A 71,795-nucleotide genomic window follows, 5' to 3' on the forward strand; every position below is an offset into this window, starting at 1 on the left:
TCTTTTAGAAAAGAAAGTCTAGATAGTTGGAATCGATAGCTTACTATAGATTAGAATGTTTGAAAATAGTAGGAAAATTATATAATTAGAATGTTATTTTAACTTTATATTTTTTGAATATAAGCTTATTTTTCTTTATTTTAAAGTATATTTTATTTTAATAAGCTTTATAAGATTATTCTTAACTATAAAAATTAAATTGAAGGAAATAGTATAAAGGCTTTTATTAGCTTATCTATAGCTAAGAAGCGACTTAAAGCTTATCTAGCATCTATAAGCAGGGTATTTAGGCTGGAAAGCTTTGAGGGCATTGGTAATGAACGTAAGGAATATACGAATTTATGGTAATATACTCTTAAGGTACAAATCTTATACTCTTGTTAGAGTAATATAAGTGATATTATATATTCTTTTAGAAAATTAAGTATTTTGTTCTTTCTATTATGTTAGCTTTAATCTATTTGACTTTCTTAAAGGATAATTTGATGATTGTTAGCTACTAGTGATTAAGAAAGAGTATTTTAGAAAGCTTAAAGCAACGCTTTTATCTGATAAATTGTTTGTGTCAACTTTATCGATTATATAAGAGTATGAGAGCAGGATAATTAGACAGTATCGGCTTATAATAATAGCAATTTGTCAAAACCAAGATATTAGAACGATCGTTATCAATAGAGAATCAGCCTTCTAATGTTAGTATAAGAAGCTTAGAATATAAAATAAGCTTATTTTTACCTTAATCTATAAGCTAAATGGTGGAAGCAAGTGGGCTAGGAAAGAGATTATAGTAAAGGCAATAGCTATGCTTTAGGAAGTAAGGCTATTTGATTCTTTATAGGTAGAAGCTTGTTAGGCTGTAGTATAGTTATATAATAGAAGCTTTTATTATCGAAACGCTTTTTACTTACCAAATAAAATGTTTAATCTTTGGTTTAGATAGTACTTTCGATAGTATACTTTAGAGATTACTAAGGCTTTTACTATAGATCTTCACCCTAACTAAAACAGAATATATGCTTATAAATGCTGGGCCTACGCTCTCAACAAGAAAAGAAAGTAAGAGATTAGCAGACGTAAGTTTAAAATAAAGTTGTAAGCATATATTAGCTACCTAGTTGGCTATATAGTCTTGAATATATATTGGATTTAGGTTCTAGAGTTTGATAAAGTAATTATAATTAAGAATGTTTGTTTTGATAAACGATTTTTTTATTCTAAGTATATAAATAAGGAAGAAAAGCTTACTAAGGTGGAAGTAATAAGCTAAATAGCGGAAATTAAAGAGGATAAGTATACTTTTAAGTAAGTATGTTTAGATAGAATAATAGATAAGTTTGATTTATAGGATAAAGGTATTTAAGAAGCCTTATTAGATGATTATAATCTTTCTATCATACTTAAAGAATGTAAGGAAGCGTCTTTTGAAGAGTCTTTACTTAAGGAAAGCTAATTAGACGGTTAGAACTTAGGGGTAAGAGCTTTTATACTTGAAACAAGCTTATATAATATAAATAGAACGTTTAAATCGAAAGATATAAGTATAGAAAGAAATAAATAAAGAGTTTTAACTTTTTTACCTACTCTAGAGTCAGAAAGAAAGGAAATAGAGAATATAATTATAATAGCTTAAGATAAAAGCGTTGGATCTCTACTAATAAGCTTTTAAGCTATATCTTTAGTTAGAAACATTATAATTATCGCTTTAGAAAGTAGCGTTGACGAGATTATAAGTATATAAGATAAAGAAAATATACTTAAAGAAGCCTAAGATGAGTGTAACAATATATCTAATAACTGGTTAAGAATACACTTTAATATATCTACTGATGACTTAAGAATGTTTGAAGATACTTTTAAAGCGGTAGAAGCTTACGATAAAGCTTTTACTAAGTATTAGAATATCTTAACAGTGTCTGAAGATTGTCTAAGAGGATATGCAAGAGGTAGGGGAAATAGCGCTTAGTTTTAATTTTTATATTAAAGCCGAAGGATTAAGGCAATGCTGCCAGACGATCCTATAGAAGGTAGAGAAAAGAGTAGAATTTATGCTATAATAGTTTATCGAGTGGATAAAATAATAATGTTAAATAGCTAAAATTGGGACGCCTTTATGAATACCTTCTTGCTTAATCAATAGGAAGTACTTTATGAAGGAGATAGAGCCTATAGAATACTATATACTATAATTGCAGCAGCGATTTATAGGATAAGAGAGTGTATAGAAACTATTCTATCACTCTTTAAAACCTTGAAGGTATATTCTAATACTATTATATACTAAGATAGTCTCTAAAAAGTATTTAGAAATTGGAGAAAGCTTTAGAATCACTCTTATAAAAGCTAATTTACTAAAGTAGCTTATAAAGAAGTATAGAATATGATTAAAATAAAGATATTCTATAAAATAGAGTGCTTATAAGCAACCATACGTTTACTTTTTTTAAAATAGGTGTTTAGCTATAAATTTGATAAAAATGGCTATTTGCTTAAGTGTAAAGCTTGTCTAATAGTATAAGGAGATCTTTAAGAGAGGAATATGCTTATTAGTATGTATGCTGCTACGTTTGCAGCTAGAATATTCTGTCTAGTGATAGCCTTAGGAGTCGAATATAACTTGAAAATCTGTCAATTTGATATTATAAGCATTTTTTTTTAAGTGTTTAGGAACGATGGAGATTAGATTTATTGTAAGCTTTTGGAAAAGATAGAGGAGAATAGAATATGCTTAAAAGTGACAAAAGTACTTTATAGACTAAGAGATTCTCCCCTACTATAGTATAAGAAGTTCTATAATACTTTTTTACTATTTAGGCTTACTTTAAGTATGGAAGAGTCGTATCTTTTCGTTAATAGCGATTGTATGGTTATGATTGTTTTTTATATAGACGATATCTTAATACTCTATTATAAAAAGTATTTAGTAAAGGTAGAAGCCCTAATTAAAGAGATTAAAGTAGCTTACAAATTAGAAGACTATAGAGTAGTAGAATGGTTTCTTAGTATATAAATAATATAAGATAAAGTAGTAAAAACGATAACTTTTGCTTATAACGCTTATATTGAGAAGATTGTCATAAGGTTTGAGCTTATAAACAATGCTTATATTCTAAGTATCTTATTACTGTTTGTAAAGCTTGAAAAGAATTTAGGAACTACCTTTAAGGCAGAAATAAAAGCCTACTAAGAGCGAATTGACTCTATACTATATATGGCGATCATATTAAGGTTGGATGTAGCATTTGCTGTATCTATACTATCATACTTCCTTACCAATCTAAGCAAAACGTACTTTATAGTAGTAGCTTAGATGATCTATTATCTATTTATAATATATCTTTTAGGCATTAGGTATAGAGGATAGAATAGAGAAGTATAGACTTTATTAATTGTCAGTGACGCATCTTTTGCTGATGATTTGGAAACAAGATGGTTGTTAGATAGCTATATCCTAACGCTCTTCAGAGGATCAATTATATAGTGAGCTGTTTGGCAAAATACTATAACGATGTCTATAACTAAGGCTAAGCTACTTTCATTATCTTATATAGCGAAGGAAACAATGGCTTTCAAGCGTCTTTTCAGGGATATAGGCTTAGACTTAGGGGAGCTTTAGAATATCTATTGTGATAACTAGCAAACGATCTGCTTAATGATTGAAGAGAGTATAAGATTGGCTACTAAGCTATGCTATATTGATATTCATAATATATGGCTTAAATAAAAGTATTTAGCAGGTTTGTTTAGAGTTATCTATATTCCTACAGACTAGATGCTTATAGATGGACTTACTAAGAACCTTACTTGTTAATAATTTGAGTACTTTAGGGCCTTTCTCAATCTATAGTAAGTACTGGAGCTAAAAGAGAGTAGGTGAAGGAGAAAAATGATATTTATTAAGCGAAAAGTTGATCTAATTTATCAATTTATTTACTAAAGTGCTTAGAAGCTTTTTAACCCTGGCTTGATAAGTGAGAATAGTTGTAGGTACTTTGTTACCATCTCCTTCTATGCTAATTGCTGTAATTATGCTGGCGTTAAGCTCTGGAGCCGGCGCTGGAGCGATAGCCAGAGCTGTCGGAGGTAGGACTGAAGGTATAGTTAAAATGATCTGGATCGTCGTATGAAGGCGACAAGTATCCTAATAATAGTCAGTATGCTTATATTAAGACTAAGGGAATGAAGATGCTTATAGTCTGGTTATTTCCTTAGATTGCTATAGTTAATTGGTAAGCTAAAGACACTATATTGGCGGGCACTATAATATATTGGTGATTGCTTATATAATGCTAACAGTAAGTATTATAACCGATAGTATTCTTACAAATACCGTTAAATTTACTAGCTAAGGTGCTTTTTATATAGTCTAAGCAAGGTATAGTGCGAACGTTGTTAGTAGTAGGGTATGTATGTTAAGCTTAAGGAGGTATATTGAGTTGAGAAGAGAAGATAGTAAGTGGAAATAGAATAAGCTTAACTATGAATAGATAAGTGAAGGACTTGAAAAAGAGTAGTTTATGAAAGCTTCTACTAATCGCTTTATATATCTAACGCTGTTAAAGGTAAACAAAGGCTTTTAATAAACAAAGAAGGTTAAGATCGACGGATCTAGAAGATGGATTTTATACTTATTAACCTAATTTTAGCATAAAGAAAGAGCTTAATAAAGGGTATAGTAAGTGTAGCAAAGCTATAGATTCTATTTGTTATGATAATTTAATTAAAAATAAAAATGCCAAATAAACGAAGCTAGAGTATAGAGTATGCTACTTACTGGTAGAATAGGGTAAAAACATCGTTAATTACGTCATAAATGATCGTATATGCGGTTTGGATGTATGAGGGGAGTATAGTAATATCTAGCTTATTCTTAGGCTCCTCCTTCTTATTATCCTTCTTCTTTCTAAGCTTGTCGGCCTTATTCTTCTGTTTGTTCCTTACTATAGGAATGTTGTCAAGTATTATATGTAGGATGATATATAGACGATTCTTCTTTTATATGATTATTATCAGTAATAAGCATATTAATAGTATAAGATGAGTATATCTTAAAGTTTGTCTTTAAGTTTACTTATAGTGCCGAAAGCTAGAGGGTTTCGCTATAAAGTAGCGTATAGGAGACTGACTGTTTGCTAAGTGGCGGCAGGGATAGATATATATAAATGGCCGGAAGTATAGCTAAAGTAGCGCTTTCTACATCCAATAGTATTAAAGTATCAGTTATTGTTCTTTTCGGCGAGTGTAGACTGGATATAATCTAGGTAAGAGACATTATGCTTAGCTTTCTAGGTAGGGTGAGTATGGTGAGGGTAGGCTATACGATTGTTAATAAAGTTCTAACAATAGCGTAAGTATACGAACCGAAAGTAGTATCTTTATCTTTGTTATTATTGGCTCCAAAATTAGGAGTGGTAGTATAGTAGGCAGTAATTATAAAGCTTGATTAGCTTTACTAACGAGCTTATAGCATTATTCTTCCAAGATCTTATAACTTACCTATAGTGTAAGCGGCAATAGTATATATTTTGTGTATAGATATAGTCTGTTTGGTATAGGCTATTATGAATGATAATCTTCTGTTTATATTAGCTTTATAAGCTTTTTAGAGCTATATATATGAGTATATAGCTATAAGGAGAGCTTATAGAATGGGAGTGTCTGAAGGAGAAAAGTGTATAGAATTGTTTGAAAAACGAGGGTATTTATATATATTAGGCTTCTAAATTATATATAATTATATGATAATCTTGAAAGATTATCAAAAAATGGCTCCTAAGCTTATGGAGCTTTATCTAGAGCTTACTTATAGATAGGCGAGTGGCTGAAGTTGTTTGCCTAGGGGGTATATGACAAAAGAGAGCTTTGCTAAGCCTAGTGATAAGCTCTCTAGCCTTTGATAGGGGTCAATTTAGTATATATATGGTGTGAGAGCATCCTAATTCTCCTTTGTACGTTCTATATAGTTTAATGAACTTTCTATTACCTAATTATATGCTCGTATGCGCTCTATGGTCCGTCACAAATGACTAATCAGCCCAATGCATGGTCACACATGGTCATACCCACCTGCACCAATATCTAGCATCACTTGACTGGAGGAGACGGGGAGACGGGGAGACAGAAAGGCGCGAGATAGATGATAAAGGATAGAGCGCATCGGTGGTACAATCATTCCCTCTCCTTTACTTCGAGAACCGGCAGTAGACTTGACTTGTAATTCCATGCGAACGATAGAGAAAATGCAAGTCGAACATCTTCTCTCATAACAGCATTGCCTCTGTTTCCAAAGCATCCATGTGATCCTATCCGAAATCCCAACATTTTCCGCTCTTCACATCTAATGATTCTGCTCGCCAGCATATCAGACCCAATTACCGAAGCCAATATTCTAAGTTATTGACTAAACCACCATCGCAGCGTAGTTTCCTGTGTTGCTTAAGCAAGTGAGATTGTTCGTATCAGATCCAACTCGCATTGTGGCTGTAGTTGTGAGCTAAAGCGGCTCGCAGCGCGAATCTTCTCGCCCCAAACGATGAAACAGAACGGCACAACACAGAGAACAGCACTAATGGAAGCGAGGAGGGTACAAGACCATGCAATGCCCAAAGAGCCAACCAGGTCGTCCACGCCCAATGGGATGAGCGCCCCGCAAATGCTTCTCGTGGCTCCACATGCCGCTAGAGCTGATGCTGCATATATTCCGTAGGCATCTGCGATGTAGTTGATCATGGCCATGAATATCGATTGGTAGGCAAACCCGTAAGGGATGGTAGCTAGTAGCGGCACGATCCAGGGTATCTCTGGCTTAGATGCCCAGCCAAGCCAGAGGAGAGCGACAACAAAACATGGCCCGCCAGCACAAGCCGGTGGCAGTCGGAGGACTTCAGCATACTTGTTTGGGTATTTAGCTGTCAAGCGAGGGGCATGGCGATCATACCATATATGAACCATACATGCGAGGAAGGTGCCTAGGCCCACTGGTTCATGGTGAGTAGGTTGGCAAGGAAGGAGTAGAAGCTCGGGAACTCACTCATGGTAAATGCAACACCTGCCACCCCAGGCTTCATTCCATATACGCCCTGAAAGATCGTGTTGAAGAATACGATGAGCCTACTGTGGTCAGCACAGGCTTCAGCCGAGCAGATGACTTACGCACATGTAGAATACGGCATACACAAACGCCATATAGAGACAACTGAGAAACAACACCATCTCGTGGCTGAAGAGATACAATGGTCTTGATAGTGTTGTCCTCTGATCCATGTTAGAGCCATATCGTTATTGTTTCTAATGTGCTTACCAGAAAGTCGCCCACGCTTTGTCGCTGCAGATCAGCAGGGCCGATGTATTTTTGACACTTGTATTTCTTGTTCAACTCAGCAGCTTTGACTGTCAGGAGCTTGGAAGCTAAGGTTTCCGGCAAGATGTAAACAGGAATGAAAGAGACACCCGCTATTACCAGTGCAATCCTAGATTGGGTTGTCAGTCTAAGAATTCTTGATATGAAAGATTTACTCACCAAAATGTCCATTTCCACCCTTGGGGGCTTGAGAATCCAGCGATAATTGGTGCGACCAACGGACCTATCAATGTTGCTGCAGACCAAAACGTCAACATCCTCCCCCGAGCAACCTTGTCTTGGAACACATCAGCTATGACCCCGCCCATCACACTCATAGGAGGACTCCCAAACATCCCAGCTAGAAATCTGAAAATCAAAAACGAAGCCCAATTTGGTGAAAGCGGGCATGCCAAGGTCGCTAGAGTAAAAAGACTATATCCGAACATGATAATTGGCTTGCGCCCATAGGTTTCACTCAAGGGTGCAAAGATCAAAGGTCCAAAGACAAATCCCAAGAGAAAGACGGAGGCAGGCAACACTACCTGCGGGCCGCTTGGGACACCGAAGGTTTTCTCTAGGTCAGGAATCAGATTTGCAGTGAGTGCAGAACCCATGCTGCTATTGACACAGGCCAACACTGCAGTAAATACAATGAATGTTCTCTTCCCCTATTCTGATGTAAATATTTGATCAATGACTAATTGAGATAAAGGCCGAATTCATACCGTTTTCCAATTATGAGGATCCCGCTTGTCATCAGGGTCAAACGATACAACAATCAAGTCTACTGAAGACTGATCGGTCGGTACCGTGTTACCTTCTGGACGCCCCATTTTCTTGTTTATCCAGGTACAAAAGATGTTGACATTACAGGATTCTCAACGAAATCAACAACAGTCCCTCAGAAATGGTTCCGTGCCATTAAATGTCCTCCCATAAGATATGATAGAAAGGTCTGAAGAGTTTTCCATGAATCATTCTTGGAGACCGTCAGGAGGTCGTTAAAAGTTTGATCCGATAACGGCCCCGGGTCCCGGGGGCTATCGGTCAGGTTACTGCTCCCGTCATGAATGCGGGTTACTAGTTAGACCTAGAGAGACCGATGTGGGGATCCGATGCGCAAGGCGGCCTGACGAGAATGTGGAGTGTCCCACAAACCATCAACAGAGGAGACATACCAAAGCAAAATCAGAGCCCAGAGGTGTCTCATCTCTCAGCGACAATTCGAATTTCAGCAATCTTGACTAGCCCATACTGTATGAAAAGTTGTTTCACAAGTGTGCTGGACGAGGCGAGCTTCTCGAGGCTATTCTCACGATATCTCACATGAACGCACTAGTAGGCTGAGTTCCGCATTAGGCAGCCTACGGCTACAGTTGCATTACTAAACTTCACCACCTGAAGTATCGAAACCTCGATGTCTTCTTGCATCATTAGCGCATCCGATGCCGAAGCCTTTTGGTCTGAAGAGTACAGTAAGGATCCACGGTGAGGCCGGCGATCGGCCGATAGGTCGTAGGAATATTCTCGGTACTTCTAGTCGGACGATCAAAGATCCCAGCCGGTGAAATCAGTTCCGGGTGGAGCTCCGCAGCTGATTGAGTACCGAAGCCCAACACGGTGTGCCTGCGAATCACGGAGCTGTTCGATTCGATAACCCATTTGGCTAATGATCACAAGACAAAATTGATCAGATTCAGTTTGCTTACTTTCTAATTAGGCTCCGCCTCGAAGATCCTACCGGTCCAGTCTATTTACAAGGGGTTTGTGCGATGCCAGGTTCTCCAAGTTTTCTGCCAACACATCAAACACCCGATCCCAGTGCGTGCTTGAATGCCACGATACGTGAGGTGTTATTAGGAGATTGGGTGCCTTCCATAAAGGATGTCCCTCCGGTAACGGCTCGGGGTCCGTGACATCAAGTGCGGCACCCTTTATTTGCCCCTTTTCCAAAGCTTCAATCAAAGCATCGGTGTCGACAATAGGGCCACGCGCAATATTGGACACGAATGTCCTCTTCTTGCTCAATATAGCAAACTGCTCCGGCCCAATCAAACGATAGCTAGATTTCGTCAGGGGCATACTGATGACGAGAATGTCCAAATCCTGGCTAAGAAACTCATTCACGGTCTCTTTCGTTGTCCCATAAAACCACTTCGCTGGGATGGTACCCTCTGGATCACCAAGTCCATGAGTCGAATAGCCGTCGTCTCTTCTGGAAGCGGAGGTCGGGCGCTCTCTCGCCGTGAAAGCGTATACCTCCGTGCCCAGAGCGGCTGCCACACGAGCGATCTGTCGCCCTATGGATCCATAACCTAAAATACCCCTTATATCTGTCAGCATCCGCCGTACTATGGCTAGTACTATAATGTCAAGAAAAGACGGCCATAGCATACATTCGACGACCAACTGAATCATCAACGGTTGAAATATGATCGGCCTCCCATACGCCCTTCTTCATACGCTCCACATAGCTATAGAGATTATGCTGACTGGCCAGCCAAGTGCTGATCACCCATTCCGCAATCTGAGGTCTTCGAGCCCGAACAATTATTAGCAATTTCTCGACAGCCATCATTACACAAGCGGAGTCTGAACCTACGGCTGGGTTCCACTTCCGGTAGCGAACAGCACCTCCTTGTTCAGGTATATCTCATTGTTCGCCCACAAGTCTGAACCAGCAGAGACAACCTGGACAAAGCGCACGTTTGGAATGAGGGAGGCCGGGACCGGTGAATATGTTGCTAGTATGGTGACCCCTTCCCACGCGTCTTTTGGAACTTCAGACGCTGCCTTGGGCATTCCCTTGTCATTGTTTGATGGCTCCCAGCGCACTCGTAAGCCAGGAAACTTGGCCTGGACTTTCTGAAACCATGCATCAGATGGCTTCAGCATCGTGAGTACAAGAAGAACATCTCCATCGAGGCCAGTTTCGGTCGCCATATCTTCCTGCGTGTCTTTCGCTGGTCAGGTCCGCTTTTCGGAGCAAAGCTTGTGAGTCTTTTTGACAAGGCTTGACACTGCCTCTTAGACAGGTTATAAAGCTAATCGAAAGTTCCTGTTGGGTTATAAAATAAGGTGTTCTATTTCGATAGAATGGAAGAGAGTCCCTAGGAGACAGCAAGACAAGGGATGGTACTGAGTCAAAAGCAATGGTTTCGATAGGCCGCGGCGGACGAATTATTAACGCATCGCCATTGTGGCCCACTTAGTTGGAGAGACTCTAGTCCTATCAACGCACGCTAAAACGGGAAATGCGTATCACCTCTGAAGAACGGGAAATTCGTGACTAAAAGCTTCTCAGCGATAAGATAACACTTCATTATTCTGAAATAAGTAGATAAATAGTAACAATAGAAATGCATTGTCTACAGCAAAGTCGACAACGTCGCAAATCATCAGTCGCTTGTAGGCGAAGAGACGTCCCGAAGCACTGAGAACCTCTACCTAGACTCTTGGAGAACTGACATCGACTTCAATTTATGCAGGTGCATCGTCGTTCTGATTGCATCTCTTGACATGCCTACAATATCAATTCTCTTACTAGATGAAAAGCGATAATGAGATACAAAAACTTTGATAAGTATAATGCATTGGATTACTTTTTTTCCCCCTCAAAAAAGGAGTAGTAATAATCCTGGGCAAATGAAGAGTCACGTTACAATCGAGTTTGTGTCGAGGGCCTTTCAGTAGACGCAACATTGGACTCAGGCTGAATTAGACAAATATACACCGGGAGCAAGGGGCACAGCTAGACACGTACACAACGGTCCATCCTACAGGTTCAGCGTAGTATCCGGGAATGCGTCTAGCTTTTCATTCAGATATATAGAGGCAAAGGCTCATTATATAGTCCGCCCATTCTGACAACAGGACCCATAAACATGTCTATTGTCCTTCACATTCTTCTAGGCCAATTTTCAATCGCGCTCAAAGTGTGAAACCGAAAAGAATACGAACGAGAAGTAAATAAGAAGCTGTCTCAAGGACTCTCAATATGCGGATTCTGATATCAATCCTGCCCTTTATACCTGTGTCTTTGGCACTCCCAGCAACAATCACTAGTACTCTCGATTACGGATTTTGGGACGTCAACGTCACAGCACACAATGCAGCATCTGGCTACAAAACAGGAAATGTCTATGCTGAATATTCAGGTACTCCAGGAAAGATCACTCACACCGCCTGGGTGTATAGCCCGGAATACCGCAACACCACAACTACAACGGATGATCCTACTTTCACCGCCTCGCAGTTGAGCTATAGCGGAGACCAAGGTAAAGTTCACATCCGACATAAACCTCGACTGGCCATAGCAGGCTAACATGGTGAAGCCATTACGCTACATCAGACTGTCAAGATTGATGGAGCGGACTTGGCTATTGTGGGCACAGGAAGAATAACTCTCAAGTGTGGTCTGGGAGCAGCCGGCCGTGGATGTGAGGGCTCAGCTCGTGTGGTGGCTAGCGCAGCCTAGTCATGGTCACTTGAGATAGGTCATTGTGCTCGTCATGCATTGCATGAGCAAAAGACATAAGCCATTGGCTGAAGGCGTACATCAGAGAACGGGTATAAAAGTCGATAAGCTACTGTCCCCATCTGTGAATGTAATGCAATTTCAGTCACTATTTTCAAACTACGTGACTGATATGGACAGATCTTCATTTCATCCTTCGCCTTCATTTGGATCGCCATCGTCATCACCGAGTTCTTCGGCCAACTCGCGGGGTACTTCATCCTTGTCCTTTCGCTCATATGAATTTTTGAAACCATGAGCAGTGACCCAGAGGAAATAAGCAGTGGAGAAGTTGTCCAACTGGTTGAAGAATATGTGGAAACTATAAGTGTTAGTGGGTTCTTGCAAGATGATATCAAGGGCTGCTCACGAGTTCTCTTTCTCCTCTACATCCCACATTCGGGTATAAATCTCCTTGTCTTTGAATTCCTGGATTTGCTTGTCATACCTGGAGAAATCGATGGTCGCTTTACCTAGGTCATCGGTGGCTCGTTTGTTGTAGTTTTCAAATACTGGTCGTTCTAGGAGAAGACCGAGACCTGGGGCTTTTGGGATGCTGATATTCCGAGGCTCGTAGCTATCCGTGATCCTGCTAATGGGCGCACCGTAGCGCACACACATGACCGCCATGGCAACCATCTTGCGAATCTGATGCATCATGAAGCTTTGGCCATGGACCTTCAGCGACAGCCATTCAGTGTCGCGTATGAGGATAGGGGTTGGATTGACAACGAATGACTTGATGTGCCGTTTCGCAGAGGGATCTTTGTGCGACTTCTGAACAGTGTAGTTGTGGAAGTTATGCGTCCCGACATAGAGGTCTAGCGCCGACTGAAGTTGCTGCAGACGTGTAGGTGTAACTCGGTAACGACGTTTTGCAGCGACATATGCCGCTTTGATCTCGCGAACAACAAGCTCGGCTGGTGTGAACTCTTTTTTTATCTTTGACAATTCAGCAACGGAGGAGTCTCCATCCTTCGGAGTCTCCTCTGCAGCTCCTAATTCTGTTGTTCCTTCTTCTTTTGGAGCTTCCTCTTTCCTCGCACTGGCATCAAGAGCCTCTTCCTTGGATTTTGACTGCGGCTTTTCGTCGTCGTCGATCTGCTTGTTCTCGGAAGCGTGCAGGAGACGTAAGACCTGTTCCTTAAGTTCTGAGTCGAGCTTCTCGAGGATCGGTTTGATTTCGTTCTCCTCGACGGTCTCCCAAAAGCCCTGTACATCTTCCAGCCTTTGCGACCATTCATCGTAGGTCCCGGTTTCTTTAGCGGCAGCGATGACGTTCTTTCCGAGATAGCTGTCCGGATGAGGAGGGAGAAGCGAGTAGCTCGGCAGTAGGTATTCGTACCATCTCGAATCACACGCCTGATAGCAACTGAAGGCGTTATTTGTCCTTTGAATATCCCATACCCGGATCTGAGCAGGCAGATTGTCGTTGATCTTCTGAACAAGATCGGGATCTTCTATGATCAGCTTTAGAGAGATGACGTTGCCGGCAGCATGGACGCCCTTGTCAGTTCGTGCGCAACGGACCAGGCTCGACTTCTTGGGGTCGTTGGCATTGGCCTTGGAGATTGCGCCGGCAGCTACGAATGCTGCGAAGATGTCGCCCTCGATTGTCTTCTCCTCATGATTGATTTGCATGCCCTTGTAGCCAGTGCCGGCATACCCAACCATGACGGCGACCTTGCGCTTCGGTCGGCGCCCCTCGGCGGCAATCTCGTCGGCACTGAAAGGAATGCTCATTTTGGAAGCGAAGGGCTCGCCATTGTCGTCTAGCTTGCGGCGCTTGTTCTCTTGCCAGTCGCCAACGCGGTCGGATTTCTTGTGTGAACCTCTAGGAGCTGGTCAGTTGCCATTGGCATTGGGCTCCTTGAAGCACAGATTGAAGCAGAAGTAGGAAATATTCTCACTTGTTGCCGTCTTTCCCACGAGGTCGCTTCTGGCCATGACCTCCCCTTTGGTTATTTCCTCTTCGAGGGCCAGGCGCGTTACCTCGACTGCTCTTTTGAGCGTTGAAGGAGGATCTTGCCGTACCATTATTGGCTGTTGATGGAGGTCCGTTGGCGCTGTCGGCTGTAGTAGATGGAGCCATCGTGGTCCTGGAGTCCTTAGAATCCTCCATGGTGCCAGCAGGCGGATCTGGCTCATCACTGCTCATGGTTTCGACAGCTCGGAAGGAAAGTTTTCTGAATTTCAACTTTACTGTGGAGCTGGACCCCTCTGGGCGTGGCTCGTGCTGTGGCTGGTTAGGCAGAGGCCTCTGTTCGCGGTGCTCGCTCTCCACATGCAGCTGCCTGCCAGCTGGTGGGCTTGTTCCGTTTTGATAACAACGATTTTGGATCTCTGGGACAGGCATAAGTGCTCACTCAATCTTGCGTGGTTTCATGATCATGTACCGTCTCATTGACGCTTTCCTACCGAAGCCCAAAGACTCGTTCTATACATCTCACGTTTTCGTTATCGCTGAAGAGCTGTGCATACATGATCTCGTCGACATAACATGTCCCGAGGAACAGAAAGTCATTTTCCAACGGTCTGAGGACATAGGGGACTGTACCACCACGCAAGACGACCACCACATCACCTGAAGCCATGCAAGCCGGGCCAATTCCATACGAACAATGTTCGGTACGAAAGAACCGTCTTTCATCGCAGACTCTGGACGCAGCAATTCGAAATTGTTCCCAGTGATGTTCGACAACTGCAAATGAGTCTGGGTCAGGGGTCACACTCTTGAGACCTGTATGTTCGGCAAGCCTCTGAATAAATCCTGCGAAATCCGAATAGAATTGCGTCACAACATCCTCTTCACTGCCAATTATGTTCGACCAGGTCGAGGTATACCCCGCCGTCAGAGATCTTGCCAATTGACAAAGTTCCCCTACTGGATCGGCTTTGGCTCCAAGATCCTCCCACAGCTCTATGAAAGGATGCTTTGTCGGCTGATCCCAGGTTTCAGCAAATAAATCCATGGTCATGACTTCGCTGACGGATGATACATCGTCAAACTTGATGCCAGAGAGTCCAAGGACGCTCGAGGTGGAGCAATCCCAATATTTCATAGGTTCTTCGCCCCCAGCACACCAGCCAATTTCCTCCCCGGTCAGTGATGAGACATTCATGGAGCGATCCCATCTTGGGGTCCACGATGGGAAGCCGTCGAATACATACGTGGTCGGATGAGATACATAAGAGAGAACGGTAAGTTTGCTAGTACTCTCAATGCATGCGAGAACAACATCCTCATAGACCTGCATGAGAGACTTCTGGTAGTCCACCTCCATTGCGCCAACTCTCACGAGTCCAAGCAAACCATATGCTTTATCTCGGGGATCAGTAGACTCAAAACCGCGAAACTTAGTGAGGGTCTCCAGGAGAAGACCGTCGAAGGCGTACTGGTTGTGCATACAATGAGCATTGAATGCAGGAATGTCCATTATGATACTCGGTGAGTCTTCTGGTAGCTCAAAGTCGTGTCCGACAACCTCATTATTCAGCCATGACGCAGCCACTCCAACTTTCTCCCACTCCACAGTCCTGTTGTCAATCATACACACCGGATCGCGGCCAAGGATTATCTCCTGGACACACCATACTCGAGTGAACCAAGGTCTGGAATAGAACTGGCGAAGTGCCTGCCAACCACACTCATCTGCTCGCATGCTACTCGGCCGTACCGTCAGCAGCTCCGGGTCGTCAGCGCATAAGTAGGCAAGATCGGCATTAGTAGACTGAGCATATTCCACACAAGTCTCGTGAATGGTCCCGATTAACGAGATGGCCGTCTCTGTGTTCTCGTTGTTATCTTTCCCCAACCAGACAACAACGCGAGAAGCCCGGGTGTAAATTTCTCGCATAAGTTGGACCTGGTGGCTGCGCTCGATGGGGTCATCCTGATTGATGCAAATGGCATCTGCCCACACCAATCTCGACTCATATGGGTGTACTAAATGCAGTAGTGCATCGTGGAGATTTACAGTTATTTCAAAGATTTGACTGTTGCATGTGATCGGCCTCTTCGCGTTTGGGTCGCCCCAGACATAGGAGAGCGCTTGGAACGACAGTGCATCATCCAGGCTTGCTTCCTTTGTACGCGCCTGTATTGGGGACACACTCGATCCTGGGAGAAGCTCAAGCAGTCTGATACGCCGTTTACGGAGGCAACGCTCATAAACCGGAGAATCCATGCTAGGGGTGCCTGTGGTGGTAAGTAGAATTCTCAACAGATAGCATATACAGGGTCACCCCACACCCAGCCCCAAAATTCTCCGCAGAAGTCCTTACGCGGATTGGCCGCTACTACGGCATTATATCCCGTTTGGAGGTACGACTCTAAGATCAGTCTAGGAAAGAATCGCGCGGTTACTTTTAATTCCGAAACTCAGAGCACGAAGACTAACGCAAATGACAAGTCTTAATCTATTTTCTGACTATAGATATGGTCCGTGGCGGAGTCCAGTTCGGTCTCAAACTCCGTTCAAGGTAGTAATAAATCCAAGCCACTCCGAGGAATTTATTGTGAAGTAGTTCCCTGTGAGGCAGCCACAGCCCCCTCCACGCGGCCAGGCTCGAGAGTCTCTAGCGGGCCAGCAACATATTCCCCGAAGCCGCCGCCTTCACTCACAAGTTTCTGTCGTGACTGACTTCGTATCTGGTTCAGCAGCTGCACAACTGTCTGTACCTCCGAGTCAATCTGCTCCTCTGCTTCTCTCTCGCCCTCGCCTGGCTTGCGTAATGGGCCCACAACCCATAGCTCGCGCAACTGACGAGTCAGCGCGAGGAGATCCTCGACCGACTTGATCTGTCCAAGGAGTTAGCCAATGTCTCTTCATTAAGAACGATACCGCATACCATGCCCTGTGTCTCAACGTCCATGGTCATGCTATGGTACGCAGCCTGGCCGGTAGATGCCTTATTGGTGATGCGCTCCGTCGTGACCAGTATCAGGTTGCGAAAACGCTCCAGCACATCTGCGATGATCTTCTCTTCCCGATCTGCCGTAAAGTCAGCATTTCAGCCACTGGAGGAAGATACATGAGGTAGCAGAAGGGGTGTCAGGGCGCTCATGAGGAAGACACGGAACGAGTCCAGACGCATGCGATCCCTAGTCGATGACGAGTTGGAAAGTGACATACCCATCAAATTCGCAGCGACCGCCTGCTGATTGCGGTCCATCTTGAAGTAGGAGCTCTGGACTTCATTTGCGTATCACAAAGCCCGCTTTAGGTGATGACTGTGGCTCGGCCGCTCGGTACAGCACGGAACAGGCAAGTCAGTGATAGATAGAGATGAACTAAAGCTGTTTTGAGGGCGATTTGGAGGCTAGAGATTGGATCGGCAAGGGCGACACTAGTGCTCTTTTCGGCATGGCGTGAAGCAAATGCAGCTTGGCACGTGACCTTGCCATTCATTCTGACTTCCTCATTTCGGTGAGAAGCAACAAACGGCAAGGAGGTGCCGGTTTGCGTTGCGATGAGACACAAAAGACCGTATTACAGATTGAGTAGCCGGCCATACAAGTCCGGCTCCGGGCGGTAGGGGTGAAATGACAACTCTGACAAGTTCAGCTCGCCAGGGGCTGGTGGCGGAGCAGCATTCGGAGATGGAGAAAAGCACCGACCCGTGAAAAGCTTATGAGACACCATTTCCACCGAACAATTTGTCCGAGCAACGTAGTGGCCCCATCAGAATAGCGACGACTTGATCCGTTTGATTTCATTCATGAGGAAGTATTTCAAGGCATGATTGTTATAAAAAATAAAAGGAAGAGGAATGTTAGACAAATTTACCGTGGAGGTTCGTCCGGCTAACCTCCGTAGTGGCAGCACAACTAAAAATATCCCAACCGGTTACTTGCAGGCGGGACAAGAACAGTCTAAACCACATTTTCATCTCGAGAACGGATCTTCCTAGAACTGGAACGCCTTAGCATGAGCTTAACTACATGCGGTTTGCACAATGGGTCGACACGACGGGAGGTGCCGTACACACATATGAGGGCTGGGGCCGATGGGATTTCATGATGTTTTACCTGCTCTTTATCTTTACACGCGTATTACGTTGCTAGGTGCCTTGTTGGAACTGGAAGGACTAGCACTTATGCACCAGCAGCTATTATGCATAGTGAGGGAACCAATGTGAGAAGTAGGAGGCAGTGCTTGGGCGGCCCCTGCATGCAGGGATGTCCTCAACCCCGAATACAAGTATAAGTTAGCGTCCAACCGTTAGTCGGGAATCAACGCGATTGGGCAACCACACACCTGCCAATCGCGCCGTGGTCCAGACCCTCGCGCCTAAGGGGTACGGTCAGTCTAAATAGTTCCTTTAGAATGGAAAGGCAGATGCGCGTATCGCTAGGGCTCTTCTGTTCCATGCATTTCTCCTGCTTCAATTTGTAAACACGAAAAGGGGGCAGAGGCTGAGCAGGGGGTGGCACGTCAACCATCCAGGGCGCACCGCACTTAGCGGCTCGAATTGGTTCTACTGATAAGGCTTTGCTTCCTCTTGAAAATGTCGACGTAGATATCTCTACCGAAAACAAAAGCTTATTTTGGAGTTTGTTGTGTTATTCTCTCACTTCTTCTCTTTGTAGACCCACGATCATTACTGCTTCCTCTGCATCTTTTCCGAGTTGCTTCGACTTCATCGACTTCATGGCATTCGATACTGGCTTTAAGTTTTATCAATATGACCCCTCGTTTGCTGCAGCGGTCGCATTTATTGCGTTCTTTGGTATAGCAGCGCTTTGACATCTGTGGCTTATCATCAAGAGTAGGACGTGGTCTTTCATCCCGTTCTTTATTGGTGTTGTGTGTAAGTTACACGTCGATATTCCTATTCCAGGTCATAGTGGCTAACGTAAGGGTTGTTTAAAGTTGAGTGCGTCGGATATGTTGGACGTGCTATCTCAGCAAAAGAGACGCCGGACTGGACCAAAAATCCCTATATCATTCAAAGCGTTCTACTCCTCCTAGGGCCGACACTCTATGCCGCGTCAATATACATGGTGCTCGGACGGTTGATTCGACTCCTAGACGCGGGACAATATTCGATGATTAGGCCAACGTGGTTGACGAAGGTCTTCGTTCTTGGCGATGTCTTGTCATTCCTCGCACAAGGAGCTGGTCAGCCTTCTTCTCCAAGGTGTTGTCGAACGTGTGACTGACACTTTCTAGGTGGCGGAATGCTGGCAACCGCCAAAACGGCCGATGATTTGTCGCTTGGCGAAAACATTATCTTGGGTGGTCTCGGTATTCAGATTATCTTCTTCGGGTTCTTCATGGTCGTCACAGTCGTCTTTCATGTACGAATCGTCAAGATGCCTACCGCCCAATCCTACTCCGTCGCTGCCGACTGGCGCAAGTTTCTTTACGTGCTTTACTTTTCGAGTTTCCTGATCATGGTACGATCTCTGTTTCGTATGGCAGAGTTCGGTTTGGGGTCAGATGGCGCATTGATGAAGAGCGAAATATACGTGCTCGTGCTCGACGGTGCACTCATGGCCCTAGTTGCTGCCGCGTTTATCTGGTTACACCCAGGACAGATCATTAGTGGCTACAAAGACTTGGACAAACAGGCAGATGCAGAAAGCCAGTCAGAGTCCTACCTAATGGAAGACTCCCGCCGCAATCCACATATTTCGCAAGAGACGGGTTACCTTGGAGCTCACGGAAGACCGACTAATTACACGTATCAGAGATAAATCTTTGAAACAGGCTTCTTTTAGCATGATGCCTGTCACCTGGTCATACCTTGCCTAGTTGTTAAGACAGCGCAACACGACTTGACTGCACAGGAGTTTATCAAATTTCTGACTTATGGTTCCGATTTCTATTCAAAGGAAAGATATCATGGTCTAGGCGTAATTTCTTTTTATGGAGATGCACGGAAGGCAAGATGGAATGTAAACTATAGTAAGACATGGAAATGAATTAGGACAAGGTGGCGACACTCGAGGGTCTCTATTAAAAAGATTGGCATGTAATAGTTCCGAAGTCATGACATAATAATACAAAGCTGCCTACTTACGACAAGACAATGAACTGTGCCGAGAAAGGTCGAGGCGTGATGACATGCCTCACTACCTAGATTCAAGGCCAGTATTGAAGTTTCTGTAGTCAACAAAGCCTTAAGTTGTTAGCCAGCTGAACGCTCCTGTACAGCCCGACATGCAGATACATGCTAGTGTACTTTCACATCGGCACATTTGGGATGATAGTGTCAAGTGTCTCATTGCATAATGTGGCGCATAGCTGGTGTGTCAAGATCGACGTCTTTGATCGGGTGTGACGGTGAGAGAATGTGGGGAATCCTTGTGTGAATCCCGGTTTGGGTAACCATGACCAACGGTTCTGCTTCCGAAAACCCCTGATTGCGTTGCTTCCGAGACCTTTCTGGAAGTCCATGGCTTCATATTAACAACTTCTCCACAATTGCCTTCCCGTTACCTACCACACTCACCAGACGTTCATAATTTTCTTACACAGCATTTATCCGCCGAGGCTAAGCCGGCACGAAGGCATGTCTAGCTGCTGACATCGGGTTCTTGTCTCCGTTAACGTGGTGGTTATTGCCATTGAAATGGACATTTGCATGGCGATACAAAATGCGGCCCAATTGTGAGGTGAAAGAGAATTGCGCGACGGTGTCCGGCCTGAATATGTATTATGCATTACCTTTGACAATTGTGCGGATCAAGAGGTACCCTCACAAAGATGCATCGATTCACCGTCCGCGCTGTTCAGATTTTGCATCCTTCCGGCGCTGAAATTGCAAAGATCAGCGATCATGGGGTATTTAACTTAATAGAATCAAATATACCAGCCCGCTTTTCATCTATCTCCAACCATAATACACGACATCAGTTATGCGTTCTCCCGACCCACCGTTAGTCTGTAGACACTCGGGGTTGTTACGTGAGTATGAATAGTTGTCCTCTTGGCACGTTCCCATCCCGCTTCATCAGATCTACTCATATATGTTGATCTGTTATGCCTTCTTATGACTGTCTGTGACACGGCAGGACTTTTACTCACGGCTGAACCAAGATGTCGGCCCCTATCTTTTCCCGGTTTCTCGCTGCTGTGTTGATTGTTTGTTCAGGCTTGTGGCGTCTAACCAGCGCTCACTCACACATCAACTACCTCATAATCAACGGGGAACTATTCCCTGGATTCAACCCGAAGATTACCACCAACCCAGCAAATACAATCGGGTGGTTTACTACAGCTGCTGATGATGGCTTCGTACCTCCTTCTAATTACTCTACTGCCGACATAATCTGCCACCGTGATGGTGCTCCACCAAAAGCTCACGCTCCAGTGAAAGCGGGCGATAAGATTCATCTCCAGTGGAATGGATGGCCCAAGTCCCATCAGGGTCCAGTCATGTCTTACTTAGCCTCCTGCGCTGGACAGCTATCAGGCTGTGCCACTGTTAATAAGAACAACCTCACCTTCTTCAAAATCGATAATAGCGCTCCAACATTTCTGAACGAGAGTGGTGGACCACCGGGATACTGGGCGACGGATGTTTTGATTGCGAGCAATAACAGCTGGCTGATCGAAATCCCCCCCGGAATAGAGCCCGGACCATACGTTTTGAGACATGAGATTATTGCATTGCATTATGCAGCGAGGCCAGACGGCGCCCAGAACTATCCACAGTGTTTCAATCTCTGGGTGACGGGGAATGATACGGCACATGCTCCGGCGATTACCGAAGGTGTTGGAGAAGGACAGGGCACAAAGCCAACCTCATTTTATAAAGCTGCTGATCCTGGAATTAGCATCAATATATCCTCGTCATTGATAACGTACCAGATCCCTGGACCGACTGTAGTGAGTGGAGCAGTGCCGGTACCTATAAAGAGTCAGACTATGAGCCTATCACGAACAACGGGCATACCAGTTTTGGTGACTGGAAGCAGTACAGTGCCATTTCCGGCGGCAACAAGCTAGAGTTGCTAAGTAATTTTATCAAGAATCCTTGTCAATATACATTATCTATAAAGACAAATGAAGATGCTCATACTGTTTGATCATTTGAACATTTTCTTGTTCAGGTTTTGTCTACTAAATAGGCGCTATTCGTATTTGATGAGTATTTTCGTGTCCTGAGACGAGGTTGATGCAACTACTCAGCAATGGTGGTAGCCCCTTGATGACCTCGCACTTGCCTGACTTGACTTCGGTTCAGCTCTTACTTTCATTCTGGTCATAGCGGCATTCTACCAACACATGCAATCACCATCAAAGAGAACCCAAGGCGACAAATACATACCGACAGGACAGATGGCTTGTTTCCTGCATAGTGATCGGAACAGACCATCATCCTCCTCAGAGCAGCTGGCTGGGTAGACCCAGGTCGCTATTAGAGACTATTTGAAGTGATGTGTAATCTCTTCCATCTTTTGCCTCGTAATGTGCAGCTGAATATGGATCGGCATCGTGATTTGCACAGACGGCATGATGCTTCAGTGGCTGGATCCCCTTTCTTGGCAGGCGCAATATTATGCCAATCACATAGCCTCATTTGAATCAGCGTTTGTGACTTATAACGATTGTGTGACAAAATAGATATGATGGCTGGGTATGTCTCACAATAATTTCCCGCGTGTGGGTTGGAGCTGCTGAAGCTGCCATCAGTCAATAAGCTTATCTGTAGTATTACTGCAACTCGTGTACGCTTGCCTCGGTTTGGCTGCTGTTGATCAAAGTCTCATACCTCCTTTGCTAACAGTTGAACTGTCAGGATGTAGGAACAAGCGGTTACTCATTCCGTCAATCGCCCCCTGACAGCTATATGGATTGTTTTTCTAGAACTAAAGCGAACAAACAAACTCCCTTACGCAAAGAGGCGTTGCGCCCACCTACTACTATTGAGAATGTGCGCGCAACATGGTTCATTTTCTTGTCAATCGGGCGCCACACGGGTCGGTCCTTCGCCCGCTTCAGCGCAGCCATTATAAAGAATGTTCTGGGGACTTTGTTATATGCATCATCCCCTGAGCAGACAAATGATGTGCGAGGTCAAGTTCTAGTTTAGCCCTAGGTTCCTCCTACTTCATTTATTTCAGGATTGGGTCGATCTCAGTGCTGCATTCTGGACAACGGTCAACGCCAGAGGTTATTAGACTTCTGGAATTGATGCTTTTTGCATATCAAAAGCCATAGTCATGTTTCGCAATATGTTTTTCTTCGTGCTTTGCATGTCAGCGCTCCTTGGGATTTCACTTGGTCACCGCGATTCACAACGAAAGTGCAAAGCTATCCCAGGCACTCCGGAATGGCCATCAAATAGCGATTGGAAACGTCTCAATGCAACCCTAGCCGGGAAGCTTCTCCAGCCATCTGCACCAGGAGGAGTGTGTCATCCAGAACAGAAAAACTATGATCCAACTAAATGTCCTGCCGTCCAACAAGGGTGGACGCAATATCAATTTCATCAGAATGACCCCGTTTCGAGTATGTGGAACCAGTGGAACAATGACACTTGCCTTCCAGTGGTCACTGCTCCATGCAGCGGTACTGGATACCCCGTATATGTCATCAACGCCACCAACGCTCTTGACGTTAAAGTCGGAGTTGATTTTGGTTAGTCGACTTTGCGGAACCCCAAAAGCCCTGACTAATATCTTGCAATAGCAAAAGATCATAACATTAGGTTGATTGTTAAAGCGACCGGACACGACTATATCGGTCGTTCCAGTGCTCCCAATTCTCTCTCCATATGGACCCACCATATGAAAGGTGTCAAAGCCCACGACCGTTTCAAGTTGAACGGATGTAAGATCACAATACAGCATAGTGCTGTCACTGTAAGTGGCGGTTCTGATATGGGGGAGCTATATCGCGAACTCGATAAAATCAATCAGACAGTAGTCGGCGGAAACGGAGAGACAGTCAGTGCTGCTGGGTATCTGACATCTGGGGGACACTCTATCCTGAGCCCGCGATATGGTCTTGGGGCCGACCAAGTTCTTGAAATAGAAGTGGTGACACCGCAAGGGAGGATTGTGACTGCTAATGAGTGCCAAAACCAAGACTTGTTTTGGGCTCTGAGGGGAGTATGTCCTGACGCTCTAGGCCTAATTGAACTAACTGAGACTAACCGGCGTTCTTAGGGTGGCGGCTCAACATTTGGCGTTTTGACTTCGATTACTATGAAAACCTTTCCGACTCCACAGCTTTTACAAGGGACAATTGCGTTCTTCACAGACCCGGATAATCCCCATACATTCGAGTTCGTGTCCTATGTCATTTCGCAATTTCCCTATCTTGAACGGAATGGGGTGTCTGGCTATTCATTTGCATTTAAATCATTTCCGAATCCTCTCAACAGTGCAGTCTTAGTCAGCGGTATTGGTTTGAGCATGGTCATTCAAGACACCCAAAACGAGGACGACATGAGGAAGATATGGAAACCACTTTTTGAGCATGTAAACAATACATGGACCAACGTGACCTTCTTGGAAATATACAGAAAGTATCCTACACAGTTGGCGTGGTTCGACGAAAACAAAGATACACAGAAAGCCGGCTCAGATCAGTATATAGGCTCACGATTGTTGGATGTTGATGCTATCACGAAGAATCTGACGGCTCTGTCTCTTGTATTCAAGAGTCTGTCTGCTGGTGGTTCCGCAAGTGCATATTTGGTCACTGGCAAGGGCGTCTGGGATGCCAAACCTCGAGGTGGGGGGAACTCTGTTTGCCCAGCCTGGCGCAGGGCAATTGTCCACGCAAGTAAGTGTTGTCAGACCGTTCTTCAGTTCCTGGTTATTTATATTTTACTGCAGCAACTGGCATCGAATTTGCACCATTGAACTACACGGCCAAAATCGAGGCACAGAAGACAATCAACGGGAGGCTGGAGTCAGTCAGAAGGCTGGCCCCGAATATGGGTGTCTATCAGAATGAGGTGAGTGTCGACTTCAAGGTTCTCCTTAGCGGGATAAGAGACGTTGACTCGTGTAGGCATATCCCTACGAACCGGACTTCGGTCAACAATTTTGGGGGGGAAATTACCCCAGGCTCCTGGCAATCAAGCGCAGCTTTGACCCAACTGATGTCTTTTGGTGCAATCCATGTATCGGGAATGAACGCTGGATGGAAATGGATAACAAGTTATGTCAAAAGTAAAAGAGGTTGGGGAGCTAGCCACTATATCATGATACATTCTGCGATGGAAAATGAATCACAACTGTAGGGGGATCTAACTTACTGATCAGGGGTAGAAGATGTTATCAACAAGAGTTAATAAATCACCATGTTGCTAAGGAACTACAGCCCGGGTTTCTGTTAAGGGTCAGTCGTCACAGTCGGGCTAGCCGCTTTTGAATTCTCCAAGGAAAGTGAAAGACCATGAGCTCGTCAATCTTTCCCTGAGCATCAGTGTAATAGATAATCTTTTTCAGTTTCTGGCTACAAAAACCTGTGCCCATGCCTGTTACCTGAGAATCTTCAAGCATTTACCATTTCCGAGCGACCGACACCCGACCTAGTGCTGGCGCCCTGTGGTTTCAGTCAGAACGGAACAATATTGACATCAGTTATTAAAGCCATTATTCCAGCCCGTTTGATATCATCGCATAGCTGTGAGTCGCTATGTTTCACCAGCTCCTTCTAGACCAAATGGGGGGTTATCCCGGCTAGCCCGTGGGCACGTCGGGAGCTCAATGTCTTACATATCGACGGAGCAGCTGCCGCGATTGCTAACCTTTCTCCTTTATCTTACCATACCGACACTAGTAAGAACTTTCGTAAGTCTGTTAACATCCATGTGGAGACACTATGCAGACCCATACCGAACGTTGTCTACGATGGCCTATCAACTGGTTGACGAACCTATAATTTTATGTCATTCTGACCTGTCAGTAAATAATCATCTGTGCCCGGGATCAATCATACAAGTGACTGGAGGGCTGGGCTGAACCCACGCTTCTGGAGCTGACCGGTTAAGAAAATGTTGTGGCGGGAGTCTAGAACCAAGTAGGTTTCAACAGCGGGACATATGTGTCAAATATCGACTCAAGAATAAAGTTTCCATGTGAAACAAACCCAATTCGCATTTCTCATGGCTTATTGGGGCTGACTGAAACAGCCTATGGGGCGCCTAGAGCCGCCACTTATACAGCTCGAAAAGGTATTGATTTTCAGGCCAAGAGATCATGGCAATTGTAATTAGGCAACGAGAGAGGATGGTTAGACTCAACTCAGATAGACTAGTACCTTTGATGTATATATAATAGGAGAGACTTTCATGGCTACATCAAGACACAAACCTGCACACAGGCAAAGGCAGTCAGAAAAAGCAAAACGGGAGCTGCTTGTGCTGCTTACCTATTTAAGGCGCATCGATTCTTCAGTGTCACTTTCTAATTTCTATTAATAATCTCAAGTTCACGATGGCTGCTCAGCCAGTTACAAATCCAATCGTTCCAGAGACTCGTCTTCCATCTTTGGAGGATTCCATCAAGGAGCTTGGTGAACGTATCAAAGATCCCAGCAGCGATCTTCCTGCAGAAGAACTGCCTGGGCTTGACAAGCTCATAGATGATTGGTACGATGAGAAAACTTATGTGAGCGAAGAGGCATTTGCTCGGAGAATACTCCAGGTTTTCCAAAATTCCAATCATAACGAGGTATACAAAGACGTGGTGGATAAACTTCCATCAGAAGTACATAAGACCACCCTTGAAGACTTTGTCTCTGGGAGAATTACTGCTGAAGATGCGGGAAAAGCGCTTGCACTCGAGGCGCCGACGGTGCAGACACATACCGAGGAGGTACTAAGCGAGGCAGCTCCTCTGATGAGCTCTACTTTGAGCTTGTCCAAGCAAGTGAATACTTCAGAGACAAAGAAGATCCGAGTGAGTTTAGCCTTTACACATTTCATGGTCCGGATCTAATCTGCCCAGGGGCAAGCCGATGACCAGCTATTTGAGAACTGGGGTCGCACTGTGAAAAATACACCAGCGATTACGTATTACCCCGAGAATATTGCAGAAGTTCAAACTATCGTGCTTGATGCCGTAAAAAACAACATGGGTGTTAGAGTGTCTGGTTTTCGTAAGTGCTAGAATTTCTGGTGTTTCCGCCTTCTAATCAAGCGTAGGTCACTCCTGGGCTCCAGTTTTCGGGCGAAATAATAGCAAAGGTCAAAAGAACAACGGAGATGTGCTTATCTCGACTTTGTCCTACCGCAATGCAGCGGTTCTACCTAATTTCACCTCACTGCCTTCCAGCCTTTGGCAACCCAAAAGCACCGAACTCAATGATATCAGGGAGGTAGATGCTACTTACGTGGGAGGTCAACCTCTTACAGGGGGCCGTAAATACGTTCGTGTAGGCACGGCTACAACTAATGAGCAATTCCGGCGTTGGTGCATCGACGAAGGCCATGTAACTTTACCACTAAATATTATTGAGGTGGAGATCACTTTCGGTGGCAGCAACGCAACTATTTGGTATGTTACATGACAACACATTTTGAAGTCTAGCTGACGTTAAAGTCACGGAGCTGGTATTACCCATCCGACACTCAGTGACCTCGTTCGATGTATCGAGTACATCGATGTCCACGGGCAATTACGTACTGTCAACATGACCAATCCGGACCTGATGAAGGCCGCAAGTGGATGCTTTGGACTGCTTGGTGTTGTAACTCATATCACTCTCGAGTGCGACGCGATGTCCACGGCAGTTATGCGTCCGACGAAATTGGACGTCATTGACGCAATCCCACCGCCTCCCGACATGAAAAACTCGGAAATCCCTGAAGTCTTGCGTAAAGATCGTACAGACCAACAGAAGCAGACTGCTCAGGCAAACTTCGAGCGTCGTGCAAACAATGACTTCTATGCCGAATGGTTTTGGTTTCCATATTCCAGTAAGGTATGGGTCAATACATGGTCAACAGATAACAATACAAAGGATGTCGTCAACTATCCGAGTAACGCAAAAACTTTCATACAGGTCATAGGAACCGCGATTATGAATATGGGGCAGAATATATTGCAGAAAATTGATGCACTCCAGGCCAAACCTTATGCGCAGACCGCGTTTCTGTGTCAGTACTGATATCATTTCCTACCTTATTGACATTGGACTGAGAATAGAAAAGCTTGGCTAGCAATGAAAAACCTCGATGAGCGGAAGGAGAACGAAAAGCCGATAAGGACGTTGCTTCCCAATGCTCTTCACTTTCAACGAGGTGTGCAAAACATTCGGGTACGAGACATGGAGGTGGAGCTTCCGGTGAGTCTTCTACAGTAAACATGCTGAGATCTACACTAACCTTCGTACCAGCTTCATGCTAAGAAAGGCTCGACCAGTGAGCGCGACTACACTAACGTTCAGCGTGCTTGGTGGGACGCAATCAAGGCATGCTATGATAGTGTTCACAACTGTCCCCAGAGAATGCCCTTGGAAATGCGCATAATGGGATCTAGCGAGATTACCATGGCACCACAGCGAAATCACAAGCTCGGGACATGCGCAATTGAAATCTTGACTCTGAAAGTAGTCGCTGATATTTGGGAACCATATGCCCAACAAGTTCTGAACAAATGGGCTAGCTACAAGGACAACGATAACAACCCTGTTGTTATTAGACCGCATTGGGCTAAAGAATGGTACCCCTATAATATTGATGGCAAGCCCTGGATCGAAAAGCTCAAGAATGATACCTACAAGAACGAAATTGCCGAGTTCAAGGGTTTGTTAGCGGCAGTCGGCAAACTTCATGGCTGGACCCTTGCAGATCTTAAGAAGACGTTTTCTAACGAGGTTTTGGACTATCTGTATTTGGATGGTGTCTGATATTCTGATAAAGGAATTATTGATTGATGCCCCATAGAAAATTGCTAAGGCAGCGCTGCTCAGCTTGAAGCAGCAAGCGCTATCACCTCTGACGACCCAACTCAATTCTGGTATGCTTCAGTTTTATCTCTTAGTTTCTGATATGCCTAGCATAATGAATTGGCCTGATTAAATATTGGCCAGAAATTGATAGTCTAATCTACTGTACTTCTATGATCCACTAGAACTTCTTTTGAAACTTGAGGTCTTTGATATCATCACGACCATCGACCCGAACGCGCGAACTACGAATATCGGATCTCGCCAAGAGCTTCTCATATACTACAGAGAACTCTGTGGCGCTGGTTACTCCATGCTGTTTAGCATCCTCGTCTACCTCAACTCGGAAGGCAAGATAAATTTCATTAAAGCGGACACTTGTGTTCTCATTCTCACGGGAAGCCGCCGTGGCCATGGAGTATAAAGGGCCTTGAGTCATAGCCGGTAGCGGATAGATAGCTAAGTCTCCCTGTGACCCAGTGCATAGTGTCCATGTGGTGGCAGGGTTGTTCTGCTCCAAGAGGTAGCCGATAGTTTCACGATAAGCAACTGAGATATCTCATTAGAAGGCCACAGGGCGACAGGAGAATGGGAAATATATACGAAAGTTGGCTTGAAACCCGGAGCCCATGTTTCGTTGCAGCTGGCCTGGGCTGATATCTTTGAGTGGCAATGGTATGTATTCAGGTCCAACTTCAATCTACGTTAGTGATTAGGATGCTTGACGGTAGTACAGGGTACCAACCACAGGAGAAAACATGCTGAAAAGCTGGCAACTTGCCGGCTCGGACCTGCTCAACGACGCCTCGCACGCCAGATTCGGAGACAACATCGGCCTCCGTGAAAGTGATTCCTTCAGAAGTTCCCACGTGCTTAATGAGCTTGTCCGCCGAGGTCTGGCTTCTAACAATGGCCAGAACATTGCGCTTAGAGCGCAATGCTGCCTTGACGACCGAGACGCCAATGTTTCCGGTTCCCCCTACTAGTAGAACAGTCTCCATTGTGATTAGAAATGGCAATCAGAACTTGAATATCTTTGCAGAGCTCAAGCCATTTCTCATATGAGAATCTGATCTCTTTTTATATTGTCGTTCTATATCACCAAGATGGACATAAATACTTGCCAAATTCATATTAGTCCCCTTTATTTCATAGTGCCGAGGTGGACATAAATGCTTACCATATTCAATTTAGTTCCCTTTTCGGAGGTCGGTGTCTTGGCGTTTCCGCAGCTGGGAGTGGAGATGACAAATCGTCGAGATGTCGGAGGCTTTGCATACCAGCCGAGCTTGAGATACACGAGAGCTACCTGACCTAAATTGCGCGGACGCAAGAGCTGTGGAGTGCCTGATGATGCGTTTTGTGATCGTGGGTGAGGCTGAGGCGTAGTAGGCTTCTTGTGTGTATAATACTAGAAAACCCTTCTGTCGCGATTTCGCCTGCCCGAAATAACAGCCCAAACTCATGAACCCTGTTAACTGATTCTTGCTGTCTGTGACCTTGAAGTCATGCGGCTCCAGGAGACCGAATTGCTGATTAGCCGTACTGATGTTTCTTTGAGTCGGCAGTAAATAGGCGAGTCGTATATGCCTCTGGTCACGCAATGTTTCGAATTGTCATCCAAAACGGAGTCGGAGCTTTGACAATTGCAGGCTTATATGCATGCTTAGATACACAAATAAGGTAGAGGTGGAAGGGCAGCAAGAAGAAAATTCAACGATAGGTACATGCGGCATCCGCATTTTGCTATGTCTCGAATGTAGATGATCTCTGTGGTGACCTCATGTTGGGGCCGCCCCAGGGTAAGCGGACAGCGATTAAACCGCTTATGGACCAGAGTATGCCCCTTTCATCTGTGCAGAGCTTCTTCCGAGTATCTCGCGGTCATGTGCTGGAAGTCATCTGGTTAGAGTGCACCAGAGATAACCCCAAAAAGGTTTTGAGTCAAGGAGCGTAAGACGTGTTAGGATTTTCAAAGTCTGGTCAACATCGAGTTGTGCATTGTATGACTGGGAGGATTTGTTTTATTTCGTGGTAAATGAGACGAACTAAATCTCTGCCACCTTTGCCGAGCCGAAAGCAGTACCCTTGTGCTACCGCTGTTGCACGAAGATCACCATCTCGTAACAAGCTACACAATTTATGGCCACGCCTTCTCCCCAGGCTCGTCTCTTTACGACCCTTCAAAACAAATATCACCTTGTCCAGATCTGTGATGACTTCGCAGCCGGTATCACAAATGTAGCATCGCCGCCAACGGGGTCTCTTCTAATGATAACCATTGGTGTAGTGAGCCTGGGTATGTGGCTGGGGGGAATCGTCAAAGTATCGATGATAGCACGCTTGTTTGGCAGATATTCGAGCAACAGGATCATAGACAAGCATCATCTCTAGCAGCTCTAGTCCGGCATCGTCAAGGTTCGTGCAAAGGGGTGCATCATAGTCTCGCGTCCATTTGGGGAAAGACGGCTTGAAGTCGGGGTACGAGGTGACGCCTGGCCAGACCTCTTCGGTTGGGGTGCCGAGAAGGCTATCGCAAGTTAGTGTTCACGTCGATGTGACCTGGGAACGGGGTTAGCATACCGGAAGATCTTGAAGATCTCGTCGATCTCCGAGTCGCCCGGGAAGAGAGGCTTCCGCGTGCACATTTCGGCAAAGATGCAGCCCGCCGACCACATGTCTACGCCAGTAGAGTACTGCCGGCCACCGAGCAGAATCTCAGGGGCGCGGTACCAGAGCGTGACCACCTCGTGCGTGTACGTGCGCAGCGGGACGCCGAACGCGCGCGCCAGGCCAAAGTCTGCGAGCTTCAGGTTGCCCTCCCGATCGATGAGCAGGTTCTGCGGCTTGAGGTCGCGGTGCAGGATCCGGCGGCTGTGGCAGTAGCGTATGCCCTTGCAGAGCTGGCTCATGAACTTCTTGATGATGGCGTCGCCGAGCCCGAGGCGGCTGAGCTCGGGGCCGGTGCCTGCGGGGAGGGCCTTGCCCCGGCCGCCGTCGGCGACAGGCAGCGACTCCATGTACTTCTTGAGGTCCAGGTCGAGGAACTCCAGCACGAGGTACAGCTTGTGGCTGTCAGCGACGACGATGTTGAGCAGGCGCAGCACGTTAGGGTCGCGCATCTCCTTCATCAGGCTGATCTCACGGATGGCCGTGGACGGTACGCCTTCATCGTCGTCTTCAAGACGGATCTTCTTGAGCGCGACGATGCGGCCTCCATTGGCCAGGTCGCGTGCTTTATACACGACGCCATAGGTGCCTTTAGAGGAGGGGAGCGAGGGGGTGTTAGTCTCTTGTTTCTTTTGGCAGCGCATGGTTGGTGCACTTACCCTCGCCGACCTTCTCAAGTTTTTGGTAGTTCTCCATGAACGGAGAGAGTCAAGACAAGACCAGCAGTTCCTACTATACTACTGCAGGGCACAAGAGGCCTCAAGGTAGATGTAGTATATGTATCTGGCAAGATGAGTCGAAGAGTGAGAAGCCAGTCATCAATGTCTTGTTTCGGCTATGGAAGAAGGGGAGAAGGGGGGCTTCGCGGGTCAACCAAGGGAGGGGTATGTCGATACCAGATACCAGATACTAGATGAGGAAATGTTGCGGAAGGGAAAATTGTAGATGGCAGGCCTTCAAGTTCTTGCCATATTGCCAGTCATGGAGATCAAGAAACGCATCTGCCTCCAAGACACAAGAAAGATAGCAATGGTTCTGAAGAGCACCGGTGATCGTTGTTTGCTAGGACTGTTGAGGGGAGATTTGCATTTCCCCAGGGGGGCTAGCCGCCCAATAGGTAGCCACGGTAGCCTGCCCAACGCTGATGGTTGCTATTTACAGGCGGGGAAGAGCCCGCCTTCACAGTGCTCTACGCCCCCGAGCACGCGTGTACTGCACTGTACACACCTGAGGTCGTGTCGTGCAGCCCCGCATGGGATAGATGGCCACATTAAATTCTCAACCAAAGCCCATCACAACTTGACACTTTCCCTTTCACTGTTCAACAAACATCTTGGTCATCCTCCGTCTCATCCTCATCCTCATCGTCCGCTGGCGACCTCCGCTGGCGTTGGTCCCAGGACTGCTTCTACATACACATACACAATATGGGAAGTAGCGAGGGCAGGCAGGTAGGAGGTAAGTTGGAGGTAAGTTGGCTGGGGTCTGGGAAGAGCCGACCCCCGAGGAGAAGCTTGTCAAGTGAAAGCGATGCCGACAATGAGGTCTCTCGCTCGCTCTTATTTCGTCTCACCAGGGCCTCACTCATCTGACGCGAGTTCGAGTCCGGCGAGCAAGCTTCCCCGCTTTGATTTCGATCGAGCAGTCAAAAGCACAATCACCGCCTGGCAGCGCGCGTTGACGATGATGACACAGCCAGGAAGGTACGGCCAGGCCAGAGCAGCTTTCGTCGGACAGTCAGCCAGCCAGCCAGCCATCATGAAGCGGTTTCTGTTTCCCGCCGATGCAGGGCCCCGACGCGCGATGATCAGGCGACTCGCTGGTCCCCCGTTCATGTTCATGATGCTGGCATTTGGAGACGTGGGACCAGCTCGAAGTTTCTGACGCACGATATGAGCGGCTGACTCTGGCATGTCCGTGACATTAACAAGACTATTCAACAGGCACACCGCACTTCGATTTCACGGCGTTTTGGGGCTTCAATCGCCTCAAACCTTTGCGAGGACAGTTTTGCCTGCTTTACAAGGCAGGATTTCTTGGTGCTCGCTGCAGAAACCCGCACTACCAGCGACGCGTCCGCCATTGGACCGGAAGGAAATGATGGACCGACAACAAAAAGCCTGCACTGTGCGCGCCGTCCAGACACAGACACAGACACAGACACAGGGGTGCGAGATACGACAACGCGCGCGCCGCTCGCAACCTGGCCAACCATCTCACGGGATTATTGGCCCCTTTCTCGCACTATCGACCCAGCAACATGGCATGACGTGCTTGAAGACATGGCTGCTCTCTTGCGTCTCGGTTGTGACAAATTGAAGACATGCATCACTCACCAGCCTGCATCTGCGTGGTGGAACCATGCTTGTGCGGTCACGACTAACTAGGTGCAATGCAATAGACTAATGAGCAAATCTGGGCTTTTGACGCGAGTCCGAAGAACCGAGCAGTGTCAGCCGGAGGATGTTGCCAAACCACCACGCTGTGGCAAGCAGAGCATATGATGGGAGGGGGAGGCGTTTAACTGGATACCACTAGAAAGCGCCGCCGCCGTGTGCGCGTCCGTATATAGTATGCTGTTTGATATGTGGTCGACTGAGTGTCGACGTTGGCATGTCAACATGACTTGCCTGGGAGGTGACGCTGCAAAGCCACCTGCCACCCGGCTTCGAAAGTCACTTCATTTGGGCAGCGGGCGACGTGCTTTCTTCCGCCTCGAGAATGCGCCAAATCAGAGGCGCTCGAGAGTTTCAAAAGACCGGATCGCGCATGTGAGGTGGAGGAGAGGGTTCCGAGCAAGTGCCGCAGAATCCTCTCGAAGTCCAGGCTCACACGAAGAGGGAGAGCCCGCTTGGGAAGGTCTTTGGAGCTGAACAGGGTCGCGGTGATCTCCTAACCCTGGAACAAGGGACGCATCCCGATTGCCGCATCGCACTCAACAGGGGCCTCGATGCGATTTTGCTCCCTGTGGCATCACGCACAACACTCCAATCCGCAGCGCAACTCGAGACCAAGAGATGTCTTGTCACCTACATTGCTCTCTTTGGTCTCCTCTCACAATCTGTACTTACTGCAGGAGTTTTTTCATTCTCTCGTTTTGCCGCCGCCGTGGCTACTTCTCGCTCTGCTCAGCCTTTTCTCGGCAAGTCTTCAGCAGCGCCTTCCGAGCGCTACTCGGTGCTGATGTCGCAGCGCATTAGCGGCCTACGTGGAATGGATGGACGACTCCTCCCTCTCTGTCAGCGAGGCTCCCACCATCACGACTTGCACTAAAATCCGATGCGTAATGTTGCCATGCCACCAGACGGCCACTCCCACAGCAACGAACGTCGAGGACTGACTTCCAGCCCCTTTTCATCGCTTCCTGCTATTGCCTGTTGTTCTACAACCGCGAGGAAGTTGATGGGTATGCTAGGACGCACAGCCTGTTTCTTTGAGAGATTTGCAGCCCAGTCGCCAACACCGCCACCGCACTCCAGACAGTTGATCTCGTCCATTATCTCCTCGTCCATAGGAGCACTGAGGTGAATGAGCCTATCGAGCCTAATGAAACGCGCGTCAGAACGAAACTAGGTTGAGACTCCATTGATGCAAGCTGTCCCCCCGTCACCGACCATTAGACGAGCAAGATTGCGAGAGCGATAAACCTTTCTCTTCAGTAACGAAACCCAGACTTTGTGTTCCACAAAACATCGTCTAATCCATCATTGGGCATCTGCGAGGCTCAAAGTCTAGGGCATGATCACGATCCTCAGTCCTTTCGGTGTCAACAGTATCTAGACTAGTATATCCGGGGGAAATACTTACAATAGAGTCTACCATGGGCAAATGCAGGGTCCTTATCCGACGAGTGGGCAGCATCATAGGCCACCCGAATCCAACCGGTTCTCTCGTTCTCGCGGTCACGCAACGCTCCATCCCCAAGCGCGGCACAATGACAGCCAACAATGGCATGGATATCAACGACCGTCTCATCAAGAGTAGATGTTCTACCAACTCCATCATATGCACTTTGTCGCTGACTTCAAAACAAGCCAATCTCATTCCCAATACCCCAGAGGTCCGCCCAGCCAGTCTCGCCCAGATTCTTTACCACAATACGACCCACCAGCGTGGCCCATCTCGCAAAATAGATACCCTGCTGCGCCATCGAGAGGGCTATATCGTGGCGGCCGCGGGGGAATGAGAGGTAACTCCTCTAGCCGTAATAGACACGGTCTTCCAAAAGCAACTCTGACAGCGGTCAAGCAAATGCCTATCTTCCGCTTCGCAGTGACAACATGAATTCTGTGACGACGTCGAACCTCGCGGCCCCAAACTCAGCTGCCAATCGGGTCGTCTCGACGATTGCTACTCAACCCCTTTTCCGCCCATCAAAGGAAAAGGAAATACAGCTCGATAATGAGGAACTTTCCAAGGAAACGACTAACAAAGTCGATCATATACTACCTCCAACCCAACAACCACCGACCAGTCCACGGGCATCGAAATTCAGCTTCTCCTTCAAAGCAGCTGCCAAGCCCTCCAATACACGACCGAACAACGAAATTATTTATAGGTTCAATGCAGTATCACAACGTCGCGAGGGATTACAAAATGAGGATAAGGATCGAAGAGGATTGTTCTCCAGTGTCCCGACAGAACCTGCGTCGTCAAGAGCAAAGGCAGAACAGCAGAGACATGCTAGCAGGCCGCCATCTGGATTCCGGAAGGTCGTGAAGATCATGAAAAGACCAAAAGAGCGGCCTACACTGCCTGAGGACCTTGCATCATCGCCCTCCATATACTACCGTGCAGCAGGAGACGGGTCTGTCATCGGTTTCGGAGCCTACGGAAAGGTCTTTAAGGCCCAGCATGTCTATACGAAGAAGTGTGTGGCGCTGAAAAGAATCCGCGTAGATGAGAGCCGCGATGGGCTGCCAATCTCGGCTATCCGTGAAGTCAAGATTCTCCAGTGCTTAAATCACCACAATATTCTCAAGCTCCGGGAGGTCATGGTGGAGAAGAATGACTGTTACATGATCTTGGAATACTTGCCTCATGATCTTGCTGGCTTACTCAACCACCCATCGTTCAGGTTCGACACCGCTCAGACGAAGGATCTGATCAAACAGCTTCTTGAAGGGCTAGATTACCTACATCAACGGGGCGTTCTGCACCGCGACATCAAGACTGCCAACATACTCGTTGACAGCGACGGCACCCTCAAGCTCGCAGATTTTGGGCTTGGTCGATACTACGATAAGCATCGCCAGCTGGATTACACTAACAGGGTAATCACCATCTGGTACCGGCCACCCGAGCTGCTCCTCGGAGAGACTCAATACGGGCCGGCAGTGGACATATGGAGCGCTGCCTGTGTGATGATCGAAATTCTTGATGGTTGTGTTGTTTTCCGTGGTGGCGGCGGCGAGATCAGCCAGCTCGAGACGATCTACGCTCTACTGGGCACACCAACGAGGGCTGAGTGGCCTGCGATAGTGGATAAACCCTGGTTTGAGCTGCTCCGACCGGAACATAAGAAACCCAACATCTTCTCGGCTAGATATCAGGACCGAGTGTCGCCCGCAGCCCTTGAGCTCCTGGCCACCATGTTCGCGTACGACCCTGCTAGGCGGCCCACGGCGTCCGAGGCTCTGCAACACGCATATTTTGCGACGGAAGAACCAGCTCCACGGCGAGCTGTCGAGTGCGTGTTGAAACCGTCTCTGTATCATTAATGGCATGATGACTGACCCGTATTCCTAGGCTTGCAACTCTTGACGGAGAGTGGCATGAGCACGAGTCCAAAGCGTTGCGGCGTCAGAACGAGCGTAATGAGAGGCAGGAGGCAAGGAAGTCACAGGCCGATGACGCCGATGGGGTCCGGGATAGGGATAGAAAACGGCGGCTCGAGAACGCCGAGTCCCGTCGTGGATCCAAGCGGCGAAACGGCGACGAGAGGGCTGACTAGCGCCTCTTGAGGCAGAATTGAGGTCGGAAGACGATGTACACGGTAGCAAAAGCAGTGTCTTCTCAAGTGATGATTGGTTCAACATGAGACAGCAGACTCTTGAAGCTTGTATGCAAACTCGCATTGGCTAGCATATTCCGAATGTAGCTCATATTCGTCCGATGCAACTTCCGTGCCCGATCTGCACCGGCACAATTACATGTCCGATCATGAACATCTTGTGAACCGTATGTTCTTGCAAAAATTGGTATACCATTGATTGATTTTGTCTGTGTTAAGCCTGTTGCTTAACATTCCGTTAATGAGTCCGCTCGAAGATCGCGTCTAGATTAGGCAAACGCTATACCCGGAGCGAACTTTCCCCAGCCTGGTATGCTCGTATCTCCGCGAGTACGAAAGCTGTAATGCGCTTCAATCAGAATCGTAAGACTTTGTCTAAACTACTCCGAGTGCCAAGCCAAATGATGAGGGGACTCAAATTTCTTGACTAATATTCGTCCAATCGAAAACAACTGGAACCGACAGTAACTAATTATTCACGTTCATGACACAGGTTGCTAGTTTCTCTAAACAACGAGCTCGATAAAATACCGGCATTGAAATAAAGGTTTACTATACCTACGGCCTTTCAACGACACCTTACATGTCCGAGCTACGAGGATCTTCTACCCCTGCCTGGGGTCTATCTGAAGTCAAGCTACGTATCCCTAAACTACCCTCTTGTCATGTTGACTATGTGTCCGCCTACACTCAACCAAGTATCGACGCCAGTGCCGTAGCACAAATGAGGGCAATCCCGAAGGCCAAACCTCCCTCAGTGGGAAGTGAACCACTACTGCTACCAGCAGTAGATGTCATCGACGCATCCACACTCGTAGTAGCATTGGCGTCCTTTGTATAGTTGCCGATCAGGGTCGAGTTCGCTACTAAGGGAGCCGCGGCCGGGTCGTATGCGGAACATGTGTCGTTGACGGCAAAAAGGCAGTCGGCGGCAATGCAGATTGCCTGAAGTTGCGGCCCTTGATCTTCTGGCACCCAAGAAATGTTCCGAAATACAAGTACGCACGGGTGAAGAATACACTGCAATCTCCTGTTAGACACACGGCTAGCCTATATCGATAACTCTTCGTATTGTTGAGGGGAAGCCACATCCCCGTTGCTGGGTTTCAGGTTGCGTGCAGCATCCAGTCCTCCGGCGCCAAAGAAGTTGACTGCCTCACCGCTGTCCTTGCCCGTGTTCGCCGACGCGAAGCCGCCATTAAAGTAACCATTCAGACTGACAGCCTCGCCATGGAAAGTGGTATCTGTCAGCGCGCCGGTGAAACCGGGAACAGGGACCGTGTTGTACTTGAAAATCGGGCCTAAGAGTGCCGAGTGAAGGACCAACGCCACCAGGATCCGCTCATTCTCAGCCGTATTAGACCCAACCGTCTTCTCAGCATAGTGATCGCAAGGAGTTGTAGTGTTGGGACGCTCCTGCGCAGTTGCGAGTACTGAAAGGTATAGAACAGCGAGTGCGCGTGACAAAATCATGGTGAAGAGGAAAGACTGCTAGTTCTAACAACCGCATCGAGTGTGTTGAATGTCATGACACATTTCGTTGGCAGTGAGCAACATCTTTTATAATCTTGAATGGGCCTGGAGAATCACTCTTGAGACTATAATATTGAGACTGGATAGGCAAGCCGAGCCCGCTACAAACACATGAGGAGGCTGCGACTTCCAATTAGCGACAATCCACTAATCAATTCAACGTAAGCAGAGCTATCCAGCGTCACTCACTGTTTGAAGTGCTTTCTCGTCACCAGTAACATCACACCTATTCCAGATCAGCATCTTGTGGCTTGCATGCTCCTGAACTCTCACGTTTCGCAGAGCTTTGCTGTAGCAAATAAAGGAACTAAAGCTGACGGCAGAAAATCGTGTACCTGCCAAGCCACAAACACTCACACTCAGCTCGCGCATTCTAATTGATATTGGACGCGGCTTGCGAGGCCCTCGGCTGACACCGACAAAAGGTTGTCGCCAGACCTATCCGAGCGCTGTACAGTTTTACATTACTCGCTTGATATAATTAAGCGTTCTGTTTGATAATCTCAGCATTGCCAATTCCAGCTTTCACAGATATGGGTCGCTAAACTTTCGAGACTCTGTTTATTCTGTTTTCATATATTTCTCTATGTTAAAGATCAAAATGAAGGATAAAGTGCAAAATATATAGATATAGATATATATGTATGTTTCACCCATGAAAACTTGACCTCCTCTTCCAATCGAATATCTTCCCCGGATTCATCAGCCAGTGCGGGTCTAGGCTCGTTTTGATGGCCTGCATAACCTCAATAGCCTCTACTCCAACCTCAAGTGTAAGGAAGTCTTTCTTTCCTAGACCAACACCATGCTCACCCTAAAATGTCGCATCATGAGCTTGCTGAAGATATTGTGGGGGAGTTCGACGTTGACTTACGGTGCACGTTCCATCCATCTCTAAAGCCCGGTGCACCATTGTGTGTACACAGTTCTCCACGCTCGCACGCTCTATCTGACCGTCGAACAATATAGTCTCGTGAAAGTTTCCATCACCTACATGGCCCAAAATGCTTCCGAAAAGAGCCGTGCTGATCAAATCCTTCTGCGAGAGTTCTACGCAGTGAGTCAATCAGAAACAGTTGCTTCAGTCTGCTAGAATGGACTCAATAAACACACCTATAAGCTCTGCCACTCTGGATAAAGGTACTGCGACATCAGTTGCCCATACCTCGTTCCCTGTTTGACGCAGTGAAAGCATGCTCCAAAGAGCCTGTTTCCGCGCCGACCACAATTGTTCCTGCTTGGCGACATCATCCTCAAACAAAATGTCTAGAATGTCATACTTGGAGGCAATGCGGCGGACCCGATCTATACTATCAACCACCGTGGCTGAGCTGCCACTGAATTTGAAAAAGAGTGTTGGCGCCTCCGTCCACGTTCTTGAAGTGCTTCCTGCACGGTTGATTACACTCATTTGTACATCGTCGAGGATCTCAACAGCTCTAATGTGAATGCCTTTATGTATGACATCGACGGCCATGCTAGCAGCATCTTTGATCGTCGGAAATGCTAGCACGGCTACGCCGGTTTTCTCGGGTATGTTTGTCAGCTTCAACGTTGCCTCAGTCACCATGCCTAGGGTTCCTTCGGACCCGACGAAGAGTGAATTTAAATTATATCCTGCAGAGGACTTTCTATAAGTTCAAAGATATCAGCAAATTGTTCAGTAGGATATCATTCTAAAGCTTGTTTCAGGACATACCGGGGTCTTTTCTTGGTTTTTACGACTGTACCATCACACAGTACGACAGTTAAATTGATGACCCAGTCTTTCATCGTACCATAGCACACTGCGTTCGTGCCGCTTTTATCATGATCAGCCTAGAACCGCCATCTATGCAAGTAGATTGCTCCTCACCTACAGTTCGTACCAATCATGCCACCAATCTGGGCCTGGTTCTCTAATCAGCCTTACAATTCCAGTAACGGCTATCCTGAGGAGTTAATACTGTTGGGCCAGGATCGACCGGAAAGAAAAGGCCGCTGTCTTTGATCTTCTCGTTGAGATCCATCCACGAGACTGCTGGCTGCACTCGAATGTCCATACTATGTCGCAGGTTGCGTCAGTCAATCATAGGTTCATCTATACAGACACGCAGCTCACTCTTCATAATTAAACTCGATTATTTGATTCATCATCATGAAATCCACGCTGATACCACCATAGGGGGTAGAAAACTGTCCTTCCACACTCGATCCTCCGGAATAGGGAACTGTCTCAAAATCAGCCTTTACCTCAAATCCTGATCTCCATCTGGACATCTCGTAAAATTTTAGAAGTTTGAGCATGGTACTCACTAATTGGTATTTTGTGTTGTGTGCATATCTTAGCAATAGCTACTACCTCCTCTGTCGACTTAGGATAAGCAACTGCGACTGGTAGTCTGTCGCTGTTAATATTTGACCACTCTGAGTAGCCATGAGCCATTAGGACTTCATTATCTGTGCTAATGCTGTCTTTTCCAAGTGTGTCTTGAATCTGATGGACTGCCTGATAAATTTGTTCAAAAACAGTCCGTTATCAGCAAAGCCGCATTGAAAATTTCATAGACGGTGCCCTATGACAGGTGCATGCTCAAGGTCAATAGCTAATAGCACTTACTCTTTGCATCTCGGCCACTGTAGCGTATACGGGCTCGGACATCGATGAACAAGCCTGTCCAAGGTTTGAGGAACGGTGCTGAGCCCCAAATGCCCATCCTCCTATACCAGCAAAGATTGAGACTAACAGTAGCAGAGGAATAGGTCTCTGCGGTGCATCGGCCTTGGGTAGCCCACTACCAGTGGCAATACTCGAATAGGTAGGCAAGTGGTGTGGGCGAGAATGTCCATATATCCTATGCCGATTATGAAAAATCCCCAAATGCCGACCCGACAGAGTATCGAAGCTCCTTTTGGCCGCACGACCGACCAAATGAGCCTCCCTCCACATCGTGACGAGGAATCCGGTATTGAAATCAAATATGTTGATGTTCTCGTCTTGAGATCGGCTGATAGCTAGAGCATAGGACCCGTTAGTACATCGTCCAAGTCGGGATACTTTATCTTGGTGCCTTTAGTAGATTCATTAAGAAAAGCAGGTTGCACGCATGCGCAGTCTTGTGTGGGCTACTCCTGAAGCAAGCTACAACCAGTGCTCAATGGTTCGTACATTCACCGGGCTAGCGTCTGGCATAGAGCCGGATGCATGAAGTTTAATGGAATGATCGACACTGTGCGGTCAACGAGTGATGGTGACACTCGGATTCTATTCGGGAAGTAGTTGACCCAAACCCCTCAGTGACGTGCAAATCAGCGTTAGCTTGGCTTCCTAGGACCTTGAGCCGACACACTTCGATTTCTGGAACAATGTTTTAAATGCTGGCGCATAATGGCCACTGCAGTACTATTATTGCGAATTTTGAAAATCAGCATACGTCTGTTTCATCGTCCTTTCAGCTTCAATACTTAAGACTGTGCTCAGGGGAATGTATTATCTCTGATGAAGTAGCCCTCCTTGAATTTGGAATTGGGAGCGTTCGGTAGCTCTGTGATGAACGCACTCCAGGCAACATCACACATAGTTCCAATTGCCGACATTACTACCGTGGCTGTTTTTATTCGCCATGACAGAGGTTTGCCCAGGTGGCGATCATGGGCAGTTGGGATAGACTAGTGTAATTCATGCGGGATACTCCCGGAATGTGGGGAGTTCAAGCTACCCCAGCTTGTGAACCTCAACCCCATGCACTTACCCCATCTTCAGGAGGGTTGACAACCTGGGCATCCGCTCATGAATACCCCATAACGACCTGCATACAACCACAAGTGGTACACTCAAACCCACGATCAGAGCAATTTGAAGCAATTCAGATACACTTCACGGAGATGGCTCCTAGATCTTCAACCCATTTGCAAGACAAGCTAGAGGAGTCGCCTCAAGTTGAGCACAGAATAAAGAAAGAGCCCAGTCATGTTGACGCCGTCTTCGATCCACAGGCAGAAAAGAAGCTCCTCCGGAAGTGTGATCTGCATATACTTCCAAGTCTTGCACTGATTTATTTTCTCTCCTTCATGGATCGCACAAATATTGGTAATTTCTGAGAGCCAGGAAGCCCTCGCAACACTTTACTCGACTGTGAAGTTGACTGACCGTTACACAGGTAATGCGAGAATTCAGGGCATGACTGCCGATCTTCAAATGAAAGGTTCAGATTATAATACTGCTTTATTTGTTTTTTTCATTCCCGTAAGTAGGCTGACAAATGATGCTTTTTCAGCAGTCAGAACGAAATTTAGATCTGATTATTCTAGTACATTATCTTCGAGGTTCCGTCTAACCTCGTAATAAAACGCGTTGCGCCGTCGACCTGGCTTAGCTCGATTACCACTTTGTGGGGTTAGTGTTTTCATATGATTCTTGGTATTCGATAAGCTCCTTGTTAACCATGCCTATAACCCTAGGGATCTCTACAGTCGGCATGGGTTTGGTCAAAAATAATGCTGGTCTAATTGGGTGCAGATTCCTACTCGGCTTGTTCGAAGCAGGTATCGTCCCAGGTTAGTATCCCCCCACTATGAAGAGGGAAGTCAGGACCATGGTCCATTAATGCTTATATTGACAGGCTGCATCTACTTGATCAGCATGTATTATCAGCGCTATGAGGTTCAGTGGCGAATGTCGCTTTTCTTCTGCGCGAGTATCATGGCTGGCGCATTTTCTGGCCTTCTTGCATTCGCAATTGCTCATATGGATGGAGCAGGTGGATACGGAGCTTGGCGGTGGTGAGTCAAAATGCAGCTATATCTCTTTTGTAGTTTCCAGGTGTTTCTTTGATTTTTAGCGTATATATCCTAACTTGTGGTCAGGATCTTTATTATTGAAGGATGTCTCACGGTACTCGTTGGCATCATATCGAAGTGGTGGATCGCCGACTGGCCGGAGACAGCCAGTTTTCTTAATGAAGATGAGAGAGCAATGCTTCTAGGCCGCCTCTCCCTGGATATCGGCGATGCAAAAATGGATCATCTGAATGAGGGGGCTGTCAAACGCATACTCAAGGATTGGAAGATCTATTTTGGCACCCTTGCGTATCTTGGTATTGTGAACAATGGCTACGCCGGATCTGTAAGCTTCTTAAAGCACTGGCAGGTTCTCTAATACACTAAACAAAACCAAAATTCCAGTTCTTCATTCCAACGATTCTCAACCAGATGGGCTTTAAGGCTGTGGATGCACAGGTTCGCACCATCCCCGTCTATGTGGTTGCTACGATTCTCTGCCTCATCACCGCGCGCTTGACTGATAAACTGCGTCACCGATATCTATTTACCATTGCCGGAGTTATTCTTGCAACAATAGGTTACGTTCTGCTTCTCTGCCAACGACACGTCGTGGTGGGTGTTCGCTATTTCGCCCTGTTTCTAATTGTCTCCGGCGGCTATATATCTCAGCCCGTCATCCTTGCCTGGCTGTCTAACACCGTCAGTGGGCATTACAAGCGGGCTATATCATCGGCGGTACAGATAGGATTTGGAAACCTAGGCGGAATTGTCGCTTCTAACGTCTTTTTCGATCGAGAAGCGCCACTGTATAGATCAGGGTATGGAGTCTGTCTAGGTATGTTATGGCTATGCGCCGCAGCCTGTACAGTCATGTACTTTGGAGCGACTAGGGAGAACAAGAAACGAGATAGAGGTGAACGGGATCACAGGCTACAGGGACCGGATGCAAGCAACTTGGGTGATGACCACCCGCACTGGCGAATTGCTACCTAAAGGTTGTACAGATAGCCAAGACACAATGGTATGTCCAATGTAGTAATTGGATTCTCAAACCAGATGACGATCCGTATGTCATTATACTAAATCCAAGTCACAATCAACCTAAAGTCCGCCTCTTCAACCCCGAGTCCAACTTGGGCAGCCAAGGTGACGTCGGCTCATAAGCTCTCCATGCATTACAGTTTGGCTCCATCTGGTCCAAATGCATCAATCCTGCAATTTCGCTCTTTCTCTCGAGGAACTGGATGCCCAGTCCCTGGCTCACATGCCATGCAATATGACAATGTAGAAGCCAACATCCAGGATTATCGGTTTTAAACGCGATAACGAGCCATCCAGAGCCGGGCATTTGTTCTACATCTCTCCTGATGGGGTTGTTGAAGTTGAGTTGACTCGTCATGGCTGAGGTGAATGTCCCACTACCTTTGCCGAGCACTAGAAAATCATGACCGTGGAGATGGACAGGATGTGGAAGAATGAAGCCGTTTTGAATCACCCAAAAGGTCCATTGATTGGCCTGTGGGACCTCGACGACGTTAGCCTTTGGTGGATAAGAGTTGTTTCCTTGGTAAACATATTCTAGGATAGGATGGCCCCACTCAATCTCGATGTCGACATCATTGACAAGCCATCTGAACACTTGGCCTCTGAAGTCGACAACTGGAGTGTCTACCTCGACTGAAATTTCCGTTGCTTGAAACTGTGAAGCTGGAATAGTTCGTTTGACGATAGGAGAGAAACCTGTTTCACTGGCGCAGCCAGCCACTAATGGAGTTCCTTTGTTCGTAGGGTTGCCTGTCCCTGCACCGTCGTAATGAATTATGGCAGCCGGATAAAGATTCTTTGAGCGCCCACAATTGTTGTTTACTTCCAGTGTCACATTGAGCCAGTAATTATCTACCGGCTGACTTGCATCGATGATAACGTCATAACGTTGTCCGACACCAAGGAATAGAGAGTTCTTGACGATTGGTGTAACGGGAACCAAGTCGGTAGCAATCACAGTGAAGTTATGTCCAACAAGAGAAACAGTAAGGCTATTATCGACGCTAGTGTTAATTAGTCGTAATAGATGCTTCTTTCCAGGTGTCAAAGTTATTCGATCATACTGTCCACCGGAACCATTGGGTCTGATATTCTTGCCCCGGAATAAGATGTTGTCACTGTCCGGAGGCCCACCGATGACAAGTTCTGCTCGTCGTTGAAGTCTATCAGCCGTTTCGTAATAGTAATCCGTAATTATATACGGTCCAAGATCGATATCGTAATTTGCCGATGCAGGCCCATGAACAATAAGTGCTCCTACAACCCCGTTCCCGTATTGGGACGAGTAATGACTATGGTACCTGACCGTTCTATATTAGACACAAGTTCGCAGCTTGTTAGGGCAACGTACCAGGAAGTTCCATATTGAGTGACATGAAAAGCATATGAATTACTATGTCCAGGTGGAATCGGACATTCAGTCACACCATTTGCACCGTCTTGATTGCTCTCACCAAACTGCCGAATACCATGCCAGTGGATGGATGTCCTGCTAGATTGTTAGTTTCAGACAGATCCTTGAGCAGAAGAATACTTGCCCGTTGGACTGTAGTTGGTTATGAACATTTACTTGAATATAATCTCCCCAATCTGATCTAGGTTAGCGTCACAGAAGAACGAGGGACTTGGACAACGTTTACCAGCCTCAATTGTTGGCCCTGGAAAGGTATCTATGTCTGGGTCAGTATTGAATGCGGGTCAGGTTGCGGGCGACTGACTATTAATGAGCATAGCTTGTTTGACAACTCCATCTGGGCCAACCCATGATGTGATATTGGTAATATAAAAGTCATACTAGTTTTCTTAGCACATTGTATATCTGAAAGACGATAATGTCAAGACCTACAACCCGAGTACTGAATGCCGGTGGATTGGTTGTCTCATAGTCCGTGTCGATACTCCAACTATTCTTCCAACAGCGCCTATTGGTTGCATTGTTTTGACCACAGGGAGGCCCACCAGGCGTGATAGTCTGTCTTGGCACGATGTCCACTACTGGGTTGGCAAGTGGTTTTGCCAATCCCGAGGATGCAATGCCTAGCACCGAAGCAAGATAGAGGACAAGCTTGTAGAAATGCATCATATACAATGCTAACTTATTGAGCAGTTAGATGAGTACAGCAGGGCTGGTGTTTTCCACATTGAGCTCGAGTGGCTCTCGTGGTCTTTAACAACGAAAGCCATGATGAACGGCATTAAGGTCCGGAAGGCCCAGCCATACCTCAAGCCACATGTAATGCACAAATTCGATAGTCTTGATGCAATCGCGGGATACTTGGAGGGCCTCGTCGTGCCAATGTCCTGGTTCTGAAGGTGTCGCACCGGTGGTATGGGTGATGACAGTAGCCGAGGGTGGTCTAATCTCGGCTCCGAATTTTGGCATTTGGCCCCATTAGCATCTATCGTCGGCCAATTTCGCCTTCTAAGGCTAGGACAAAGAGCCGCTAATGCGATCTTATGCTCGGGCAGAGCAGCACCTGTGCGGTTTATCAGGCTAAATATGAGCCGTGTCTCAGACTCTCAGCTCCCGGATGCGATACATGCGGGTTGAGCCACAACGAACATTCATTGGATGCCAAAGAGCTTCCATGGGAGGCTAAGCCACAAAAGCATCGTGGCAGACCTGGCATGCCGTCCATAATCTGTGGAACTATGCAGTGCGGAGAAGTTGAACTGGTGACATTGAGTTGAACAATCGTCGACTGCTGAGATTCAACGGCAGATTGCCGTGAGCCGAATAATGATGCTGATGCTTTACTGAGGAACGATGCATGACAATGATCGACTACCATCATAGTAGTGGGATAATTATTTTATATCACCTATCTTAGTGGAAGCATCATTGTATTCAACATAATTGTTTCCACGGTGCACCTCAGTTCGACCATAGAGCTGTAGGAGCCACGATCCGGATGTTGGTCTTCGTACCATCGGCTTCTGTTTCCATGTTCCCGGTAACAATGCTACGTAGATAACTGAGGCAACAGACGCATCCTATTTTTAGGAGGGTAAGCGAGGAGAAGTTGGGGTTGAACATTCTGGGGCTGTCTATACATTTGGTAGGGTTGGATTCTGGCCCGTGCCTGAATCCTTGGCGACAAATAGTCGCTCGACGAGGGGTATATAGCTGACCCGATATGGCGGGCGGGACGGGTCACATATTAAGTCAAGCGATGAAGGGGCAATGATCGTCGTCTAGCCACGCTTCGCATGCAGTCACGACGACGTCGAAGTCGAAGACTTGGATCAGTCCACATTGGCTCGCCCTGGAAGATTCTCACCTCGGCAAATGGCTGCGTTCTCTTGTATGGCTATCATTATCTTGGCCACCCCAAAATAGTGCTGTCATCAAGAGCATACTCCGGAACCGAGCGCACAGATAATCCTCGCTTACTAGAAGACCATGAGGCATGTTATAGATGGCGAAAGCTGAATATGGTCAAACACGGCATGGGAACATACAAGAACCTGGGACGTGCATTGCAAAAGCCGAAAGGCGCTTCAAATTAGTTATTGCTAAGGTCAAACGATGTCCATTGGTTATGTTGTGACCTTGAATACTTCTTCAACCAATCAACTATTACTAGTTGTAAAATTTCGTCGTGGACGGAAAATTACTACATTCTAGAGTCTACTATGTGTTAGAGGTGGATGTAAATGCTTCGCTTATTTATGCTGACGCGTCTGCCGAGCTAAGAGACCTTTCCAGGGAAATAGGCTTGTGCCGATGTCTTTTGGGCAATTTCTGTCTCCTGACTAGTCTCATATAGCCTACGCTCTTTCACAACACGATGGTCACCCGCCTGGTCTGTACACTGTCGGTTACTTCCTACAAGGAGAAAGACTCGCACGCCACAAGGGACAGCAAAATTTGTGGAGCACGTGCATTACATGCGTTACAATGGTTGCCTTATTAAGCTGATTCTACGATTGTATGGACATAGGGCAATGCTGTTATTAGTCATGTCACTTTGACTCGGACATGGGAATGTTTCAGTGCGGCATACTATTGTCGTGAGTATAATGACTACCTGAGAGATGAATAAGTATCGACTAGTAGGAGCTCAGTAGATATCACACAGTCTTGCACCAACTTTGAAAACGTGTGGCACACTCTAGTGTTCGTGACTTTCCTAACTCTAGAGCTATATATGTTCATTTCTAAATACGTCCAAGCGAACCGGATTATCTTGGTTATTTCTATAGCCCATGAGATAACGAACAAGACTCCATTTATGCGCATCTTGTCCCAATTTGTGGCTAAGATATCTTGTGATCTCTCATAGCCTAACCTGAGAGTGCTTCAGAGGGAAGTTTGTATATGGAATGTATCGAATGTAGTCGCCGACAGAGATCTCTCTAAATATCATGGGAGGGTTATGATGGTAAATCTGAGGATAAAGGGCTCAAAGACCTTGGTGGAAATATCAAGACAAGACTAGTATTTTAGATTTACACCCACTTCGCTACATTCACACATAAATAACCCAAACTTGAGCCCAACGCGGAAATGGCCCTAACCGCAAAACTTTTGAATAGTCTGTCTGGTATTGCTTACCTTGGCGAGGCTGAGATATCTACGTATGTAGATGAAGATTATCTACTAAATTTCTCAGCACTAATAAGCAAACCATTCTTTACCTTCGCGTTCCAATATAGCCTGTCATTCAGCTTGGTCTTATCTACTGTAAGCTAACGACGCCCGAATTGGTCTCGGGCTCACGTGTCGTCTCGTGGCTGAATGTTTCGGCTGCGTCGAATTCTGCTTTATTGGCTAGCCTTTCCCATTACCACAATTGTGCTCATCAGAAGGCGCATTCCAGACGCAAATTACAACACATGGCATTGCCTCTATCATATTAGTATCCGACCTACTATCTACTAATCTAGGAGTTGTTGGCAACGCTGGCTTTGTGTCTTCCCTCACACATCCAATTTGAGAACCGGCTTGAACCCCCTTCAGCGTCAATTCACTCATCACCCTAGGCGGGTACAACCATGGCAGAGTCCCTCAGCTTCGTTGGGCTTGCAGCGAACATTGTGCAGTGTCTGAACATCGGAACGCAACTTATATCTGCACTACAATCCGCTCCACACTGGCATAGCATGTTGGCTGAAGACATCCGTACCGTTGAAATAAGCCTCAATCAGGCGGCAATGACAAGGGACGATTTCAAAGATGATGGGTTTGCTAAGATTGCGGAAGACTCCCGTAGATTCGCTTCAGAGTTACTGGAAGAGTTAAAGAGGTTTGAAAGGCGAAAAGTGGAGAAGCGGTCGATGCGCTCGAAGAATACCTTACCCCCGGCCTATAACAAGACAAGACTTGAAAGATTAGCAAAGGAAATCAATAACAACAAACGACATCTGAGCATCGTGCTACTCCGGGTCATGCGGCAAGTTATAGTGGCTGCTCTCACGCTATTAATCTATCTGACTAATAAAATTAATCGCACAGAGCTGGTTTGTCGAATAATCGTAATGTGCTGTCAACAGTATACCCATACGTCAAAGCCAGATCCTCTCCACAAAGATGGATGACACTTCAATCTAAACGCGATGAGCCAATAGGTTCCATTATCCTGAATCTTTTCACTTCCGACATCATTTCGTCTGTTCGAGACGTCTACAAGCTGGCTCTAAAGCAAGACATTTTCTTGCACATATATGGATACCATGGTCGTGAGCCGCACTCAGCTGTTAATTACATCTGGGACGCAGACACGATGCAGCGATATGGCGGCGAGCTTATGCCAAAATTTATCAAATCGCTCTGTTATTCAGGTATGGCAAAAAGAGAAGAACAAATAGTCGACCCGGAAGAGCGTACCTTTGAATGGGTACTTGACCGCAACCAAAGGGGATCACATCGATCTCTAAGTTTTCGGAAATGGCTATACTCGGGTGACGGCGTGTTCTGGATTTCTGGAAAACCGGGCTCTGGGAAGTCCACCTTGATGAAATACTTGCACGGCAAGGTGACGAGTGCACTCAACAATGGCCAGGATAACCGAATCATTAATCGACCCGAAGCATACTGGCGAAACTTTGGCGCAAACTATCGGCGGATCCTAGCTAACTTCTATTTTTGGAGCTGTGGCTTTCGCTTGCAGAGGACGGTTGATGGGCTTCTCAGATCCCTCTTAGCTCAAATACTTCGCGAAGTACCTGAGTTAATTCCGGCAATATCCCCATCACGTTGCGAAGCAATATTACTCTTTGGAGAGGATCCAAAGCCTTTTTCAATTATAGAACTTCGGCAGATGTTCTTGGCTCTCATCCACAATATCGAGGCACACGCAATCATGTATCTCTTTATCGATGGATTAGATGAAGCTGGAGATGGATTAAATGAAGTCCTCGACTTACTGCAAGAGATTCGGTTGTCTAGTAACATTAAACTCTGTGTTGCCAGCCGCCAAACCAGTGAAATAGAATTTGCCTTTGGCAATGATCCTGGACTTCAGCTTCATGATCTCATCCGAGACGACATCTATATCTATGTCGAGAGAAAATTAGGGCCGGCGGTGAGGTCAAGCATTGATGGAGCCGATATTTCAGACGCAACAAGAATTGTCGACATGGTGGTTGAGAAGTCTTTCGGGGTTTTCCTCTGGGTTAATCTTGCAGTCAGGGAAGTCATGGAAAGCCTACGAAGTAGACAAACCATCTCCAGCCTCATTAGTCTCGTTGACTCCTTTCCCAGCGAGTTGGAGGACTTATTCATGTATCTCTTGGTTGGCAAAAGTTCAGATGATGCCATACCACAAGAAACGATCGAAATCGCTTCCCTCGTCTTGTACAGCCCTCAGCCTGTATCAATCATTCAGATGTCATTCATGGATGAACCATTCTCTGATTTCTTAAACAGCCAGCCCGCTGACCCACTTCCCTGGAAAGATGTCAAATTCAGGACGCAACGTATATCTCAACGTGTGCACTCTCGCGGCAAAGGCTTGCTGGAGATTACTAGAGAGGAGCATCTTGATGACTTTGAAACAACAGAAATCAATGCATTTGGCACCCATGTCAGACTTCGACACAGAACTGTCAAAGAGTTCCTGCAATCTAAAGACATACAGCAACGTCTTCGATTGAATGATGCGGCTAGAATAGATCTGCAGGCCAGGTATATTGCTGCATTAATATCCCTCCTCAAAGTCACACCGGCCAAGCAATTGAATGTCCAAACGATATCAAAGCAAGCTTTGAACTGCCTTCGATGGATCATGGTTGCATCTTCTAGCGACTCTCATAAAGAAATAGTTTGGCTTCACCTTCTAGAAGAACTAGACAACACGTGGATGACCTTGACCGAGCACCTCTCTACGCCAGCATATCTATATCAGCCATCGTTCACTAATGACTGGTTTTCATTTCGACAGCCGACATTCAACACTCAATTCCATTGGACATTAGGCCATGACCTGAGAGCCCTAAATTTTGATTCTGACTTATTCCTGGTCCAAGAAAAGGTCTCGTCGCTGGCTTTCAAGTACGGTGTCTGGCAGCTATTGGAAAATGTGTGCAATAGTGGGGAAATCAAGAGCATCAATGATGAATTAAAGCATCAGTTTCCACGTGGCTTTGATAGTACAGCAACTTGTATTGGGCCACCAATCTCTGGGCCTGATCACTCTACTAGAGCATGCCAGGATGAGGCTGGGGCAGACGCCCACTTCTCGCACGAAGATAGCACGACACGAGTTCCAAGTAGACCTGCCATCAACCATACAGAAACTAATCTCGACATTCAAAGCTTTAGTATGCCAATGAACGACATTATACTACCGGAAAGCTCGGTTGTTTCTCCGCCTGAGCCTGGGGCTGAAAATGTGTCGGAAGCAGACTCCCTAGGTGGTGACGGATCGTTGTCGAACACGGCGTCATACGACGGGGATCTTTGGATGGAGCCCTTGGACCTCCATGATACACGCCCTTATTTGAATATCTATGAAATAGCGTTGAAAAGGCTTCTTGACGAATTTTATCGATCACGATCAATCAGTTGTGAGTGTCAAGACAAACCTGAGCAGGAGACTGGCTGGCACAATGACGGAAGTGAATCAAGAGAACGATATTCAGTGCAGGCACCTCCCGGGGATAGAGGAGCGTCTAACAGAAAGAGGGCCAGAAGTATTGACTTGGAGTCAGGAGGACACGATGATGCTCGCCTAATTGTCAAGAGGCAAAGGATTTCCGAGAAACGCCGGCTGCTCGCCTGCCCGTTTATGAAGAGAGATCCTATCAAGCATCAAGCTTGTGGTACTCTTTTTCTCAATAGAGTCCGCGACGTGAAACAACATCTCTACCGTTCGCATATGATTAAACCATACTGTCCTTTTTGTGGGACATCCTTTGATGAAGAGGCTGCAAGAGATCTTCATACTAGGCTCCAAAGCTGTCAAGTGACGACCCTTGAAATCGAAGGTGTCTCCGAGGCGCAGAAGGCATCTCTCAATAAGAAATCTGATTCAAGGTTGGACGAGGAAGGCCAATGGTTTGCGATATGGCACATTCTCTTCCCGGGCAAACCACGGCCAGCCTCGGCATATCTGGATACAAGCCAAAGTCATCAAATGTGGATATATAGGGATTGGTGCGATGCTGAAGGCTATAAGGTAGTCAGAGATGTTTTGACGGAGAACAACGTGATATGGATACCACCAGCAGAGGAAGATATAGATGCATTCAGCACGCGCATTGTGCGAGCTGCACTACAGCAAATGTATATCTCGGGTGTCCAACTGTTGTCGCAAGTCCAGGGAAGGAGTAGAGAGCCCGAACACAGATCGCTAGACCTCCAAGTACAAAGACACAGAGGAAATTCTACGACGCTTCCAGGCGATACTACAACCCTTGTGGGGAGCATAGCTCCAAGCGTTGGCCAGTCTCACTCCGGCTATCTGGAGCATTCAGCCACAAATCCTCAAGTACCGCAGATCGGTAATATTAGGATGTCCGAGATAGAAAACAGTGTTCAAGAATCGAGGACAACTGGTACGCCAACGCAATTCATAAGTTTTCAAAAGTTTTTGGAGGAAGATCAAGGGCAATCCATGGACGATTCAGACTGGCCTACATGGAGCGCTGAAAGACCCATCTAATTAATTGTTAAGGGGAGACATCCATGTGTGGGCTTTTCTCGTTCTGGGTCATGATAAATACTCGCTGTCTCTTTGAACTACTCATTTGGTCACGATGGTGGGCTGATATGTTTTCGGTTTGGCAATCTTTAACATGGTCAATCTGCATCTTGCCTACGGCTTTTTTCGGCTCACAACTGTCACTAATGAATTAATTTATGCTTCCGTATGTACGCAGATCTGAGATACTAGATGTTGTGTAACATTTTAGGTGATAAAATCCAACCGGCCTGAGCCAATAACGCGATAAATAATGAAAATCTGAGACAACATATTTTCCTGATTGACTTCAACGGTATAAGGTTTTGATTTATTTCCATTGATCACTGTAATCCATTCGCTAGACCTCACAACATCGTGTACATCGACCTTAAATGGCATGCCAATACTTTACCGAGACGCGAATCGTATACACTGCGAGCAATTACGGCACCAGTCAAGCGAAGTGAATAATTCGGTAAGGTTTGTCAAATAATGCTAAGAAGCAGTCATTGTACGTTATAGAGCCCAATCAGATTTGAACCCAGAGATTACTCAACAGAGGACTAAGGTCCTACCAACAAACTCAGTTCAAACTTCGTTTCTCCACAGGCTATCATCTTTTTTTTTATCTTTATTTATCTTCTGGGTTTAGTATTGTTCTATATGAGTCAGCCTTTTGGGATGGTTTATGAACAAATCTTCTAATATAATTCAGCAGCCCTACACGCCATACAACAACATACCCCTGGATATTAAGCAGGAGTTTCAGCTACACCGTGCTCTTCTCTTTTCAGTTTTGTTTCCTCTGCCTTCGTTCCTTGCTCTTTGAGTCTTGTAGCCCTTTCATTTCGACTTTCACTTGCCGGATCAAAGTAAGCTATGTAACGCGTTAGTCGGGCTTGTCAATTCTACCAAGAAATAACAAAGAGGGGGAGAAGAAAAACACGACTTACGCTTTTCTCCAAACACCGTTGTTCTAATCCCCCGTCTTGGTGCTTCGTATGTGCCTGGGATGACACGGTGCAATGTGCACCTGTTGTCCCACATAGCTACACTGCCAACCTGCCACTTCCATCGGACATAGTGATCGTCGCCTGAGTGGATATGGTAGGCGAAGAAATCCAACAACTTATCGGATTCGTATTTTTTCAGCTCGGCAAACCCTGTGACAAACCCAGGATTGACATTTAATGCCTTCAGACCCGTGACAGGATGAGTTCTAACTGCAGGATGGTGTGAATCAATGGGGGGTCGGTTAGGTCCAACACCCCAGAGATCGATGATGGTGTCGTATTGAAGACGGGAAGTGTGGACAGCGTGTAGCCCATCAACGAATTTCTTCATCGCATCACTGAGCGCATCGTAGAGCCCGTACTGTGAAACCCAAGCCGTGTCGCCACCCACTTCTGGGTGTTCTTCCATCCGAAGCATAGAATATGAGGGCGGGTTGACCTCGAAGGATGTGTCGGCGTGAAAGTCGCCAGATGGCCAAGGTGTGTATTTTGCAATTTCACGGTGATCCTCACGACTACCGCGAATCACAACGTGTCTCACATCTTTTTGAGCTGGATGTCTGTCCAATATTCCATAATGCTCAAATAATTTAACCTGTCCGTCGGTAGTAAGGTCTTGGTCCCGGAAAAACACGACTCCTCGTTCGGTCACTAACAAAGCTAACTCGTCAAGTTGTTGGGGTGTCAGCTGTGAGAGTTGAACATTCTCGAGGACAGTTCCGACAGACTCTGTCAAGTCGACTCGCTTCGCAACGGAAAAGAGAGCTTTCTTCTCTGGATCAGCAAAGCTTGCTCGGTCTCTGTCGGGAAAGATTTGCCCTCTGATTGCCTCAGGCGGTGTCCATTCTTTGATCTTTGGATTGAAGCTCGGGTGGATGGTGATTGGGAATCCCGAATCAGGGGAAATGTGCTTTCTCGCCTCCAGATTTGCCATTTTGTTCAACCTGATGACTGCCCACGACAATATCCAACAACGATGATAGGAATGGGGGAATTTGTATTGCGCCCTTTTTACCCCGCAGAGAAGACTAGTTCCATATATATTTACAATGCTCCTTTCTTTTCGCCATTCGTCGCCTTTAAAGGCTTCTTCATCCTTATCAGCGAATGGCGTGATACGCACCCACAATGATCTCAACCCACCTCAGCGATTCAAGTCGCTCTGCCTCCGCCTCAACGACGACGCTTGAAAGTCCAAGCCCTCACGTTTATACTAGTGCGCATGTCATCGGAAGGCGATAGCCGACTGTGTCCAGTAGTCATTGAGGTACAATCTCCACTTGTACCGAGTAGATGGTCCAGGCCCTCGTTTGACATCTGTTCCATGAGCCAACCACGTGGCTGGAGTTGGATACAAATACGTTGTGCACGCATTCGCCATGTAGCAAGCTATTGGCATCAATTGCTGTTGAAGTTAGTCGTGAAAGTGATTGTCATTCGGGTCGATGACGCAACGGCTAGAGATAATGGCATCAACTTCTCTTGCGCTAGTGCATTTGTAGCACGTTGCGTAATCAGATGCGAAAATAGTCACTGCTCGCTTCCTCAAGCTTGCTCTTAAATCCATTCATCAAGAAACCCGCTAGCGTATTCATGTCTTCTTTCAAGATTGAAGGTATGGCCACACCAAATATTACCCGTAAGCCATATTTTAATATTTCAACCGACATAATGCACCCAAATCAAATAGAGCCCTTGACGTCAAAGGTTTCACACTTCATATCAAAAGCTCATGCCTCATTCTGTTTTAACTATAAAGAGTGTATCATGTCCTAGCTGATGTTAGGCGAGCGAGCTAGCATGAAAAAGACGTTGCTAACGTCAAATGATCCAGGTAGCCTTTAGGGAGGCACTTGACCCTCGTTCTTACCTCCTAAAGCGAGAAAACACCAATAATATTACGAACCTTTTCTAGAAGATTTCAATGGAGCCAACTGTAGTAAACATAATCAAGATTAGTGCATCAGTAGGAGCATCAATCTAAAGCAAAGCGTGTCAACCTAGCTTACAATTGTTAAGGCTAGTTTCCACATGCGAACTTTAATGCTTGATTAAGATATTGGTAAAGAAACATGATACCTGGAAGAGTCAAATCTTCTGTGTCTGATCGACTTCGTTCGTAGTCATGAGATATGTCAGCAGTACATGTTATTCTAGGATGTGTGCACTGTGCCCCGACACGGGGGCCCGGGTGTCATCGCGCGCCGGTTGGGCTTCCGGTGGGGGGCACGGTGACCACAGAGGGGGAATTGCCGGTGTCTGGGCGTTCCAAAGAATCACTCGTAAGATCCCTGATGGATCAGTGTCCTAGATTGACTGTCGGTGTATGAACATATTTCTTCAATCGAAAAGTATAAGAATTATTCGCTCCTGGGTTGCTTCCCATTGGCATTTTGAGAGACAACATAGAAAGAAGACTGCTGAAGATGCTGAGTCAAGAACAGGTCGTCTCATTTATGAATATTCACATATTTTATCAAAGCTCTGATGGGGTTTAAGGGCTAGATTGAGTTATTTGTAGCCTCAAGTGTTTGCAGCGAAATATGACGAGCGCTCCTTCTTTCAACACGAGACTCTATTTTCATAATAACAGATTAGTCTACGACGCTGCTGTTTTGGGAGATTTGCAGACCCTCAAGGTACACAGAGGCATAACCCGAGAAGCTTGATATATTGATGCAACTACTTGTTCATTCCTGGGCTTGTACATTATCGGGAGCAGAACCTAGTCAACCATATGGCTTGGGTGTTCTGATTATAGTAAGCCACGTCTACAGTGAGTTATACCGTGTCGATGATAAGCTCACAGGCATAGTGGCCGTAAAGAAAGGGGGCAACCTATTGTAACAAATCGAATCTTCATGCTCCGTGTAATCTACTACCCTAAAAGCCTAAAAATGTTCCCGTAAACGCAAATCGGATCATGTTCGCATCATCCTTTATCTACCCGTGGATGAGGTACGGATGAGCCGGAGGGACCCCTTACTGTAGCTCTGTGGAGCTAATATGTCCCCACATTACTATTACCTGCTGTGGAAATTTCAGGGTACTTTTACTAGACTTCACGGAGCACTAACAGACTTGAGCTTTTTGCAGCGAGAAAAGGGATAGAAATCGATACCGCGTAAGTAGTCCACGGCTCAATTCTGATAACACTACTTAGCAGGTTTCCATCCTGCCCTGCATCTTCCGCACTGGCTCCGTGCGATCTGCACGTATCAGTCCGGCTCATCCCCTGTGCCCAATTTTTATTATACAAATGGAGTTTGCGATGTCATTGGCGGCATGATATATAACAATGGCCTTGTGCCTGGGGGCGACTTCAGTTGGCTAGGGAGTTCATAAGTGTGAGAAGCAGAATACTACAATTGTTAACATCATCATCTCTCTGCGACACTATGGTCCCTGTTGAAGCAGTGCATAAGCCCGATACGCTGGGTGAGGCTACCCGGGTACTCTCTGTTGAGCAAGGCATTGCTCAGCCTCATATCAATTCAGCAGCTTTGAAGAGGTACACTTTGAAATGCGATCTGATCATCATCCCAATGGTGTCCTTTTCCTATTTACTCGAGTATGCTCTACCACCTCAAAGTGTGAATAGCCCTAACGGACCCATAGCTCTCTTGACCGGTCCAATCTGGGAAATGCAGAAACAGCGGGGCTATCGAAGGATCTTGGCCTTCATGGAAACCAATACAACCTCTGCTTGACCGTCTACTATATTGCCATGCTTCTTTTTGGACCCGTCGGCACCTTGATTTCTAAAAAGTTCTCGGGTAAATATGGAATACCCCTAATGCTCTTAGGCTTCGGCACAGCATCAATATGCACAGCAGCTGTTAAAAGTTTCCCCGGTCTCGTTGCTTGTCGATTTTTCGTTGGTGCATTTGAGTCTGGGTTTGTTGCAAGGTTTGTCGCCCATCAACCTTTGTTAGATGGGCTGAGGCTGATGAGGGCCATCTAGTTCAGTAGTATACTTCTCGACCTTTTACACACGCAGGCAAATAGCTTTCCGTATTGGCATTTTCTACGCTTCTAGCATTACAGCCTCTGCATTTGGAGGTCTTCTTGCCTATGGTGTCTTTCAACTACCGGGGGGCAAGACGCTATACACCTGGTCGTATTTGTTCTTACTTGAGGGCGGGATTACTCTGGTAACTGCAGTTATCGCCTTCTTCGTCCTCCCTCGCAGTATCCAAACAGCCTACTTCTTGACTGAGGAAGAGAAACAAGCAGGGACCATGCATCAGCTAATGGACTCGATGAACAACACCACTGCCAAGATCAATTGGGCTGAGGCCTTAAGCGAGTTCAAATCTTGGCACTTTCCCTTGCGTGCTGTCATTGGATTTACCTATGGAGTCTTGTTGAACTCCAATGCCAATTTTCTGGCCATCATGACGAAGAGGCTGGGGTTTGGTGTTGTAAAAACTAACCTGGTACGCAGTGATCCCCTGAAAGGTTATTAACATTCCGTGATCTAACTTTGCACAGTACACTGTGGCTCCTGCTATAACTTCTGCTTGCACACTTTTAATGGTTAGCTTCTCTTCGGACTATTTTCAAGAACGTGGCTTTCACATGGTCGGCGCTCTCAGTACGAGCCTTGTAGGATATATTCTTCTCATGACCGTCAATGTGACAACTCAAATGGGCGTGGCTTACTTCGCCATCTTCCTCTGCACCATCGGAGTTCGTACCTGAAATCTCCATCTTTTTGCCAATGTCTAACAAAAGAGAGCAGGCCTACCCAATCTCTGTCCTCTACTCTGCATGGATGCTCTCTAACATGAACAACCTCAATGCCAGAGCTGCAACCATGGGAGTCTTGCTATCTCTTAGTAAGTTATTAATGGTTCTACCAGATCACCTCACGCTCATTCTTCCTTAGCCAATTCTTCCGGTTTTCTCGCCAGCAACATCTTTATCACGGACGAGGCTCCTCGATACATCTCGGCACTCAAGACCAATTGCGTTTGTGCTGGGATCTGCATGGCTCTGGTTGGGTCTTATTCTTTGTGGATGAGATTGGAGAACAAAAAACGAGACCTCAAGGCAGACAATGAACAAGATACTGAAGAGGGGGATAATGGAATTACACCTAATATCACGGGTTTTGCAGACCCCAGATTCCGATTCAAACCTTGAGACCCTATGCAGCGCTGGCATCAAGAACTTATTGTCATCCTAATATGCGAGGTCATAAATGATATCGTTGGAATCACTGTGAACTTTTATCATTCTATTCAGATGAGAATCGCGTCCAAAACAGCTGCGAGATCTGGTGAGACACAGCGATGTTTATTTGTTTTGTACCGAAGACAATGGAAAAAATATTTTGTACCTGAGAAAGGCTTTGAATAATATGACTACTTATACAATTCATACTTTCTTTGATTCGCTACATTAGCCAAGTTGATCAATCTACAGGATCCCTCGGTATTAAGTTGTAGTCAGCTAAAGGGCGTGAGTACGACTTAGGTAGCTGATGTGGAGCCTGACGCTTTTCAAATACCTGTTGGACCCCACCAAAAACTGAGGCGGGCTTATGGTACTCAGATTTCGCCTCACCATTTTCTCTCCAATTGGCTTCCATACCTACCCGTCGCCTTTCTACACAAACGATTTGCCAGATTGCTCGCGCCGTAATCCACGACAGTTTCTTCTTCGGCGCTCATAGATCGTAGAGATGGTGGGGAGTGACGTCGTGCCACGCCAGAGGACTATCATAGCCTGCATCCCATGGTGAGCCGCAATCCCTCTTCCTTACTGCGCTCGGCGCCCTCCCTTTCGGAAACTGATTGCTGCTATCGCCGCGCCTAGCCGACGACGAAAAGTCAAGTGCAACGGTGCGAAACCGTGCTGCAGGCATTGCCTACGGGTCCGTGATAGATGTACATGGCCCGTCCTAGAGAGGGCCCTTGAAGCAGGCCAGGACGAGGTGACTGAGTCGTCTGACACGTCGCCAGTCGCAGCCGGTATACCAGGAGATCATGCGGAGCTTCTCTTCAACATTTTCTTTAGTACTCCTCATCTAGCCTTTATACGGCAAAGCATACATCAACCAAGCTTCGAGGCAACCGATTTAACATCACACCCTCCATTTTCGCTCTTCGCGATTTGTTCGTTGGCTGCCCTCAACATTTCCGAGACTGATACCTTGAATGTCTTCAATGGAGAAAGCGCACCTCAACTTTCACAGAGACTGGCTAAGACTGCACATGGATACTCTAGAGAACTGTCTGATCAGCCAAGCGTAGCATCTGTACAGGCCAACGTCATTCTTGGACTTCGCGAATTATACAGCCGAAACATTACCCGAGCCTGGATGTATACAGGTTTGGCTATCCGCATGGCTCAGGAGATGCGGCTTGGGAAAGAATATTTCCGGAATCACCCTCCGAGAGAGCAAGAGGTTAGGAGAAGGGCACTTTGGACCTGCTTCATCATGGATCGCATGCTCTGCTTTTTGACCGCTCGTCCACAAGTGTTCAGAACCAGGCATATTTCCATCCAGTTGCCTTGCCCTGCCAGGAATTTTCTTTTTGACGAAGATTTTCGTGGGCCGGGTCTCGCAAACTTTCAATGTTCTGTTTTTGAACATGCGGAGGTTTTACCGTTCTTCCTCAAGGCGGTTGATCTGTGGAGTGTTTTTATCGATTTGTTTGGAACAGTTGGGAACTCATCCCCTGAGGGACTCGTTGAGAACGAGGAAGAATTCTTAATGGCGCACAACACCGTCCTGGAGTGGATAGGCAAACTCCCTCCAAGGATGACATGGTCGATGAGAAATTATCGCACATTTTGCCTGCTTGGGGAAGGAAACCTCTTTGTGTCTATGCATATGCTTCTCAATCATGCACTGTGTACTCTCCAACAGGCTCATTTGCCTCAAGCTCACAACTTTTTCCCTCCAAATTCACCAGGAGCTACGTGGAGACAGGATATTGTGGCCACATGTTGCCATCATGCGGACGTCGTCACAGAGATAGCCTCTGCATTATATGACGGTGATGTCAAAGATCAAGATTCACTTCGATCGCCGTTCTCGGGCGCTGCGATATTGAGCTCAGCTTGCGTTCACCTCTGGAGCCTTCACTCAAAGCTTCAGGTAGCAGAGGCAGCGAGCATCACTGGGGGTCAGAAAGTCTCATCCCTCATTGAAATACTGCGATCATGGCAAAACTCGTGGCCAGTTGCATCATCATGGATTGAGATAATCGAGCTCATTGATGCTCTCTATGCAGTGGCCTACGGCACGCAAAGGGCCGGATCGAGTCCGCTTGCCCTTGACCATACTGGCGGGCCACACCCATCTTCAATAACTGGACCAATGGGTGAATCTATCGGATTACCAGAGCCTAGTAATGTTTCTCCACGGCTCTTTGAAAAGATCCGTCACATAATGTTCACTATATCGGAACCATCAGCATTGCGACGGCTGCAGTCACAGCTTCACATCCGCAACCTATGGAGCCATATGAGCCTACAAGCCCAAATGACATCAATGAATTCATCTTTGTTTGATGACCTAGATGAGTTTTCTACCGATAGTTCCGCACAAGTGCCGTTCGGGTGGAGCGAATACATGACAATGATCGACGGGCAGGAGCCCATGCCATGAGGCAACGCGGTCTAGCCGTTTCTTCCAGCAGTCTGCCCTTCAGAAGTCCACTTGTTCTTCAAATCAGCTCGCTTCGCTAAGCATCGTCAGGCTTCGGAACGCCAAAGAACTGTGCAACATCAGTATGAATGTCTGTTAGGGTAAGGGCGCAATAGACACTAACATCGTATCCCATCTTATCTTCCGGGTCTGGATCGGCCATTTGGTACTTGCCGTCGAAACGCCACCATTGCCTTCCCTCCCAGACATCTTCGACGGGCAATACACCCTCTTTCCTCATCTGCTCTCGCACCTTGACCACATCACGCCACACTCGAAGCATATTTTCCCCCGCTACCTTAGCAAGCTGGCTCTCATTTGCTCCACGGTCTAAAATCGCCTTGAGCAGGATAGGATAGCAGCGAACATCATCTAGACCTGGGATGCGAGAAGCAATCCCATCAAAATCGGATCCGAGACCGACATGATCCCAGCCGATACGATCGGCGATATAAAAGAGGTGATCGAGAACATGATTCATGGTTGCATCGCGACGCTTTGCAGCAACATGCTCTGGGACAAAGGTCACCATGATGATGCCGCCATTCTGCGGGATCCTATCGAGGATTTTGTCGGATACATTACGAGGATGGTTGAAGACCGAGTAGGCATTACTGTGCGAGAACATGACAGGAGCACGGGTTAGATTGAGAGCCTGCTCGGCACACTCCATTGTAACATGGGAAAGGTCGATGATCATACCCAACCGGTTCATCTCCTTGATACAGGAACGTCCCAAGGAAGACAAACCACCGTGAACTGGGCCAGAAACGGACTGGGAGGAATCCGCGAAACAATTGTTGACATTGTGAGTGAGGGTGCAATATCGGGCGCCGAGTTTGTAGAATGCTCGAATTATCCCGATGGAATTGCCGGCCATGTGAAGACCTTCGATGCCGATCGAGCACGCAATCCGGCCTTCGTCGTATACCCGCTTCACATCCTGCGGTTCTCTAACAAGTTCAAAAACGTGCGGATATAGTTCGATGAGTCGTGTAGTCAAATCCAACTGTTCAATTGCATCCCGCGCCATGTCGCTGTATTCTGGAGTCGAAAAGTCCTCAGCCGAACTAAGACAAGGGACACAGATGGACCAAAATTGTGCACCCACAGCCCCTGAGCACCACCTCAAAATCAGCACAAAAGCCTTACTTGCAGTGCACACGCTCAGCTTCTTACCTTGTCGCAACCTAGGTATGTCTGTCATTCCCCTCTCGAAACCTTTCTCGAGATCGAAGCGTGGTTGATCATAGATCTTGCCATGCGTGACACAGCGAGGCTGCTGTGGAAGGTCATTGTGACCATCGAACAGGGGCGTGTTAAGGAGCACCCGTTTGACCCTCTCGTCAATGGAAAGGGATTGATATGGGTGCATCTGTTCGGGCAATGGAATAGACCCCATATTATTCATGTGAAGTCGTGTTCAATCGACTTGGATACTGAAACAATGAACTATCATATGAAGTGATCTAGTAGCCTGATCTTATATACGAATATCGCAATGGTAATCTTCTTTGCCGCGCTGGGGGATCGCTTACCGGGCCTGTCGGGTTAACCGGTAGTGGAACCCGGCTCATCCGACCCAAACCCATTAACCTTGACGTAAATCAATCGGCCCCACTTTCTTTTCTTTGAGCATCGTTCTTTGCCATGCTTCTAATTCTCGTGATCCGTGCCAGATATCGAATTTGTTATTAAGAAAGGCCCATACTTGTTTTCCCGCTGACAGGCTGCCTAGTCTCATCATACAGAATCGAGTGCAAAAGAGCTCCAAAGCGCTCAGTGGCCAACGAGAGTATTACCGACAGCACAGAACCACACATCCCTAAGAAATTCGGAACAATCTTTTATTGCTGTCGCATGCTGCGATGAAATCTCCATCTCTCACATACACCATACCGGAATCCGGGTCGACAGTGGAGGTGTGTATCATTGATACTACCTTCTGCCTTTCTGATCTGTCTCCTTCTGTCTTCTTTGGGCCTGAAATCAAGGGCTTCGATAATTTTCGCGCCGTTGCTTATTCTTTCCTGATCACTCATACCCACCAACAAACCAGAAAGAAAACCAGAGTCCTGTTTGACTTAGGTCCGCCAAAAGACTGGAAAAACGATCTAGCTCCTGCGCTGGTCGAGCGTATCACTGGCTGGGGGGCCACAATCAAAATAGAGAAGAATGTATCTGAGATCCTCGAGGCCGATGGGGTCCCGTTGAGCAGCATTGATGCCATCGTCTGGAGGTGAGTAGTTGCTTCTTCCGTACATTCAGAGACTAGACTACGCCAAGTATTACTCAAGCCTTTGAGATTGATGCTGACCAAAGTCCTGTCCGAAAAGCCACCCGCATTGGGACCATGTTGGGCGGCCGAGTCTATTTCCATCAACTACCAATCTCATTGTGGGTCCGGGGGTCAAGCATGCGTTCTACCCTGGATACCCCGATAACACGGCATCACCGATCCTGTCACGAGAGTTCGCTGGTCGTGCCTTGATAGAACTCGACTTCAGTACCCCTGATCTGGAAATTGGCGGGCTGCCAGCAATTGATTTCTTCGGAGACGGAAGCCTCTACTTCTTCTCCGCACCTGGCCATGCCATTGGGCATATCAATGCCTTGGCTCGTACGACTGATCCTACTAGTCTCAACTCCGAGACTTCGACATTTATCCTTATGGGCGCCGATTCTTACCACCACGCCTCCCAGCTCCGGCCCCACAAGTTCTTCCCGCTCCCGGACACCATTCCCATCCCTCAGCGTACGGGGAATGCGATTCAGAAGATGGAATCGGGAGAGTGCCCTGGCCATGTCTTCGCACAAATCCACCCCTCGGACAAGACTCGCAAGCCACATATCCCCACGCAGTATGCCCATCATATGACAGAACATCATTCCGAATCCAAGACGACTCCATTCTTCACGATCTCCCAGAAACACACGGGTGAGACTGTTGCAGTGGACATTGAAGCAGCCCGAGCAACGATTCGCGCGCTCCAGGCGTTCGACGCAGACCCAAATATCCTGTTGATTAGCGCGCACGACACCAGCCTAGCTCCAGTGCTGGATTACTTTCCTCGCACTGCGAACCAGTGGAAAGCTTCTGGCTGGAAAGAACAAGGCCGTTGGAGATTTCTCAACGACCTATGGCCCGCAGTAGAGCTTGTCAAGGATGGAGAGACCGATCCGTAGCGCTCGGATCTTATACTCCCCGCAGATTGAATTAGAGGGCTGTAAACCTAAAAAGGCTCTTCCTTGGGTTAGTAACGTGGAAATGGTCTTATCGTTGCTGGCTAGAGATTTCGCAACATAATAGGGTTGTATCTGCAGATACTAAATTGTTCAACAATGGTAAGGAAAGGGGAGTTTGGAAAGAGCTTGTGAGCTAAAGGATGGCTTGATGAGAAGACGAATATCATTTGACTTAGCATTACATTTAGGCTTCTTTACCATTTCTCATTATGACTTCTTGGCTTCATCGATGTCCTCGTTCCCAGAACTTAATACGAAAACTCGAAGGCGTAGGCAACAGCTGGATCCGTTTGTCCAACGTAGAAGAACACCGAATCTCCTGAGTACGTGTGAACATAATATGCGAGATCATCGGGACCGAAGACTTCATCATAGATTGAGTCGGCGGAGTTGAACCTCCAGGTTTGAATTGGTAGTGTACCTTCCGCAGGCAACCCGATAGCGCTGAGGGTGTTGATTCTGAATGACCATGTGCCATTATACGGTCTGGATCTAGCAAGAATTCTCACGCGGCGGTCTAGCGGATTGATGTAGCATATCTATGCTACTCAAATATTCAAATCATTACCAAAGCACTCGAGAAATTGTTTTTTAACGGTAGACACAAATATGCTCGATAATTAGCTAGCTCCCTTAGCTAACCAGCACCGGGACTAAACCGAGAATTTTCACAGTGACATGACAAATTAGATGAAATACGATAAAAATGACGGATGAAAAGGCTCAAAGGGATCAAAGCATGCCTTTAGATATGTGCGTGGAGCGTTTATTGTCACCTTTTTGGGCTAGGCCGCGTAGCGTCCACGAGTCATGACGGAGGCGGCAATATCATAAGAGGCGCCAGTTTGGTGTTTCGGGGCAACCCACTATTCCTCGGTACTTGATTGGAAAAGCAGAATACTCTCCAATCACTTCAACATTGCCAAGCTGTCGAGTTCTTTGCAATCATACTCGGCTTGTTTACTTCGTCATCGAGAATAATATGCGTAAGCCACTGTCCGTCATTGATACATCCCTACTAAATTGACCCTTCGCTAGTGCTCAATCACTGGCTATCCGGCAGGCACAAAGATGCGTATACCGGAATCCTTCTTGGGCTCGACAATAGCGGGAAAACAACACTGTTATATCATCTGAAACTTGGCCATGATGTTCAGGCAATACCTACTATAGGATTTAATGTCGAGACCATTGAACATGCTAAAGCTACATTTGAATTGTGGGACATCGGAGGTAAGAGAATCAGCACCGTCGTTCAGGGTAGGATGTGATGAGACTGATTAGCATCGTTCAGGTTGCGACCAGATGAGACGGCTAGTCGGCCAGTATATCAAAAAGAACAGCTTCATCCTATTTGTCTATGACTGTAGCGACAATGAACGCCTAGAAGAAGCCCTAATCGAGCTGCAATCTAACATACAAATGATGAGAGATGCCGATTCTCGTTACCTTTGGATCTTACTCAACAAACAAGACCTCCTTTCTCCAGCTAAAAGGCATCAGGTCACGGCAGAGATACGGCAGCGTTTTCAAACTTTGATTACGCTTCATAGTGATGTTGTGGCAGCAACTGTTGTAGACCTTCCAGGGTTGAGCAGCAAAACTGGCACCCAGCTCAAAGAAGTGTTAGACATTGTTCAAAAGAGACTGACTGTCGAGTCAGCAGAATCCATATCAGACGTGTCATCGGAGATAGAAGCAATTAAAGCAAGCCCGGATGCAGGAATAGACATGTATCAACAGGACTTGTTGAGTCGAGTTCAGAAATCAAATAGCATCGCGGAAGACGCCGACACCTTTTGGGTGGCATTTGAAAGCGGACAACTGGAAACGTGGGATCATTACAATCATCTTAGAGCTGGATATTTCGTCTTGCTAGAAACCCTTACTTTCGGGAGAGGGGTTGTTGCATGCTCTAATATCTTCATTGAGCATTTGGAGCGGTTGCGGGCCAACAATCCTCAACGCTTTCGAAACACTACTCATCAAACCATGACGGTGTTCTGGATAGTACAGCTGTGGTACTGCACCAAAACATATCAGGCAGCCAATCACATGCAGGATCTACCACAACGGGAGAACTTCAGCGATATACTCTTGCAGAGCCCATCACTCCTGGATTCTCAACTCTGGAAGCAATTCTACTCTAAGGAATTGATGTTTAGCCCTGAGGCAAAGCATGCCTGGTGTCCTCCCACCCTGAGACCTTTCCCAGCAGTTTTACAATTAGAGAAAGGATCTTTCAAGGTGGAAGACCGGGTGGCCGTTCGGAAGGAGTCGATACGCCTTCTCAAGTTTGGTTTCGACGTCGCTCGAAATATACTCCAGTCAAGCAAACGGCGAGGAATTATCGTCAAAGAAGCCCTTGAATCACTTCAAACATTGACAATCCAACGCAGAACACAGAACCCGAGCATTCCTCCGTATTCGGAAACTCAAGCCTATTTCTGGATTCAAATAGCTCATGCAGCTCTACGTTCCGTCTATGACAATGGGGCGGATATCTCAAATATTGACTTTTCGCAATTTAGGAAGACTTTCGCCTTCACAGAGACGGCTTGGCATGGCTACTACTCGACGGACCTATGGGAGAGCATTCCTGCCCGTATAAGCTTTGTCAATCCTGATTTGAAACCCCTGCCCAATATCGTACGAAGTCTTCCTGAGGCAAAAGCAAGCACCACTACAAAGGGCGGGGTGTCAAATAATATCTAAGAATATATGATATTTTCACTCTTATGATACGCCTATATTCACGTGTGCCTCATGTTTATCAAAGCTGTTATCCAATGCCTTGTACATCATGAAACCTCCCCACATCATGTACCGTTTGTGGATCAGGCAGCGGGGTTATTCGGCAATCATCAGCATTACCAGATAATCACGACCCAGTGCCTTCCCATTTCTGCATTGCTAGTCGGAGATGACTCCCGATATGCGCAAGTGGAGAAAGCAGGCATTGGAGTTTAGCACGCTAGACATATGGAGAAGGTGGTATTGGTGTAGTAGAAACATTGTAGCACATTCTCGGGGAAGACTTCGTACTAAAGCACATAGGTGCGGAACTCATCATGTTTACATCAAGCCACCCCATTCAACATAGTCTTGTTGTTTTTATTCCCGGGCTCATGGGCTTAACATTGAACATCATTACTCTCAAACAATGGGATCACATGTCATAATTCGCGCCATTCTTCTCACACTATTTATTTGCCATTTACCATGGGCAACAATTGCTGAAAGTGAGAAGAGCATCTTTCTGTTCAAAGATGTGCTCCAGTCCAACACAACAGGCCTGACAACGTCTGGCTTTAATACGCTGCTCATCTTCCGGATCGGCGTGCTAGAGAATGGCGACCTGGTCTACTACTCCACAGGTGGCGCAGGGGAGGCTGTCGACGCTCCCGTCGTGACCAATGGCTCATATATCGGAGGGGCTGCGCTCGCTGACAAGATCAAGTCCTTCAAGACGGGCGTGACAAGAATTGACCGTGTAGAGGTGTCCCTCGTATCGCAGGATACGACCTTTCAGAACATTCGCGCAATGATCAGTGAGAGCGGAACTGGCTCAGATACAGTACTGTATCAAAGCTTCGAAGCGCTCAGGAATGCCTGGGATCTTGATGCACTTAACAACGATGATGAGTCCGTCTACGATGTATCTAGCACTGTCAGCTTTGCTACTATGCTCGGCACGATTGGGTACAAATATACCATAGCGCCGTACACATCAATCAACTTCTGGAATACGATCAAGACCCAGATCAATTCCGAAGTACCTGACCTTCTTGATCGCGTGTACCTGCAAGTCTATGACGGAGGGGCGGGTAATAACCCTGAGACGTGGCAAGATACGCTGGGGATGAAGATTTCGCCAATAGTCTGGGTCACCAACGACGCAAAACCATCCCAGGGAACCACGCCTGCACAAGCACAAACGAAATTTTCAGGCTGGTATACGCAATACGCTGTTGCTGGAGGGGGGTATTGGAATGATTACGATATCGAGAAGATGAATTCATCATATGTAGAGTATGGCGGAGTGCTCACAAGCGTCTTTGGATGACGGATTTGGATGCGAAATGGCCAGCGTGCCTTCCTCACTTGAAAAGAAGAAGCTCAAGTTGAAGATGAAATTTTGTGAGTGAAATTACGATGGTATAGAACAAGCATCACTCGAGGATACTAGGAGAACAGCCAGACCCCTAGTGTATACCAAGACCACAGACTTCATCCCACTATGCAGTGAACCGATGTTTTGGCTGTGTGAAGCTATAGCTCATGTTCACCTCGAAACCCCTCTGGTTGTTCCCTTCGGCGGCCATCTTTCGTCTTCCCTGATTTTCAGCTTCGGAACTCCACAGGGACTAGATCAAAGCCATTTACCTGAATGTTTGGTGGATTCATCGTGAATTAGACTTTCCAGGGCAAAGTCAGTTAATCGTCGTTTCATAATCCCTCACATGTCATACTTACCTGGAGGGTGTATTGTCCAACTATCTGAGGTTCACAGTTGAATTGTTGATCACTAGATGCAAGTTGTTGTTTGCACGGAGAAATTTTACGCCATGAGACGGTATGAAAGGTCAATAAATAGGCAAGGTGATGGAGCCCAACCTGTTGGGCATGACTGTTGTCGGCGCAGATGTATGTGCTTTTGTGTATCATCGGCTCATGAAAGGAGAGTTTGAGCCTTTGATTGGCATGTCACTATGATCCAAGGCGGCATCCTGTTTGGTTACACACACGTACTTGGGGACGTTCGACCTAACTTCTTGTCGCTATACAAACATTATATACGGCTAGTTTCTCTCGTAAAAAGATCAGAAAAATTTTCTGTTAGAGACAACACGAATGCTCGCAGCAGTTGTCTTTACACTGATCTGGATCTAGACACATCAATGAATTCACATCAGGTCCGGTGAAGCTTCCCCTTGGAGATTGGATTAGAAATAGACATCAATCAATGTTAAAAAGAAGAACCAGTGGAAGATATCTTGGATTGAGGTGTTTGATTTGAATAACTTGGTCTGTTGGCACAAACAGCATCTCAGCTGCGACTTTGTGAAAGAATGGCCACACATACGCCCTACAACATTGGGCAATTTTCTACTTGATCAGGTTGTTTGGTGGTTGAAAAATCATCGACGATACTGTGCAACTTCGATCATTACTTCAATGTTGAAGTCTATGTTTCTATTCGCGTGATCAACTTAGGTAATACCGAATGCCCGGTGGTGGATCCCATCTACTGTCCAAGCGGCCGGCGGGCCTTCGCCCAAGCTGGACCTCAAGCACGCCGCCGGCACAATCTAGCGACGGCAAAGACTTGCACTCGGCACATTGGGCCCAGTCAACGAAGACCTTCAAACTGAGCCCTCCACTAAAGCCATGAGGTTGAAGTTGACGCTGTCACCCTGCTTGGCAATCACTCCACCGATCAGTTCTTTGAAGTAGGCCACGCAGCGCTCGCTCAGCATGTCCTCGCCTGGAGCAAGCTGCAAGCCTGAAGCGACGGGACCGTCCAAATCTCCATCGAGGGCGTACAGTTGCCCGTCCACCCGGGATCTTGCGACGCAGATGTAGTGAAACTCCACTTCGTCTTCCGGGTCTTCAGGCGCCGAGGTCTGTCCCTTTTGTGCCACCTTATTGTATGCCTCCTCGAGGGAGTTCGACTTCTCCAGGACACCGGATCGATTAAGCGGCGGTAGGCGGCTAGAATCGCCCACAAGATGGCTTATAGTGGACCCGGGCTCTGTCGGTTGCTAGGTTAGTTGGCATTTAGCCGGTTGGAGATCGAGTACTGTTACACCCACCAAAAGCATTCTCTACATGACAGTTCGCGACTGCATGGAGCAAAGCGTAGAAGCCACATGCGTTGTGGATGGTCTGTTTGAACCAGATTATATCGCCAGGCACCGTTTGTCCACCCTGCCCGTGCGGCGGCGGACTCGTAGTGCAAGGATGATTGACCGTTGGGTCATAGCTGTCTCCTGCTGAGAAGAGC

General features: G+C 46.7%; 9 protein-coding genes across 9 annotated transcripts in view; 3 read left to right on the top strand and 6 right to left on the bottom strand.

Annotated features, from left to right (window-relative positions):
* Nucleotides 1–12,005: 12,005 nt before the first annotated feature.
* Nucleotides 12,006–13,947, bottom strand: UCRPA7_3103 (putative trna pseudouridine synthase protein; the record flags this gene model as incomplete). Its single annotated transcript, XM_007915675.1, has 3 exons — nt 12,006–12,177; nt 12,226–13,687; nt 13,890–13,947. The coding sequence occupies 3 exons, from the start codon at nt 13,945–13,947 to the stop codon at nt 12,006–12,008; spliced, it is 1,692 nt and encodes a 563-aa protein (XP_007913866.1).
* Nucleotides 13,948–16,368: 2,421 nt separating this feature from the next.
* Nucleotides 16,369–17,030, bottom strand: UCRPA7_3104 (hypothetical protein; the record flags this gene model as incomplete). Its single annotated transcript, XM_007915678.1, has 3 exons — nt 16,369–16,656; nt 16,707–16,849; nt 16,991–17,030. 3 exons carry the CDS (start codon nt 17,028–17,030, stop codon nt 16,369–16,371), a joined length of 471 nt encoding a protein of 156 aa, XP_007913869.1.
* A 10,961-nt stretch (nt 17,031–27,991) lies between these two features.
* Nucleotides 27,992–29,141, top strand: UCRPA7_3105 (hypothetical protein; the record flags this gene model as incomplete). Its single annotated transcript, XM_007915672.1, has 4 exons — nt 27,992–28,114; nt 28,166–28,645; nt 28,716–28,788; nt 28,903–29,141. 4 exons carry the CDS (start codon nt 27,992–27,994, stop codon nt 29,139–29,141), a joined length of 915 nt encoding a protein of 304 aa, XP_007913863.1.
* A 1,844-nt stretch (nt 29,142–30,985) lies between these two features.
* UCRPA7_3106 (putative cell division control protein 2 protein) lies at nt 30,986–32,083 on the bottom strand (the record flags this gene model as incomplete). Its single annotated transcript, XM_007915679.1, has 3 exons — nt 30,986–31,247; nt 31,301–31,976; nt 32,047–32,083. 3 exons carry the CDS (start codon nt 32,081–32,083, stop codon nt 30,986–30,988), a joined length of 975 nt encoding a protein of 324 aa, XP_007913870.1.
* Nucleotides 32,084–36,111: 4,028 nt separating this feature from the next.
* Nucleotides 36,112–37,340, top strand: UCRPA7_3107 (putative ctd kinase subunit alpha protein; the record flags this gene model as incomplete). The annotated part of the gene is made up of 2 exons (XM_007915669.1): nt 36,112–37,076; nt 37,136–37,340. 2 exons carry the CDS (start codon nt 36,112–36,114, stop codon nt 37,338–37,340), a joined length of 1,170 nt encoding a protein of 389 aa, XP_007913860.1.
* Nucleotides 37,341–38,450: 1,110 nt separating this feature from the next.
* UCRPA7_3108 (hypothetical protein) lies at nt 38,451–38,873 on the bottom strand (the record flags this gene model as incomplete). Its single annotated transcript, XM_007915684.1, has 1 exon — nt 38,451–38,873. The coding sequence occupies one exon, from the start codon at nt 38,871–38,873 to the stop codon at nt 38,451–38,453; it is 423 nt and encodes a 140-aa protein (XP_007913875.1).
* Nucleotides 38,874–62,579: 23,706 nt separating this feature from the next.
* On the bottom strand, nt 62,580–63,215 carry UCRPA7_3109 (putative microsomal dipeptidase protein; the record flags this gene model as incomplete). The annotated part of the gene is made up of 1 exon (XM_007915668.1): nt 62,580–63,215. The coding sequence occupies one exon, from the start codon at nt 63,213–63,215 to the stop codon at nt 62,580–62,582; it is 636 nt and encodes a 211-aa protein (XP_007913859.1).
* Nucleotides 63,216–68,951: 5,736 nt separating this feature from the next.
* On the top strand, nt 68,952–69,854 carry UCRPA7_3110 (putative coagulation factor 5 8 type domain-containing protein; the record flags this gene model as incomplete). Its single annotated transcript, XM_007915671.1, has 1 exon — nt 68,952–69,854. One exon carries the CDS (start codon nt 68,952–68,954, stop codon nt 69,852–69,854), a length of 903 nt encoding a protein of 300 aa, XP_007913862.1.
* A 1,300-nt stretch (nt 69,855–71,154) lies between these two features.
* UCRPA7_3111 (putative ubiquitin carboxyl-terminal hydrolase protein) overlaps nt 71,155–71,795 on the bottom strand; it is a gene marked incomplete at both ends in the record, with an annotated part of 817 nt that continues 176 nt past the window's right edge. The window contains one exon of the mRNA XM_007915677.1: nt 71,155–71,503. Coding sequence (XP_007913868.1) covers nt 71,155–71,503 — 349 coding nt within the window. The remainder of the gene's footprint in view (nt 71,504–71,795) is intronic.

This window comes from Phaeoacremonium minimum, assembly GCF_000392275.1.
Source record: "Phaeoacremonium minimum UCRPA7 unplaced genomic scaffold PA7_03_scaffold_224, whole genome shotgun sequence".
NCBI classification, from domain to species: domain Eukaryota; kingdom Fungi; phylum Ascomycota; class Sordariomycetes; order Togniniales; family Togniniaceae; genus Phaeoacremonium; species Phaeoacremonium minimum.